General features: G+C 35.0%; 3 protein-coding genes across 3 annotated transcripts; all 3 read left to right on the forward strand.

Annotated features, from left to right (window-relative positions):
- The first annotated feature begins 1,599 nt into the window (after positions 1–1,599).
- On the forward strand, positions 1,600–43,661 carry LOC145594135 (uncharacterized). Its single transcript, XM_081650470.1, has 2 exons — positions 1,600–2,328; positions 43,365–43,661. Exons 1-2 carry the CDS (start codon positions 1,600–1,602, stop codon positions 43,659–43,661), a joined length of 1,026 nt encoding a protein of 341 aa, XP_081506596.1.
- A 5,838-nt stretch (positions 43,662–49,499) lies between these two features.
- On the forward strand, positions 49,500–51,605 carry LOC145595360 (uncharacterized). The gene is made up of 2 exons (XM_081651758.1): positions 49,500–49,875; positions 50,377–51,605. The coding sequence occupies exon 2, from the start codon at positions 50,377–50,379 to the stop codon at positions 51,433–51,435; it is 1,059 nt and encodes a 352-aa protein (XP_081507884.1). The 5' UTR covers positions 49,500–49,875; the 3' UTR covers positions 51,436–51,605.
- Positions 51,606–70,045: 18,440 nt separating this feature from the next.
- On the forward strand, positions 70,046–71,445 carry LOC145594837 (zinc finger BED domain-containing protein RICESLEEPER 1-like). The gene is made up of 3 exons (XM_081651176.1): positions 70,046–70,653; positions 70,753–71,039; positions 71,150–71,445. The coding sequence occupies exons 1-2, from the start codon at positions 70,345–70,347 to the stop codon at positions 70,972–70,974; spliced, it is 531 nt and encodes a 176-aa protein (XP_081507302.1). The 5' UTR covers positions 70,046–70,344; the 3' UTR covers positions 70,975–71,039; positions 71,150–71,445.
- The last annotated feature ends 644 nt before the right edge of the window (positions 71,446–72,089 follow it).

A 72,089-nucleotide genomic window follows, 5' to 3' on the forward strand; every position in this document is an offset into this window, starting at 1 on the left:
GTTTGTGGTTGTTTTTATTGATGATATTTTGGTATACTCGAAAAGTGAAGAAGAACATAAGGAGCATTTGAGGACTGTGCTGAGAACTCTTAGAGACAATAAGTTGTATGCTAAGTTTTTGAAGTGCGAGTTCTGGTTAGAGAAGGTTGCATTTTTGGGACATTATGTGTCTAAAGATGGTGTTTCTGTGGATCCAGCAAAGGTTCAAGCAGTGAGTTAATGGCCTACGCCTAAGAATGTGTCTGACATAAGGAGTTTCTTGGGGCTAGCTGGCTATTATAGAAGGTTTGTGAAGGATTTTTCGAAGATTGCTAGACCCTTAACTACCCTGATGAAGAAGGAAAGTAAGTTTGAATGGGATGAGAAGTGTGAACAAGCCTTTCAAGCTCTTAAAAAGCGTTTAACCACCGCACCTGTTTTAGCCTTACCTGATGGAAGTGATGGATTTGAAGTATATAGTGATGCTTCAAAGAATGGATTAGGGTGTGTGTTGCAACAAAACGGGAAGGTGATAGCTTATGCTTCTCGCCAACTCAAATCTCATGAAGTTAATTACCCTACACATGATCTTGAGCTTGCGGCTGTAGTGTTTGCGTTGAAGATTTGGAGACATTATTTGTTTGGAGTAAAGTGTAAGATCTTTACGGATCACAAGAGTCTCAAGTATATCTTCACTCAGACGAACCTCAATATGAGACAAAGGCGTTGGTTGGAATTGTTCAATGACTATAACGTGAACATACAGTACCATGAAGGGAAAGCAAATGTTGCTGCAAATGCCTTGAGTAGGAAATCAAGTCATGGTGTGAATGCTTTAATCGTGCCTGATGAGTTATGTGAAGATATGAAGCGTTTGAACTTGGAGGTTGTGAACTATGGTGAAGCAGAAGCAAGGTTGAGTGCTCTTTCACTTGGGAGTTCATTGTTGGATGAAATTAAAGAGAGTCAGAAAGGTGATGAAGGAATCCAATTGATTAAGGAGAAAATGAGCCAAGGAAAGAATGTAGATTTCAAGATCCATGATGATGAAAGTTTGAGTTACAAAATAAGATGATGTATACCAGAAAAGGGTGAGGATTTAAAGAGAAAAATCATGGAAGAAAGCCAAAATACTCCATATTCTGTGCACCCAGGAGGGGATAAGTTGTACAAGGACTTGAAAATGTTATATTGGTGGCCAAACATGAAGAGAGAAGTAGCTGAGTTTGTGAGTAAATGCTTGACTTGTCAAAAGGTCAAGATTGATCACAAGAGACCTATGGGAAAGGTTCAACCTCTAGAGATTCCTTGTATTTTGTCACAGGATTGCCTAGAACCAAAAGTGGCAATGACACTATTTGGGTGATTGTAGATCGACTTACAAAGTCTGCGATATTTATTCCAATAAAAGAAACTTGGAAGAAGAAACAATTGCCAAAGGTTTATGTGAAGAATGTAGTTCGACTACACGGAGTGCCTAAGGACATTATATCCGACTGAGATTCAAGGTTCTTGTCTAAATTTTGGCAAAAGGTTCAAACAAACTTGGGAACAACACTGAAAATGAGTACTGCGTTCCACCCAGCAACGGATGGATAGACTGAAAGGACCAATCAAACCATGGAGGATATGTTAAGGGCGTGTGCCTTGGATTTTCAAGGTACTTGGGAAGATCATTTGGATTTGATTGAGTTTTCTTACAACAATAGCTACCATGCTAGCATTGGCATGGCACCTTTCGAAGCATTATATGGTCGAAAGTGTAGAAGTCCTGTATGTTGGAATGACTACAGTGAGAACCTTTTTCTAGGTACAAAGTATATTGAAGAAATGGTGAATAAGGTGAAGTTGATTCGTTCAAGAATCCAGGCTGCACAAGATAGACAGAAAAGTTATGCCGATTTGAAAAGGCGAGATGATGAGTTCAATGTGGGTGATAAAGTCTTTCTGAAGGTCTCACCTACAAAAGGAGTGATGAGATTTGGAAAGAAGGGCAAATTGAGTGCCAAGTATGTAGGTCCTTATGAAATTTTGGAACGTGTAGGCAAGGTTGCTTACAAATTGGCATTACCCATGGAATTTGAGAAAATGCATGATGTGTTTCATATCTCTCAATTGAAAAAGTATGTTCCTGATTCTAAGCATGTGTTACAACCTGAATCGATTCAATTGGATGAGACTTTAACCTATGAGGAAAAGCCTGTGAAAATTTTGGATCATAAGGTGCGTAGTACACGCAATAAGGATGTGAAAATTGTGAAAGTTCTTTGGTCAAACCAAGAGTATGAGGAGGCTACTTGGGAGGCCGAGGATGATATGAGGAAGAAATACCCTGAGTTATTTAATGAGGTGAGTTACGAGGGCGTAACTCTTGTTCTTTAAGGGGGGTAGAATGCGTATAATTTCGCGCTTTTTGCCCTATTTCATGCTATTTTGTGGTGTTTTATGATTTTCATAGCTATTTTGTTGTTTACATATCTAGTGAAGTGCGTAAATTGGGATGGTGATAAGGTATTAGTGTCGATATTATGACACAATTGGAATTCCAGCAACATAAATTTTGAAATTTTTGAAATGGCTTTATGCAAAAGTTTTGCAATTTAAGGGATTTTGTGCCAAGTTTCGGGACGAAACTTCTTTTAAGAGGGGTAGATTGTAATCCCCCGTATTTTTAAATATATTATAAATGAAATTATATTTTATTTATAATAATTATTTTTATTTTTGCGGGATTTAATTTCAAAAGTTTCAAATTATTTTGGGATGATAAACGATTTTATTACAAAGAACTTTTTATGAACCTTAATTCTATAATTCATGCCCAAATAAATAAAGCTTAGCCCACTTTACTTACTTGGCCCATTATTTTTTTTTATGAGGCCCAATACTCCTACTTACCTTAGAGTTCTCTTTCCTATAAATACCCCATACATCCCCAAAATTTTCCCCACACAAAAGGTTAGTCTTACTTTCTCTCCTCTTTATTTTATTTCTTTATTTTTTTCCTTTTTCTTTCTTTTCTTTTTCTTTTTTCCTCCTTGTGGCTGCCGCCCCTAGCTGCTGCCGCCCCTAGCTGCCGCCTCACCACCGCCGGCCACCTGACGCCGGCGACCACCAGCCAGCCGTGGCCCTGCCGTAGCTGCCCCCCTTTCCTCCTCCTTTGTCTTCACTACTAGAAAACAGGCAAATAACGACAAACTGGTTCCGACGGACACAAAATTCCGTCGCAAATGTCTAAATTTCCGACGGATTTTTATTCCGTCGGATATTTCCGACGAATTAAACTATTCCGTCGGAAATCCGTCGGAAATTTCCGACGGAATAAAAATCCGTAGGTAAATATGTACTTTCCGACGGATTTTTCCGTCGGAAAATACCTTTACCGACGGATAAAATTCCGTCGGAAATTTCCGACGGATTTTACGACGGAATATAATTTAAAAATAAAAACCTTTTATTGAAAACCCTAAGTCCCTAACGCCGCTTCTTTTCCCCCCTTCTCACTTTCTCTTTCTTTCCTATTCTCTCTTCTCTGTCCTCTCCTTCTCTCTCCTCTTCATTCTCCTTCCTCTCCATTCTCTCGATCTTCTCTGTCCTCTCCTTCCTCTCTTCTCTTTCTCTCTCCTCTCCTTCTTCCCTCTGAATCTCTGATCCGCCTCTTCTCCTTCCTTCTCCTTCTTTCCTCTTCTCTTTTCTTCTCCTTTTTTCCTCTTCTCTGTTCGCCCTCTTCTTTCCCCTTCTATGTCCGCCTGTTTCTTCTCTCCTAACACCACCGCCATTACCAACTACCAACAACAATCGACACCTAACAACCGTGCAACAACAACGGCGAGTCGACGACCACAATAACACCGGCAACGCGCAACAACACCAACTGCACAACCACCGTCGCGAGAATCGTCAACCGCTCAAGTATTATAGATCTTGTTTTACGTTAGTTTAGATTGTAGATCTAGTTGTATTTTTTAATAAATTTCTGATTATGGTTAACTTTTCAAGTAATTGTAATATTAGTTTATAAATTTTTGAGGATAATTGTATATTTATTTGATTCCTTTTAATTTTTGTGGTTAATTTTATTTTTCTTTTTACTGAAATTCGATATGTTCGATCTACTTGTTTCGACTTTGTTTTGGTTGTTAACTTTAGATCTATATGTTGTGGTGGTTAATTTTCTTTTTTTGGTTAATTTTATTTGCGATTTCTGTTTTTGTGGTGAACGGTGGTAGTGGTGTCGGGTTTGGGCTGGTGGAGAGGTGCGGACTGGTGGACATTAAGGGGGAGGTGAGGCCGTGAGGTGGTGGTGGGGTAGGTGGTGGTTGTGGGGAATATTTGAGGAGTATTTTATAGTTTTATTTGTTGCGGTGGAGGTCGTGGTGTTACGGTGGTGGTATGGGGTGGTGCAGCTTTTTTTTTATTTTTTTTTATAGGATTTTCCGACGGAATTTCCGGCGATAATTTGTGACGGAATTGCAATTCCGTCGGAAATTTCCGACGGATTTTTCTGGGCCTGGAAAACCTCCAACGACGGAAATTTCCGTCGCAATTTCCGTCGGAACAGCGTTTCCGACGGAATTTCCGTTGGAAAAGGTCGAATTTCCTACCAACCCTTTTACGACGCCACTTTCCGACGGAATTCCGTCGGAAACGCTATTACCGACGGAAATCAGGGTGTTTTCGAGGGATTTTTTCCGTCGGAAACAACCTTAATTCTAGTAGTGCTTCTTTGTATTTTTGCTTAAAATTAATAAATTGTTTTGGGTTTGATTTTATTGTTTGAAATTAGTTTATTTAGTATCAAAATCATGTTTTTGATGTTTTAAATTAACAATTTCAGATTATAATTATGATATAAATTTTCAGATTTAATAATTTTAAAACCTAGGGTTTCAATTTATTGAAATTGGGATTTTAGGGTTCTTTTGATCAATTAAATTGGGGCTTTTGTTCCTATTGGATTTCTAATGATTAATTAAGCATAAAAACATGTTTTAAAGGAAGTTTTAAGGAGTTTTTAATCTAATTATATTGCTGGAAATTTGGTTAAGTATTAATTTATTGTTGTTGGTTGTTTTCTAGGAAGTGATTATTCCCTAGGAGACTTTTAATTGATTAAAAGTGGCACAAAGGATTGTTTACACGAGGTACGTACATGTCTACTTCGTTGTAAGTAGTGTCATGTTTAGGTACCAAAGGAAAAGAACTTAGTTTCATGTTTAGATAACACTTGGATGGAAATTGTTTGGTTATATATTTAATTAATTCATGTGCTTATGTTTATGAGACATGTTTTAGTGAATTAATTATGTTCGTATGGAATTATGGATGCAAGCATGTTAAATTATATTGGATTAATTGTTTGTATGGAATGTTTATACAAGCATATTTTTATTGGTTTGGTTTGATAACCACATTTGGATTATTGAAGGATTGGAATTGAATGGTTTAAGTGGAATGAATTTATTAATTATTCCACAAGGTTATTATTATTTTATTATTACTCAAGCATGACTTGTTAGTATGTTGAGTAAAAGTGGATTAAGCCGTAATGGCTAGGTGGGTTGACTATGTTCAACAATTTTCGATAATTTGGAATTTAAAGGAATTAAAGGTCAATTTGTGATGTGATCGCCATTGTCCTAAATAATATTAAAAGTGAATTGATGTATGATTGTTATGTATGGTCTACTTGATTGAGTCGACTATTAATTAAATTTGTAATCACGTAAAGTGAAACATGGATGAGCAATAAAACTCTAGAAAGTGTGCACTTCTAGAGTATTGACAATTATGGGTTTGGGTACACGGTGGTAGCCTGTGGCTTTCCGAGGCTTGTTTGATCAACATGTCCTCTTCTCTTTTGGTATTTACATTTTTATTCTATAATGAAAGTTAGATGGGATCCTAGACTAACTTTGTGAGAATGGAGTCGCGCCCATTCTTGCATCGCGCTAAACTTTTATTTTAAATGGTCATTTGGGACCAAAATGATTTGGTGGGTTGGACAACCTCGTCTATTGCTTACTCCAAATTAAATTAATTAAATTAAATATAAAGAGTCAAGTATTTGGAATTTGTTAGTAAGTATGTTGAGTCAACTGAATTATCTAAGTGTGGAGTCTTGATCAATGAATTCGTGTTGTATGTTTATTTATTTTAATTAGTTGAGCATGCTAGGTTTTGTGTGTTGTAGCTTGTATGTACTCAGCTTTGCTGATTGCGTGCTTTTGTGTGTGTTTCTTTTGGTCATGGCCTTCGCCTTTCAATGACCCTGTGATGATCCAATTATTACACTTGTATTATTGGGGAGCAGTATTGCACAGGTTAGATTGATGATGTGAAGTTCGGGATTTGACATACGCATTGTCAAGGGATTGGTGTGATTGAGAGTATTCGTTCTTTGTTGAACTTATTTATGTTTTACTATTTCAGTTATGTTTTGGATTTTGATTATTGGTTTGGTTTTAAATAAGGGCCTTTATGGTTCCAGTTTGTAAGCTTTGACTTATTTGTTTTCTGAACTATGTTATTTTAAAGACTTAAGTTTGATTTTCCGCTGCGATACTTTGATATAGCCTTAACGTTTTAACACGTGGCGGTAACATGTCAATGGTTCTCCACTATTTTATTTAAATTAAGTGGTTTGGAAAAGGGAGAATTATTGGGGTGTTACAACGGTAGGTACCATCTCGTACTTCTTCTTTAATTCGGTAAGGCACTTCCTAGTTTGGGGTAATTAACTTTCCATCTTCATTGGCGCCAGCTTATCGCTTCCATTTTTCTCAGTACCAAGTCTCCTAACTTCACTGGCCGCTTAGACACTTTGCGGTTATATGTCCTTTTCATCCTTAGACGATAGATTTCGTGTCTAAGCGCTACATTGTCCCTAGCTTCCGGAGGAAGTCTAGGGCGGCCTTCATGGCCTCCCAATTGTCCAATTCATCATATGGCATCACTCGGAGAGTGGGTTTGTATATCTCTATTGGGAGCACGGCCTCAGCACCATAAACCAGAAATAATAAAGTTTCCCTTGTTGAACTTTTTGCTGTAGTACGAATAGACCATAACACAATGGCCAACTCATTTGTCCATAGGCCGCCTGTTCTTTCAAGCTTACGCTTGATACCATTGGAGTTCAACTTGTTGTATGCTTCAACTTAGCCATTAGCCTTTGGACGTCCGACCGAGGCAAAACAGTGTGTTATGCCTTGGTCACTCAGCCAAATTTTTGAGTTGGCGGGTTTAAAATTGCGATCCATTATCAAACACCAATGATTGCGGCACACCGAAATGAATGATATATACACGTCTGTCCATCAGATTCCTCAGACGGCCTCAGTTTCAACACACTTTGTGAAGTAGTCTACAACTACTAACACATAACGCCTCTATCCGGATGCAGGAGTATACAACCCCAAGATGCCCATGCCCCATTTTGCAAAAGGAAGTGGACTACTTATGGCCGACAAGTTGTTTTCCAAGTGATGATTGAGGGTTGCAAATCTCTGGCACTTGTCACATTTATTCATCATTTACATGGCGTCTGTTGTCATGCTCGGCCACTAACACCCCAAGTGTGTAGCTTTCTCAGCTAAGGCTCATCCGCCTATGTGCGATCCGCACTGCCCTTGATGAAGGTCGTCCAGCACATCATGCCCCCTCTCTGGCGTAATGCGCTTCAAGTATGGTTTCACAAAGGATTCTTTGAACAACTCCCCTTCTTTCATTTCAAACCAGGCCGCCCTTCTCTTCATAAGCCAACTCTCTTTTGGGTCGTCCGGAAGAATTCCATCTTTAAGATAGGATATAGTTCCGTCCATCCATGTAGAAGTCATGTCAATGATTTGCACTGGCTCGGCATCAATACTCCTCTTTTCTTTGACTTACCAATTCAAAATACAGATCTTGGAGTATCACATGATGCCGAGGAGGCTAGCTTGAAGAGGGTGTCCGCTTCATAATTCTCGGACCGGGGGACTTGTTGTAACGTGAAGTGTTCTAGGCTCTCGGCCTCATCCTTCACCACATGAAGGCACTTCATCATAGCCGACTCCCTAGCCTCATAGTCACCATTCACTTGGCTAACTATCAGCTAGGAGTACGAACTAGCATCAATCCTTGTTGCCCCGGCCGTGCTACACATTCTAAGGCCGGCTAAGAGGGCTTCATACTCGGCCTCATTGTTAGAGGCTTGAAACTTAAATCTCAATGCATATTCAAACTTGTCTCCCTCTAGAGATTGAAAAATAATACCAGCGCCACATCCGATCGTTGTTGCACTTACATTCACAAAAAAGTTTCCAAATCTAATCCCGTACCGGTTGTAAGTCAGGTCATGTCATTTCAGCCAAGAAATCTGTGAAGGCTTGACCCTTCATTGTTTTTCTGGGTTCGAATATGATATCAAAACATGTCAACTTTAAGGCCCATTTAAGCATTTGGCCACTGGCCTCTAATGTTGTGAACAACCTCTTCAACTGTTGGTCCTTGTAGACCATAATTGAGTGAGCAAGAAAGTATGGCCTTAGCTTCTTTAATGACATGAACAATGCCAAGCCTAACTTTTCAATGGGTGGATACCTAATATCGACATTGTGCAAGACATGGCTTATGAAATACATAGGAATCTGCTGGTCGTCCCTTTCAACAAGTAGGACGACACTTAAGGAATTATCAGAAATTGCAAGATACATGTTCAGCTTCTCATATTTGAGGGGACTGACAAGCCGAGAAAGGGTATGCAAATTATTTTTCAACTGTACGAATGCCTCCTCAACCTTTTATGTCCACTCGAACATAGCTTTCTTTTATAGTTTGGAAAAAATAATGGCATTTATCCCCTGATCTAGAAAGAAATTGTCCGAGTGCGGCTAAACAATCGATTAGCCTTTGAACTTCTTTTATGGTTCTGGGAAATTTCATGTCTAAGACCACCTGGATCTTCTCAGGGTTAGCCTTAATGACGCGCTAATCAATTAAAAATCCGAGAAACTTGCCGGACTCAACACCAAACACACCCTTCTTTAGATTTAACATCATCTTATGCCGCCTGAGTTCGACAAATGTTTCACGGAGGTCCTTCAGGTGGTCGGCCAATTGCTTTGGCTTAACAATCATATCATCAATAAAAGCTTCCATGCTCCAGCTGATAAGATCTCTGAAGACCGTATACACCAATCGCTGAAATGTAACAGGGGTATTCTTTAGGCCGAATGGCATACCTTTGTAGCAATATAGCCCTTATTTGGTCACAAACACTGTTTCTCTTGATTTTTTCCCATAGAGGGATCTAGAGGAATCCGAAGTAGGCGTCCATCAAACTCATCTAGGCATGCATGCCCGACCGTTGAATTAACCAGTCGGTCGATTTTATGCAAGGGAAAGCTTTCCTTAGGACATTACTTTTTGAGGTCAGTATAATCCACACACATTTTTTCAAGTTCCATTCGGCTTCTTCACAAGGACAACGTTAGCTACCCAATTAGGGTAGTAACATTGCTGAATGAAACCGGCGTCCAGCAACTTTTTGACTTCAGTTGCAGTCACCTGATTCCTTTCTTCTCCATGATTTCTCTATTTCTGTCGAACAGGTTTCATAGTTGGATTCACATCCAGCTTATGAACGGCCATGTCTGGATTAATGCCCGACATCTTATGAACTCCAAAGCAAACACAACTCTGAATTCTTTCAACAAGTTTATTAAGTCATCCACAATCAAGCCTATGGCCATAGTGCCCACTTTGACCATCCGTTCAAGTTGGTCAGGGTCAAGCACTATTTCTGTCTGATCGCCGGCCGGTTGTGGCCTCAATTCTTCTGGCCGGCTGACGATCAATAGGTTATATGCTTGCTCTTTTTAAAATGCACTTCTGGCCGACCTAGTATGTTTGGAGTGACCCTTCTTTGGACTTTTTCTAGAAAAACTTTCCCTGTTCGCGTGGAATTAGTTTCACGACCAATTGATTACATTCCTTAGCCATTTTTTGGTTTCCTTGAATAGAGACTATCTTCCTGTCCGACCGCTCAAATATCAGCATCAACTGAGGGACTACGGCCTTTGATGTAAGACTTGGACGGCTGATGATAACATTGTAGCCCGTAAGCTCTTTATCTACTAGGAAGCAAACGATCATGTCCCTTTTCTTTCCTCTCTGCCTAAATCGGACGAGCAAATCAATCCGTTCAACCGGGTGAATGATATCCCTCCAAACCCAACCAACGGGTGGGAGATATCCTTAAGGGCATCCTCTGGAAAATTAAAATTTTTTTAGGCAACCCAAACTAATGATGTCGGATGAGTTGTCCGTGTCTATCATTACACGGTTGCCTTCAAGTTGGCGACTTTCAAAATGAACACCATGTGATCATTGTGAGGGGCTTTGATCTCGCCTCAGTTTGCTTCACAAACCATCACTTTTGGAAAGAGCTCGACTTTCACCCCTTTAGTGTGCCTCACATTCTCAAACTTCCAAGCATATTTCTTGATTCCTTTCATGGTTGGGCCGCCAGCAGCAAAGCCTCTTGATAAAACGACCACGAACCCTGAATTAGTATTGTTTCCATCATCATCTTTTTCTTTGCTTTTCTTCTTCTCGAATTTGTTGTCTGTCCGAGAGTATGTGTATTTGAACTTCAAAACAAACGATTTAAGAATACCCATCCCAACCAGCTTATCAAGCAACCTCTTTAGATTGTTGCAGTCGTTCGTGTCATGCCCCACATCCTTGTGGTACAATACTTGTTCTTGTTTCTACACTAGGCCGACCCTCTCAAGGGCTGAGGCTTCTCAAACTTATCTTTGTTTTCCATCAAAATTGAATAAAAATCTTTGTTGTACTCATATTGAGGCTCGTACGTCTTCGCTATCTTTGATTTTGTTTGCTGGGAGTCGGCCAACTGATAGGGTATAGTCGTATCACCCAATCAAAAGTAATTCCTAAATCCTCTAACTAATGCAGATAGGGAAGTAGGGTCGAATCCACAGGGAAACAAGTCTTTCAATTCCTAATTAATTAAAGCAATCTAAATTATTAAGTAACAAATTATTATTATTAAAAGGAAACTAAACTACGGAGGTTAAGGGTAAAGAGAAAGAAATCAATGAATAAAAGACCTAGGGCATAGGTTCACCAATTAATAATATTTCAGGGTAAAACATAATAATCAATCATCAATGTATCAATTAACCAGATCATAAAGGGCTTCGCTACGTATTACAATCACAAAGTTAATCTACCGGTATTAAATCTCATCTCTCGAATCTCGACTTAACCATTTATAAATTAGTCTGCCTATTGAAACTAAGCCTAAACATCAATTCTCATCTCTCGAATCTAGAATCAATATTGCTAAACTCATACATAAAAGACCTGCGCAAATCTAGTTGCATAGCATTAAATCAATCAATAGGAAATTAACCAAGCATTGACAATTAACAAGTATAAATTACCCCTTCATATTATTTATGGAACTACTCACGCATAATTAAATCTAAATTAAACAAAGCAATTAAACAAGTCATGATAGAATAAAGAAATTAAATTGCTAAAAAGAATAGAGAAGAAATTGTTACCAAAGTTAAGGGAGAATAATGGATTGAATTAAGAACAAGTGTAAAGTTGTAGAGAGAAATTAAGAGAGAGAAAATAAACTAAGTAGAGAGAGAAAGTCTAAGAGAAGAAGTGCTAAAAACAATTAACAAAGACATATTTATATTAAACTCGAAAAATCTTAAACTTAGACGAACTAAATCGAGCTTAATTATCTTCCAAAAACACGCGCCCGGCCGGGCGCCACACCGCTCGGCCGGGCGCGCCTTTTCTTCATTAAATCTTCTCTCGCGCCCGGTTGGGCGCGAGATCGGGCGACTCATATTCTTCCGCCCCGCCCGGCCGGGCGCGCCTTCCGAGACCATCTTGGCCGGGCGAGGCCATCTTAGGCACTCTAGGCCACTTTGGGCAAGCTTTGGACTTTGATTGGGCCCCGATCATTCGGCCCAATCCGGATTTCCTCTTTGGAGCTTGGCTACTCAGTCCAAATGCCTTGGTATATCGGTCGTGCTTCTCCAATGCTTGTAGTTGCTTTATATAATCCCGGGAAAATGCTCCAAACGTGCAATTCCCTACAAAACTCAACCAAAACTACAAAAACACTAGAAAACAACAATTAGTAATAAAAGTGGCTCTAAAGAGCCAAAAACACTACCAATAATGACCAAGGGACGGGGGCAAAACACTATATAAAATAGACATATCAAACTCCCCCAAGCCAAACCTTTGCTTGTCCCTAAGCAAAGAGCTCATCAATGAATACATAAAACATGCCTCACCCCAATAAGTCAAAATCAAGAACAACCAATTCAAGGCAAATCTAACAAACATGTTTCAACATCAACCCATCTCGTCCATCCAATCACTCATCCTCCCTAACAATTGTCAAGTAGAGCAAACCACAAGAGCATATAAAATTCAAGACTAGTGCTCACACACTCAACTCTCATTTATGTGGCTAGTAAAAGATGTACTCAATCGCTCTCCATCCCAACCCCTTTATATGTGAACAATGCCCTCCCAACTCACACTCTCGTATGTTTAAGAAAACATGCACTCAACCTAAATAGTCAACTCGGAATATGTTAAATCATTCTTTGCATTGATAAACAACTAATTTCACATTCACACAACTCTATGCACAAAGGTCGGAAGGTCTTTAAAGCTTGTAATGTAAGGCTAGGGTAAAGGGTAAGAAATATTTGGGAAAATGTGAGAGTAAAGCCATTGCTTAAGGGAGCCAAATCCTAAAAATAAAACCAAAGTCAAAAATAAATAATGACCATATCATCTCCAACATAACTCGACTCCACCAAAAATTCACCAAATATAACTCCAAACATATCAAATAATCCAACACTTACAATTTCACTCACAAAAATATAATATTATAGAACATGAGTGAACAAACAAACCTTAAACAATTTTTTTCAAACTTGAACTTGAATTTTTTTTCCTTGAGCAACCTTTAATTAGAACACTTGAACATTGAAACAATTTTTTTTCTTTTACTTTTCTATTCTTTTTTATCTCACATTGGAATTTTTCAACTTTGAATATCTTTTCTTTTTTTTTCCAATTCACAAAATCAAAGAACAAATTACTCTCCTTATATTCCCATTGTGCAAATAATGTGCACACTACAACTCCCTCACCTCACTAACTAAAAGCTCCCCAAAGACAAGCTTAGGACTAGCTACCAATGGGGCTAAATAGGCTTGTAATGTGGTTAAATAAACAATAAAAGGGCACAAGCAACAACATGGGTAGCAAGAAGGGAACAAATGTAACTAATATCGTCTAAAGGCCACCTAAAAGAATGAACGCCTTCGTCCTCCACAAAGTGCATATTATTGAGTCATACAAACATTACTCAAAGTTAAAAACCAATACTCAACTTCATTGACATACCAGGAACTAACACACAATTCCTTACCAAATCAACTAGTGAAGCACTATATTCACAAGTAGTTGGACAAAATTGACGCATGTTAAGGCATCTAAGCAATCAAATATCAAATCATGGCTAACCTATCCACGGTGCTCATCATCATATACCAAGAATCAAAACAATTTTAAAGTATAGGGCACAGGGAAGCATGATTTACAATTCATTGAAACGTATTTTTGTATTTTTTTCTATTTTATTGAAAGCAATAAAACTACACTAGAAAGCAGAAAATCTATACTAAAACACACCAAAAATAAGAGAAAAAGATACCAAAATCCAAAAATCTCCCCCAAGCCAAGATCAGACAATGTCCTCATTGGCTCGGAAACTAGCCCAGTACGGCTAATCCTCATCATCCTCATCCATGGAGCCAAAACCTCCACCGCTACAACCTGCACTACCTCACACTCATAGAGCTTTTCGAGCCGTTCCTTTTGCTCAAGGGTAGCAATTCGAATGGTTGGCCACTCCAGAAGTTGCAACTCCGGATCATATTGTTGGCTCGAACTAGAACTCCTCCCAAGTAGTGATCTTGCCCTCTTTGATGCCATTAGCAAATATGGGTTTGGGAAAAACTTGTTTGGAATTGAAAATTTTTGGTATAGAAATGTAGAGGATGAAGAGAGGAGTAGGGTTATGTAAAAATTTTTGAATATGGGTAAGAAATGGAGGAGAGATCTTAGAGAAAAGTGAGTTTTTAGAGAGAGAATCAATGGAGGAAAGAAATGAGAAAAGAAAAAAGGGGGCGGCCGAGCTCGCGCCCGTTCGGGCGATGCATTCTCTTAAAATTTCTTCACTCTCGCGCCCAGTCGGGCGATAAAAATCATTGTATACGTCAATTCTCGCGCCCGGTCGAGCGCCACTCCGCCTGGTCGGGCGATAAAAATCACCGTATACGTCAATTCTCGCGCCCGGTCAGGCGGAAGATCGCCCGATCGGACGAAAATTAGGGATTTTTCAACTCAGCTCTCCCGCCCGGTCAGGCGGAACTTCACCCTGTCGGGCGCGCTACAGCATTCGGAGTATGAGTATTTCCTTCTCTTTTCTTCAAAATTGATCAACTCTTTTCCTTCGAACCTGTACAAAAACTCATAAAACTCATTAAATTCTCTCCTCTCACAAGATATAACAAAGAAAGAAGACTAAACTTTAAGAAAAACAAGAAAATATGGGTTGCCTCCCGCAAAGCCCTGGTTTATCTAGGTCCCGCACGACCATATTCCTTTTCTCAATCGGAAGAATTCAATGCCTTGAGTAATTTATCAAACGCTCCTACAAACATTTCATTAAGCACTAGATAGGGCTTAAAAATAAGCACATTAATCCCTACAAAGAAAACGTTAGGAGCACATAAAGAGAACTCAAGGTAAAAGGAAAAATCAAAAGAGAGAGATTAAAATACACCACAACCTTCTACTTCTTCCGCTAAAAATTTAGAATTAATAGAACGAACATGGAGGTAGTCATTGTCTTTATCATCTAATAATGACTTGGAAATTTTACCCTCACAAATAACCTCATCATCAACAAAGGAATTTTCAACCACCGTCTCTACAACTAATGATTTTTCAATCACTGATTCGTCAACCAATGATTTTTCAACCACAAATTCTATAACCGATGGTTCTTCATCCTCAATAATATTCGTATTATTATAGTGTCCATAGACTTTTTCATCAAGAGCCTTCCAATAACTTTCATTAGCAACTTATCGTTTCCGAATGTGATCATATGTATATGGAAAGAATCTAAAATCATCAGGAGCACGTACGAAAAACTCACTGTAAGGGCATTCAGGATTTTCATGACAAAGACGTCAAGAACAGTAGTTAGGTGCCGCATAAAGATTATATAATTCTTGTAGTGGCATGGATATTTTCAACTCATAAAAAAAATAGAAAATAAAAAAAATAATCTAGACTTTAATAACAACTAGAAATAAAAATAAAATCGTTTCCCCGGCAACGGCGCCAAATTTTGACAGGGTTAGTCGTATCACCCAATCAAAAGTAATTCCTAAATCCTCTAATTAATGCAGATAGGGAAGTAGGGTCGAATCCACAAGGAAACAAGTCTTTCCATTCCTAATTAATTAAAGCAATCTAAATTATTAAGTAACAAATTATTATTATTAAAAGGAAACTAAACTACGGAGGTTAAGGGTAAAGAGAAAGAAATCAATAAATAAAAGACCTAGGGCATAGGTTCACCAATAAATAATATTTCAGGGTAAAACATAATAATCAATCATCAATGCATCAATTAACAAGATCATAAAGGGCTTTCGCTACGTATTACAATCACAGAGTTAATCTACCGGTATTAAATCTCATCTCCCGAATCTCGACTTAACCATTTATAAATTAGTCTGCCTATTGAAACTAAGCCTAAACATCAATTCTCATCTCTCGAATCTCGAATCAATAGTGCTAAACTCATACATAAAAGACCTGCGAAAATCTAGTTGCATAGCATTAAATCAACCAATAGGAAATTAACCAAGCATTGACAATTAACAAGTATAAAATACCCCTTCATATTATTTATGGAACTACTCACGGATAATTAAATCTAAACTAAACAAAGCAATTAAACAAGTCATGATATAATAAAGAAATTAAGTTGCTAAAAAGAATAGAGAAGAAATTGTTACCAAAGTTAAGGGAGAATAATGGATTGAATTAAGAATAAGTGTACAGTTGTAGAGAGAAATTAAGAGAGAGAAAATAAACTAAGTAGAGAGAGAAAGTCTAAGATAAGAAGTGCTAAAAACAATTAACAGAGACATATTTATATTAAACTCGAAAAATCCTAAACTTAGACGAACTAAATCGAGCTTAATTATCTTCCAAAACACGCGCCCGGCCGGGCGCCACACCGCCTGATCGGGCGCGCCTTTTCTTCATTAAATCTTCTCTCGCGCCCGGTCGGGCGCGAGATCGGACGACTCATATTCTTCCGCCCCGCCCGGCCGGGCGCGCCTTCGGGCAAGACCATCTTGGCCAGGCGAGGCCATCTTTGGGCACTCTAGGCCACTTTGGGCAAGCTTTGGACTTCGATTGGGCCCCGATCATTCGGCCCAATCCGAATTTCCTCTTTGGGGATTGGCTACTCGGTCCAAATGCCTTGGTATATCGGTCGTGCTTCTCCAATGCTTGTAGTTGCTTATATAATCCCAGGAAAATGCTCCAAACGTGCAATTCCTTGCAAAACTCAACCAGAACTACAAAAATACTAGAAAACAACAATTAGTAATAAAAGTGGCTCTAAAGAGCCAAAAATACTACCAATAACGACCAAGGGACGGGGGCAAAACACTATATAAAATAGACATATCACCAACCAACCTCTTTTCTCTTGTTGCTTCCTTCCGTCTTTTTTTTGGCCGAGTCTTGCTGAGTAGATTGCGTCTTCTCAGCCCCCTTGGTCGGCTCTTCTTACTTGTTTAGCGAACAGAAATCTGCTGCCTCAATATATGATTAAGCCTCCCGCTGAACACTTACGTATGTCCAAATCTTTTTCCTTACCAAGTCGAACATGAAACCTGTAATACCCGAATAATTTTTTGATTTTATATAATATATTTTATGAAAAGTACTTTTTTTTTTATTAATTAACTTTCCTAATCTTATATATTTTTATTTTAGAGTTCGGAAAGTTTAAAACCCTATTTTTGCGTACATTAACTATGTTAAACCCTAATATTCTCTTTAGTTATTCTAATATTATTATTATTTAAAAAAAGTAAAGTAGCCGAAGCCGGCGTTTTCTTGTTCTTGTGTGCGTGGGATTCATCAACCAAACCCAAAATTGTTTCCTGAGTTTTGTTTCATTCACCAATCTCCATTAGCTTATTTATTGAATTGTAAAGAAAGCCCACGATATGTTTGTATAATGAAGGCGAGGAATTGCGACGTCAGTAAATCTATTTCTTGCTTTGGATATAGTAGTTTGATAGTATTTCGTCGAAAGGTAATCACACTATCGATCTTTTGAAGTTGCTTGATTATAATGTGATTGTATTAAATTATTAGAATTGTTTGGTTACAATTTGTTTATTGATTGTACTTTGTATTATTATGCGTAAATTTTATAATTGTAATTCGTGTGATCAAGTTTGTATATGTATATGATTGATTATTGGTATTATATGATTAGATTGGATATGAGTATCGTATTACTTTTATTGTTTATGATTGATTATTTCTAGGGTTTTAATGTTGTTGCTATAGGGAGTATTGTTTTATCGAGGTTTTGGGTTATTAACGCAGAGTATTATTTTGGGTTGAGAATTAATTAATTTTGGGTGCTAGTATTATTACCCTAAGAGTTGAGATATTTATGAATCGAATTGTTATGTTATTTGGGAATTTGTGCCATTATTAAGATATTATCTATTAGTTTGTTAATGATTATTTGATCGATGTATGAGATCAAAAGGTTGAGAATTATTATTTTGTTCTTGGTTTGAGGCTCGGCGTTATATACCTCAATCCTAGGCATGTTGGTAAGAGGATGATAATCATGAGTTTAGAATGAGGTACAATCTTTATTATTTATTTTTCTATGGTCCCCTACAGTGGGAATTGGCCCGTATGTGGTCTGGTTCAAGGTGTTTTCTGGTTATTGAGAGTATTCAACATTGTATACTTATTGGTTTGTTATTCGAATTACTTTTGTCCAAGGTTAGGTATAGAACAAAGAGCATGGCACACTTATGGGATAGAGATTTGAGTAAAGAATTGTATTTTTATTCGAGGTTGGGTTTGACAATGGTTACTTTTCAGAGTACAAAGTTATCTTACCCTTAAGGTATCAATGTGTAATGTAATTTTGAACTACATTATATTAATTGTTAAATTGAGCTAGTATTGTCAATCTGTTATACTCTGATATGTGGTGATTACTCAGCTTTTTGTTAACGTGTGTGTTATTTTGTTGTGCTATTTGTGTTTGCGACCATGTCTTTTTCTTATGGTGGCCCTGCGACGATCTATTTTGGAATTTATCCTTAATGGCGAGCAGTCAAGTTTATCTAAACAGGTTGATCAAGTGATCGTAGCTAAAGGAGCTCAAGTGTTTCGATTAGTCATTTATAACAAGTTGTAAAGGTGTATAACTCACCTAGATTTATTGGGTTGTATTGTTGGGATATTGTAAGCCTTAGCACATGACAGGCTGTCAAGTGTGGCAGTAATACCTCCGATTTAAGTGTATGCTTCCGCAATTTTATTCAAAGGTCGTTCATTATTTCTCCTATAATTCTTGTTTATTTTTAGCTAGTAAATCGGGGGTGTTACAAAACCATCATGCCTTAAACCTCGAAGGAACTCCGGGTAGGCCATTTCATCTAGCAGATTCTGGATTTGAGCTTTTTCTTGGTTGAACCACCGGGAAGCATTTGCACCAGGTGGCATCATCCACACTTTTCAAGTACATTAGGTTTCTGTACGAGGTGACGTGCTCTTCTGGGTTGCCCGTACAATCGTACACAACCACGAGTACACTCTTCACCTTTGCTAGTTGAAAAGAATTAAGAATTTCTTCAGAAAACGGAGGCGGCTTGTCACCAAGATTCAACAAGCACATTTTCCAATCAATAGGCTGAGGTTGTGTGGTCTGTCCCGCCAGGTATGCTGCCTGGTCGTACGGTTGGCCTTATGCCAATATTGCCCGTACTATCCATAGATAGGGGGAGTAGGCGGTAAAATTGCATTATAATGCTGGGGTATCTGATACTAAAGCGACTGAACTATTGGAATTAGAGTTGGAGTACGATGAGCTTGACTCTTGCTGGTCCTGACTGAGCTGGTATGCTTGGAAAGGCTATGGTTGGAGAAATCATCCGGCATGGTGGGAGTGGAGGCGGTGTCCGAGTAGGCTGCCTGCTCCCGCTGCTTGTGCCGGAGATAGTCTCTCGCATCTTTCCAACGCCAAGAGGGCTCGTTTGCCTCTCACCGAGGCTGCTTAGTCTGCCCCCCACCACCTGTGTTTTCTCAAGGAGCTTGGACCAATTCGTCCATGACACCCTTGGCGACCTTCCAAGTCGTCGGAATGTAGAATTCCTAACGTCTTCAGCATTGGCCGCCTTGCTTTGAGTTTTCTTTTGAGCGCCTTCTCCTTCTCTCCTGAATTGATGTCTAGAAGAAGAAGGCATCTTACTTTCAAGTTCCTTTCGGAGCTTGCTCAAAGCGGCCTGCAAGGAACCAATAGTCACCGGAGGATCCTCGGCCCCATGGAATGAAGCGGTCAGAACTGGTGTTGATTGTAGCAAAAGATTCTCTACGTGTCCGTCTTGACTAGGATCAGGACCAGTATTGGGTGTCTGACCATCTTTAGCCATTACAGACGAGTATCCCCATAAACAGCGCCAAATGTTTCGGGGTATTTTGTGATTCCTTCGGAATGCTGGTCACGCACTCGGCCGGATGGACGCGGACACCTGCAACTAGGGGTGTTAACAAGCCGAGCCGAGACCGAGCCTCTCTAGGCTAAGCTCGAGCTCGACTTCGGTGATCTTAGGCTCGGCTCGAGCTCAAAGCTCGTCGATCCTAAGAAATAAAGCTCGGCTCGAGGCTCATTCTTTAGATATTGAGTCAAGTACCAAACTTGCTCATTTTCATTAAGTCTTCCCTTTTTTCTGCTTGCGTACACCCAAAAATTATCAAACTTTGCATGTTACAGGTTGTAGATTTATCAATTATATCAATTCTTTATCTTTTGCAACAAAAAAAAAGAAAAAAGAATTACAGGTAATTAAAATTGAACACTTGTAATTTCCTAGAATTCATGTGGTGATTGGTTCTAGTACAGGATTCAAAGTGGTACAAGTCGGTAAACCGCCGCCTCCGATCGATGTCTTTTTCATAGTGGAGACTGGAGAGTAAAGGCGATTGAGAAGGGATACGAAAGAGGAAAGGAGTTAGGGTTTTGGAGTTTTGTGTTTTGTGTTTTGTTCTAAACATGTGATGTTACAAGTATTATAAGGCCCTATACAGAAAATGTCCAATAAGACAATAACCCCCCAAAGCTTAATTTTTTTTATTAATAATTTATTTTAGGTATTAATTAGCTTAGAATAAAATATTAATATATATAAAACAAATTCGATCTTGTTCACGAGCTTTCGAGCCGAGCCAAGGAAAGCTTGGGCTTGGCTTGTTAAGATCTCGAGCCGAACTCGAACTCGAGTCGAGCCAACTCGAGCCGAGCTTTGACCGAGCCGAGCACTGAATAGTTCACGAGCAGGCTCGGCTCATTAACACCCCTACCTGCAACACAACGAATATTTTGGTTGATGGAATATTCGCCTTCGACGATCAAGTTAGTGATCGGAAAACGAAATAATATTGAGTGAGAAAGTAAAGAGAAGTTGGAGTTATTCAATGCTCTTAGAATCAATAACTATATACTAAAAGACACACCAGCAATGACACATGTCATTTCCTGGTGTATTTTTAGTTTGTTTTTAAAAAAAAATTGGAGAAACAAATACTTCTATAGAATTTGATACATCTTTCACAATATTTTTTGTCAAGTTTTCTAAGAAAATATTTAGCTTCCTGCATACAATACTATATTACTTTTTTTTGGCAAACATATACGAAGTATATATATATTTCATCCATATATTTTCAACTAAATCTTTTATAAGTAGTATGATATATATATTTGCAGATAAAATAAAGTAAAAATTATGAATTATGACATATATTTTACAATTTTTTGTCAAGACTTCTTAGAAACACTTCGTATGTAATAAGTTGCGCTACTTCACTTTGCAATCATATTTCTTCCATACAAATCCAACTACTACCTCCGTTAACTATTATTTGCAACATATATAAAAATGGGTGTTAAGTATTATTTGCAATATTTCCAAATCTTTCCATTTTTAGGAACTTTTTTAATGAAATTACAAAAACACCCTTACTTAAAACTATATAACATCATTTACATACTTAAAACATAATTGATTAAAAACTAGGAAAATTTGTAATTATTAATCCTAACTTTCACCCATTTACTTTCATTAATCCCAACTTTCCATTATTATTGAATAATCCCAACTTTGGGGGGCATTTACTTCTATCGGGTCATGACCGGTCAATAAAAGTCAATGACTTGTTGTTAGAGGTAACTTGACACGTGTCAAGCCCTGAATGGTCCAAAAAAATTTAAAAAAAATAAAAAATTACAAACATTGAAAAAATTGAAAAAATTAAAAAAAAACAAAAAAAAAAACTCCATCCTCTCCTCTCCGTTCACTAGGCCACCCTAACCCACCACCCTCACCGCCCAGTCTCTCCCTCGTTGGCCCAACGTCCCACCCCCACCTCTAGCGTCGCCCCTCCACCTAGCCCTAGTAGCCAACCCTTGCGTCGCAAAAAACCACCCCGACTCCCTCCCCCACTCACGAAAACCACCCAACGCCCCTTCCCCACCATGTTGTTAGGGTTTTCGTGAGTGGGGGAGGGAGATTGGTGGTTTTCGTGAGTGGGGGAGGGAGATCAGCGGTTTTTGTGAGTGAGGGAGGGAAATCAGTGATTTTGTGAGTGGATGAGGGAGATCGGGGTGAAGGGTGGAGATGCGTCTGGGAGGAGTTGCGGTGCTTGGGGGTTGTTTTCGGCGACGAGGGAAGAAAATGGTGGCTTGGGGGTTGATGGCAACGGGGGGTGAAGCTGCTAGTGGTTTTGGGGGGAAGGGAGTGAGGTTGCGGTGGTTTTCAGTGGGGTTGGGGAAGGAGATGGTGGTTTCCGATGGTGTTAGGGAAGGAGGTGTGTGGGATGAAAGTGGGTGGGTTTGGTTTTTTAATTTTTTTTGGTTTTTGTTTTTAAAAAAAAATTTAACTAATGAAATTTGCGACATGTGGCATGTAAGAAAAAAAATAAAAAAGTTACCTTTTAAACAAGTCACCGGTCATTTGACTTGATAAAAGAAAATACACCCCCCCCCCATAGTTGGGATTATTAAAAAATAATTTATAGTTGGGATTAATGAAAGTAAATGGGTGAAAGTTGGGATTAATAATTACAAATTTTCCTAGAAACTAATCTAATCTAATTTAATTTATTTTATCTTTCAATAATCATCATTCCAATGATCCATATTCATCTTCCCCTCCATCATCTTCTTCCTCTTCTCCATTATCTTTCTCTCTCCTCCATAATCTAATATCTCCATCTTTATCCTCTTCAACATTAACTTTCTCTCTCCTCCTTCAACCACTTTTCATGAATTGAAGAAGAAAGACACTTAATTTCAGATCTGGAAAAATGGTCTCGGTTTCGTGGGTTTGGGATCTGGGTTTATGGGTGGTGGGTTAGTGCATCTGGATGGGTCTTGGTGCGAGGGTCTCGATCTCTTGGGTCTTTGGTGGTTCGTGGTTGAATTTGGTGGTTCGTGGGGGTGATTTTGGTGGTTCGTGGTTGGATTTGGTGGTTAGTGGGGGTGATTTTGGTGGTTTGTGGTTGGATCTGGTGGATCGTGGGGGTGAATCTGGTGGTAGTCGAAGGGATTCAGTGGGTCGTTGGTGATTTTGGTCGTTCGTGGGGGTGGTTTTGGTGGTTCGTCGAAGGGTTTCAGTGGTTTTGGTGGTGGTTTTTTGTTCTGGGTTTCGGTGGGTTTGGTGGTTTCTGTGGTTGTCGGTGGTTTAGTATTCTAGGTTTCGGTGGGTTGGTGGTTCTGGTGGTTGTCGGTGGTTTTGGTGGTGGTTTAAGGTTTAGTGGTTCTAAATTTCTGTGGTTATGGGGTTTTTGTTTAATTGGTTTTTTTTAGGATTAATACTTAATCACATGCCCTTACTTTTCAATAATCATGCTTAAAAACTTTTGCCTAGGAGTCCGCGCAGACCCCCTTTGTTGCAAATAATAGTTAACGAAGGTTGTATAAAATTCCCTTCGTATTACTTGGTTATTGTAGCAATGCTTAGTTTTTGAATGAAATTTATAGATATTTCTCATTTTATGTATTTGATTTGGTGGCTTTGGTAAAATTCTTTGTTACTAAAGCTTCGGTCACTTTTTTTAAGAAGAAAGTTTTATTTCCCTAAATAATTTATGATAAGAATTTCAATACTCTATAAGATTTGCCAAGAACAACACATGTTGATTATTCTTAGTAGGATTTTTTTCCTGTCATTTTTGTTGTTCTTTAGCATTCAATATAATTGATATGAATATAATATACAAAAGTTAAAAATTTAATAGTGTTGATTTTAAAAACAGTTATTAAAAATTACTCCCATTATAAATGATTGGGGTATTTATAGGGGTGGGAAATTGTACCTCTTTAGGGTTAATGCCCTAAAATTTCGTGCTCTGATTGGCGGCGCAATCAGGTGCTAGCACGTGTTCTAATGGGGGCGTTTTCTCGAGATTTGGGCCTCTTGAGGTGAAGAGGCCTTTTTACTCTCTTTTCAGGTGCTCTTTAGGGTTTTACACGTGTCATCTTTCTATAGAGACACGTGTTGCCCTTTGATTGAGCCACGTGTCACTGTTGGATTTGTCCACGTGTTGGGGTCTTTTTTACCCTAAACACCTTTGAACCTGCAGAAAAGGTGTGATCAAGCAATAACAATAAATCAAGCAACATATAATTAATTGACACAACAATCATCATCATAATATAATTAGCAAGATCCTAGGCATGATATTAAACGGATTAATAACAAATAATCCTAGCATGTCACTAATAATAAAGATCAAAGTTTTAGACTAAACATGATACTAGAAAGCATGAAGACATCCTAGACATGATACTAGAAATCATAAAAACATCCTAACATGATACTAGGAGTTAAGATAATATTCTAAACATGAAATCTAAAGAAATAGAGTAATTAAATTACTCATTTTATTGCCTCGTACCTCTTTTTATCAAAATAATACACACTTTAGTAAACTTTAAGAAATATTAAATCAAATAAATAAATAAAATAAGAATTGAAATATGGATTTGGGACTAGACCCTCAAAACTATCAACCTTTCACGTCAAGGTCGAAGACAACTTCAAGAAGAGCTTGAAGTATTCAAGTCTCGTAAAGGAAGTATGGTGTTTGTTTGGAAAAGTATCAAAGGATAGATGATGATTAGATGATGATTGTTGGTGATGATTTTAGAAATCAAGAAGAGAGAGAGAGAGAGAGAGAGAGAGAGAGAGAGAGAGAGAGAGAGAGAGTAAGATTTAGCTTAGAGGGAGGATTAGATGATGATTGTTGGTGATTAAGCTTGTTGATGATTGGAAACAGGGTTATTTGACCTCTATTTGTAGGACGAGGGAAAAGATAAAAAAAAAAAAAAAGAGTCATAATCCGACTCGGAGTAAAACTGCTTTCATAGCTGCGCTCTATCGCAGTGCAATATATCCATTGCCCAGTGTTTCCGTACGTATTCTAATTTTATCAGAATTAAATCCATTTAAAAAATAAGTATTTTATCCGATATAAAATTCTAAGTCTATCTTTTTAAAAACATGATAAATTAGAACCTTTAAAAGATTCTAAAAGCCAATAATAAATCCTAATAGAATTAAGAATTAAAACAATCTTCTAGAGAATTCTAGAAACTTGCGATATATACTAATGGATTTAGGAATGAGGTTAAGGTTAATGGGCCCTCCTCATGATCATTGGATCGCAAGGTATGACTCGGTTTGGGCCCACTTTAGTATTTTAGCTATAATTTCTTCGTTATAACTCGGATTTAGACTTATAATATAATCGTTGGAAAGCTTTTTTCAAACCCCATCTAACTACACAATCATTGGACCTAGATTATGGACCAAAATAAACTGATTTGGACGTTTGTATAAAGAGGACACGAAATGAATGATTTTAACTAAGGACACAAAATGAATTATTTTGGGCTAAAAGGCACGAAATGAATAATTTTAGATTAAAACATTTTAGGAAAGGTTACGGCTAGAGGGAAATTCACGAGAATCTTCAACTCTTCACCTAACTCGTTAATTAAAGACGTGAAAGGTACTCATCACTGGGTTTTGGTTTTGGAGAGACACAATTAGGTGTCTACAGATATGTAAAAAATAAATATTAACTTTCAAATTTTTCAATAAATATCTTATGAGTCTGTTATGGAGTATTTTTATAAGATGAAATTTGTTTTAAAAGGTAATTTAAAATGAGTTCCATTTAAGATTATATAAATCAACTAATAGTATAAAGTTCACAACCGATTGTTATATTGTACTTCATAATTTTTTTAAAGACGTTGGAGATATTATTAAATTAAATCAAGATCCAGCTAAGTTTGAAATTTTTTGAGGTTATTAGTCGTACATAAGTATTCCCAATTCATATCAACCTCCCACTTAGCTATTATTTAGGCAGTCATACTACCTGCCTGTTAAACACGAGTAGAATTAAAAACATTAAACACAACTTATCGTGAATATATCATCCAATAACATGAAAATAGGTGCAACTCTAAACTGATTTCTTTTAATGACTCTTACCACCGGTCAAACATGAGTACAATTAAAAGATATTAAAATCACAACTTATCCTAAACATATCATCTAAGAGCAAATCCAATGGTTGTAGCTAGGGACTTGCTTGAAATATTAAATAATCCATATCTACTAGTTTGACCTTAGAGCTACAAATTGCAATTAGGTTGGTCAAGCAAATTAGCTTTGGAAAAAACTTGCTAAAATAAAACATTAGAATAAATAAAATGAAATTAAAAAACGTAAATTAAGGAGGTGTGATTAATTTAAAGAGCAAGCTAATAGCTAGCCATTGGAGCTCAAATTAGCTAAAATATAATTAGCTTAAAAGCTTATGTGGCATGGACAATTAGCTTGCCATTAACATGAAAATATAAGCTGCTCCAAACCGATTTCTTCTAATCGCTCTCACTATGCTACTTCTATTGAATCAATAATATGTTTTAAAATTTGACATATAGATAATTAAAATTTATCTTAAAATTTAATAAACAGCTTGAGCATAGCCGGGGTACAAAACTAGTTAGCTATGTAAAGCTAACTAGGTGTGAAGCCCGTGCGTTGCACGACTTTATTTTTAATATTATTTAAGATTTGTGTCTTATTATAATAATAATAATAATAATAATAATAATAATAATAATGATGATGATGATAAATTCATAAACTAAAAGACACTTATTATTATTATTATTATTATGATATTAACAAAAATAAAAACAAAAATAAAAACAAAAATAAAAACAAAAATAAAAAAATTTGTTCTACACCTCTATGCAGAGTACTCTATTTTTTTTGTAGTCATGGTTTATGTATCTTGGGTCACCTGTGAATGACACTGACAGGATTATCCTATTCCCTTTTTCAGCCCTAAATATGTAGTGTGTAGAGTATATCGTTTTTTTGTAATTCTGGTACATATTTCTTGTGCCTCCGATCAATGGCTGCAATAACACTAGGGCCCACCCCAAGCTTGTTGAGGGTGACAAGATTAATTTTTTTCCACCCCCAATCTCAGTTGTATCTTTGTTTACAATTGCATCCTCGAAGGTATTGTAAATTTCACTTTATGTAGCCATGAATGTTGGGATCTCCGACTATGAAAAGAAACAATTAATATTTTTTTTATGTACTGTGATTAAATTAAGGCCTCTTTATACGGAAATACAATACATCATATCTTCTCTATATAAATTTTATCATTCTTTGTAATCTAATCCTTTTTAATTGTTATCCATATCATTTTTTTAGTTTCGTTTTTTTATACCATAATACGTTTTAGAATTTTAGATTTTAATAATATTAATTATCATAAATGATTTTTATATACAGATATGTTTTTACGACTACATTAACTATATTATTAAGAACACTATTTGGAAAAGGTGAACCCCATTATATTGTAACAACTACCCAATTAAGTTGAGAAGTTGATATGGAACAATTATGCTGACTATATTACTACTTCATACGAAGTATTAACTAAAAGCAAGTCAAAGTCATTTTACATTGACTATTTTATTAACGACACTAATCACATGAATGTGCTATGGTAATTTATCTCTTGTTCATATAAAATTTTATCATTTTTTAGTTGTTATCTATATGAATAATTTTTTGATTTTGTTTTTTTTTATATATTCATACTATATTTACATGATTGTGAAAATCAGGGATAACAATAATCATATTATGATTTTTTGTAATTTATATTTCTTTTAATATCATATTTTTAAGCCCATGAAACTTGTTAATGGTTTATTTTATTTTTTTTGAAATAAACTTGTTGATAACTTGTATTTTGGTATGGTTTTAGGGTGTCTTTGAACCTTGTTTACTTGATAAAATCGGTGTTTTGGTTCACTTTCACTCCATTATTATGCAATTTTTGTGTATTCTATGCTTCACGGGTTGTTCGTGGTTTTTGTTGAGTTTTTAGGCCTAAAGACGACCAAGTGAAGCCTATGGATGATGAACCAAGTTTGAAAGCAAGAAGATGATGGAAAGAAGCCAAGGCAAGGGAGCCAAGTCAAGAAAAAGAAGAGAGCTGCAGTGGAGCGGCCTCTCCAAAGAGTGGAGCGGCCTCTCCAGGTTAGTGGAGAGGTCTCTCCACCCCGTTGATGTAGCTACTGCCTTCCTTGGTAGTTTCGAGGAATTTTGTGAGGAGAGGCCTCTCCAACATCGTGCCGCGGCCTCTCAACCTGGAGCGGCCTCTCCACCTATTTGGAGAGGCCTCTCCGCCTTGTTGCTGAACATTCTGCCGTCTTGGCAGATTTGAAAGAAGAAGTGAGGAGAGGCCTCTCCAACATTGTGCCGCGGCCTCTCCACCTGGAGCGGCCTCTCCATCTTTTTGGAGAGCCCTCTCCACCCTGCTACAGAGCATTCTGCCCCTTTTGTTCCCCAGTTTGGAGCGGCCTCTCCAAGACATGGAGCGACCTCTCCAATCCTATGGAGCGGCCTCTCCAGGCCTTGGAGAGGCCGTGCCCGATAGGTTATGCGGGTTTTTATTACGGAGTTTACTATGTAATTGGGGGATATAAATAGCTTTTGGGGGCTCATTTGTATGGAGCTTCTTCTCTCCCAACTCCTTGAGGCTTATCTTCTTAATTAGTTCATAGTTTTCTTCTCCCTTAGCTTAGATTTCCAAAAACTCGATCATTTGTAAGAATTATTTGAAGTTTGTTCTATCAATTTCAACAACAATTATTCTCAACTTTGGAGCATCAATTAGTAATATCTTTCTCTCTCCTTTGCTATTTAATTTTCTGATTTTATCTTTGATTAATCTTAGTTGTTTCTTAACCTTTGTTAATTGTTCTTGCATGTTCAACCATCCTTGTTTAATCTATTTCCTAGTTTAATTGAATTCATGTTAACCCTAGATTTAATTGCTAGTTTGTTTTTCACCATGATTTGTGAGTAGTTAATTAGCTAGGGTTGGGTGAAGACCCAACCAAGCCATGGTTTGATTGATGTTTGTGCTTGCATGTTCATTTTGGGTTGATGATTGATTGTTAAAGATTTGGTTAATTGCATGTGTAATTGGATGGCCACTTATTGCTCATGTATTCAATTATATGCTTGCATTGAGAGATGGAGTCTAGTTGTGAGCCTTTTCTTATATGATTATGCTAAATTCCTCTTGATTAAGGTTCCTTGTTTGAATGATGTAGTAGTCTTAGTTGCAATAATTAGGTGAGAAATCCCAATTGCTTATGCCTTAATGCTTTCTTGGACCGATCGAAAGACAACCCCGAGTTAGTAGTCTACTTCCCATCATTAAGACTTGGTTGACCTATCTTGTTAGTTGAGTTTGGTTTAGGAATGCTTAGTGTTGTGGCTTCGAAAGAAGGCAATGTTGATTGTCCTTTCTATCACCCAATTTGTGTTCATGCTTGCCTATTATTTTGATCCATTGGTTTGGTTGGCGTCGATTCCCATTTCCCCTAGTGTTTGTCTCCATAGTAGTTATCTAATCAAAACCCCCAATTTGTGACCGAACTAGATTGCAATCGTTTCATACTCTTGGTGTACTTACCCATTCCCTGTGGATACGATCCTCTACTTACCCTAGACTTGTCTTAGGTTGGTTTAGGTAGAAATATTGTTTGGCTTTAGGGTGATTGTCCAACGACCGATCTTTCCCTACCACTTGTTAATGGTTTATGATATACGTTGGTTTGTATTTTTTTATTGTTTATTTAAATTACTTAATTTTTTTAAAAAAAACTACTAAAACATGCTTTAATTTTATGATAAATTCCAATATTTTTAGTCCCTTTGATTGAACCATGGACATAATAACCCTACATATGCAAAAAATATTATAAGTTAAAATAATATTATTCAATGAATTTAGAACGATAAGTATGATCAAATTGAAAAAATAAAATTTAAGGCATACCTCTTCGTCAATTAAAATCATGTCGAAACTAATCAAACTATATATTATGTTTTCGAAAGTTCAAAACATCAAAAAGCCTTGATACGCGTACTTTAATTTTCCAATCATTTTTGGAAGAATTAAGTTCTCGAATTGACGAAGTAGACCTAAGAAAACAATGCAATGATAAAAAGTAGTTAAAATAATATTACCAATAACTACAATTTGAAAAAAAAAATTGAGTTTAAGGAAACGTACATTTTCTTAAACCACAATATAAAATCCTAAATTGCTTTGTATGAAGTATTGTAAGATTCTTTGGTGGTGCGTGGATTAAATTAATGCTTATTTAAGAAATTACTGCCCAGTATTTCCCGTGAGTTATTTTTTTTTTTGGTTTGTCAACCTCACTCGGTCATTATAAATTTATAATTACATTAATTTCAAAGTATTCCCTTCATTATTTTTTATCTTTTTACTAGTTTTGTGACCCGTGCGATGCCCGGGTTGTTTATTGAATTTGAAGAAAAAATTTTAATCTATATGTCAAATTTTAAAATATATCATTGATACAAAATTAGTAAGGAATTGATGTGCTTTTGTGATGATTTTCTATCTAGTAGGCATGTAATGACTAAAAATAATGTTGGTGGTGTTCGATTTAATTTAATGCATTAAAAAAATAAAAAATTAACAAAGAATAAACTAAATAAACTATGTCCACATGGTCAACAAAAAACTGTATAACTTTTATTCACCCATTTGATCATTTAATACATGAACATTATTGTATAATATTGTAGATTTCAAAGTATCAACTCGAGGCATCGCTCGTACCAAATACTACTTTTAAATTTTATTAAAAATCATCATAGTGGATTTAAATAAACTAGGGAGTATAGAGCCCGGCCGAACAAATTATCACAAAGAAATTTTCTTTCATTATTTTTATTTGCAACAATTTGACTTTAACGCTTGTTGACAATTAACTTACGAAGTTTAATGTAACACCCTAGAAATTCCTTTCCTTTAAAATACCTGTTTTGCTCTTTTAAAAACTCGAAATAGGAAAATCTAAGACATTACCGCCACCGTGAAAACGGCTAAGGCAACTATCAAAGACACACGGCAAGTCTATTTTAAAAACAGTCAAAACGAGTTAACTCAAAAGGTCAACCAAACGAAAGTAAAGTCAAACCAAAGTCAAACGAAGTCAAACGAAGTCAAACAAAGTCAACCTACAACTTGGAACCATTGTAGGCCCTTAACAAAACCAAACCAACTTCAAAACTTTGTGTTAGTCTCATAAACAATAATATCATAAAAAATAATTAAAGCAGTAAACACATCATAGGGACTTAACAAAATGACTTGGAACCATTGTATGCTAGTTTTAAAGTTGCTTTGGTTTTGTTAAGGGCCTATGATGAATAATAGCATGATTCGCTCTTCACTCATTGCCCATCATGAATATGCTTCATTACCTGAAAAACTTCTCTCTACTTGTTTCCACTACTCTCCATTAAAAATGGGTCATCATAGGGCCAAGGTAAAGACTAGGCCAACAAATACACAAACACACAATCAGCAAAGCTGAGTACATAAGCGTATTTAAACACACTAACATGCTATCACCTATCAACACACAACTTACCTCGTTGCACCTGTTTACAAGCACGCAACATACAACAAAACTTCTCAAATAAGAAACTAAATAATTTATTTCGTATTGATTACGCATCGAACGAGTTTCCCCCCCCCCCCCACCCTAACTTGCCACAATAAAGGGGTACTAACACGGGAGCTAACCGTGCTAGTATAAAATAACCACTCGTAAGTGGCGGAATTCCTGTGCATAGTAATAAAAGGAATGTACAGTGTTCTATACTCCAGTAGAAGTTATGGTTAAATATAAAAACCCCCATAACTCCCCCCATATGTTCATACTCAAGGTGTATACGTTCAAAGAGTTTTAGTGCGTTATCTCTTTCACTTTATGTTATTTACATATTATATATTAAACTTGGTGATGACTCTCAAACCATTATCATTCAATCATAATAATTATTCAAACAATCAAACATACCAATTTAATTCTTGAATAATTAGTGACCACATAATATTTAATGTTGAACCCTTTTTAAATCTACCTCGGTGTCAAAGACACCTTAAACGCATAAAGCGCCACAAAATCCTATCCCTCAGTGTTGAAAACACATTAAGTGCACTAAGGCACCAACATATAATTTAATCCTCGTGTACAAAGACACTTCAATAGCCCTTTCCTCATGCTTAAAGCATTAATAAAAATTATATGAACCATAATAAATTCCCTTTTAATATTCCAAACCAAATTAAACATTTAGTTTAATTAAACATGCTTTCTATCATGCCATAAATAAAAGTGTGGTTCATATTCAACATGCCAAACTATTATTTTCCAATCTATAATCCATCACAAATAAATCATGCTTCATAATTCAATCATCAACATCAACCAAATCACAATTTCCAATCATAATCTAGCATGATACTACTTGTAATTAATTAACTAAATCTAGCATGCTACTACATCATCAAAAATATGCTAAGTATGCGACGTACCTTGAATACGATCTTAGAATCGCCATGACTATGCGAAATCACTTAATTGGAAATCTCCTACAAATCAAAATTATAAGGAGGCATTAATATCTACTCCACAAAAATTTTCAGCAATATATACTCTTATTAAACCACTCATAATTTAATTAAAACAAGCTGAAAATTAATTTAAAACCTCATATTTAAATCCCAATTAATGGATAATCAAAATTCCTTCAAGAAACTTAACTTTTAGCATACTACCAAAAATTCTAGCAATATTAATTCATGAAAACTTGCTGTAAATATGTTTTAAAACACCCAAAATAAGGATTTACAACATCCATAATCAAATTCCATCATAAAACATTAATTTAGAAACCTAGGGTTTTCAATTTGAGGCTTTTTAATTAAAATCAAAATCTGAAAATTAATTTACATACTACTTATAATCAAACATCATAATATCAATCACAAAACTCATATTTAATAATTAAATTTAGGGTTGAAGCCAAAAGAAATAAAAAGAACAAATTTTATTTTTTTTTCGAAAAAGAGGTGGCCGGACAGCAGGTGTAATACCCTGTATTTTAATACGTATTTTCTAATTAATTAATTAGGAATTATTTTATACAAAGGGTATTTTAGTAAATTTATTATTTAGAGCCAAAATAATATTTGAATTTTGGCGCCAAAAGTATTTTGAAAAATAATCATTATTTTGGATAAGATTTATTATCCATTTATCTTATTTTAAAAACCGGATTATTTACATATTACGGATATTTTAATTAAAGCAAAATAATATTTTATTAATTATTTTAGATGGCCAAAAATTCCCAATATTTAGCTAGGGATTTCGGATTTTCCATGTATGGAAAATCTGATTTTTCTTGGTTATTTATTGGTGAATAATTGGTATTTAATTAATTAATTATTTAATAATTTATTCTATATTATTTATACAATTATTTATTCCTTAAAACCGAGCAAAATCTTCCTAAATAATCCTAGAGAAATCCAAATATCTGAGCTACGGGAAGCTCAAGATTTTCGGCCCTCTCAAATTATTTTAGGGGGATTTATTTTGGTAAAATTGTATTTTTAATTATCTCCCAAAATCTCTTATTTTCCTTAATTCTATTTCTCCATCTTTTTAATATTTGATCATCAAATTCTCTTGCCTTTTATTCTTCTTAATTATTCCCCAAGTAATTCCAATTTCCTTATTATTTTTCTTGACAAACATACCTTCCATATTTAATTATACACAATCACCTTAATATCAAAACCGTCCTTAATTCTTTTACTCACTTCTCCAAGTAATCCCTTAACCCCTACTTATCATAATTCTTCCTACATTTTCCTACCATAATTCATGCTTACACTAGCCTATAAATACCCCTTCAATTCATGATCAAACCCTCACTCAAATTCTCATAATTCTCTCTTATTTCTCTCTCAAATTCTTTTCTTATTTTCATTGCTCCTCCTTGCGCACCACCACCTCCATCGTGCACCACCTTCTCTCCGACCGCCATTGCCGCCGCCCTCACCCTTCCGGCACCACCTGCTGCCGCCGACAACCCTTGCCACCACCTTTTCCCTTCTATTCCCCTTGGTTTCTTATCTTTTCTTCTTCTTTTCTCTTATTCAATTAATTATAATTATTATGGGGGATTTATAAAAAAATTATTATGAGTAGTTTTAATTATATAAAATCAGATTTTTAATGATGGTTATGATAAATTAATTTAAAAGGTTCATGTACACTAGTTGGGAGGTTTTTAGCTTAATTATTTGTGATTTATTTGTTAACCTTATATTAATTAAGGTTATATTTATTTGTAGGGTGTGTTCGATCAAGATTCTTGAGGTTCCTTTTGTGTGATTTTGCTAAGCGAGGATCAAGGTACGTTAGGTGGTTAGATACCTTGAAAGAGATTGATTTGAATGAGCATGTTTGAATGATTTCTTATGATGATTGAATTAAATTGAATTAAATTATGATTGATGAAATAAAAGCATGTTTAAATAAATTGGTTTTAATAAATAAATTGGAGTGTTAATTTTATATCATGTTTTAAATAAATTAATTATTATTCATGTTTAAAAATGTTTGATTCTGGAAGCATGTTGAATTTAATAAAAAGAGTTTGAATTATTATTTTAAAGATTGGAATTATTGGATTTAAAAAGGATTTATTGAATCATTGAATTATTATTGAATTAATAATGCTTACAAGCATGTTAGTAATCCCACTATGCGCATTTGGTTTGTTGATAAGGCCTTGGATTTTGTATGACCGGGTCTTTCCTCAAGAATAGCCTTGTAACATAAGGAGACTAGCTTGGGGGGTGTGCAAACTTGGGAGAGGAATTGGTTTTTAAGTAATTGGAATTGGTTTTATTGAATATAAATATTGGTTATTGAAATTGGTTTTGGAATTATGAGTTGGAATTATTGGTTTAATTATTGGAATGGATGGAATTGATTTCAAAAGCATGTTTACGAATAAGTTGAGTTTAATTATCTTGCACTTATCGTACTTAGCATATTTTGCTAACCCGTACTTCTTATTTTGTTTTGGTTCGCCCTGTTTACCGTAATGGTAACCAGTGTTGACTAATTTCAGGTGGAGTCAATAATTGAGCATTTGGAGTCCCGGGAATGGTTTCACCTAGATTAGGGAATGTTGGTCATTGTATTTATTTTGAGTACTCATGACAATGGTTACTATTTTAGTATATTATTAAAAATATAGAAGAGTATTGAAGTTTCCTCTACAAAGTATTGGTTTATTTAGTAAGTTTGAGTAGCCTTGCGTAATCACGCGGCAGTAATACGCCTAAATCTATCTCTACTATATAATTATACGTATTATACTAGTATTTCCGTAGAGGGAGATTTGGGGGTGTTACAAAGTGATATCAGTTTTCAAGGTCCTAAAAGATTAAAATTGGAATAATAATTAAAATGGTGGGTAAACTAAAGAAGGGCATATAGGATAGATAGAGTTTCGCATTGTGTGAAGAGTCAAAAGCTTTATTTATTTTTTATTTAAAAACTATTTTCCTATTTGTGGAAAGATGAAGGAGAAAAGGATTCTCGAGTTCTCTACGGAGGCCTATAATGGGTACGACTCTCTGTCTAGGAAAGGCTCGACTCAACGTCGTAGGTAACTTTCATGGGAGACGCGGTCTTGACCGTCCTTTAATCTTGATTCAAGTACATATTTAATATTTTTGAAAATAAAAAGAATTGAAATTATTTGAAACTTGAGTATGCGATTATGTGTGCATCAAAGTTGGTGTTAAAATACCTTAGGGTATGGTCAAGAGGTCCAAAATTTTGGAGTTATTACCCATGGTTGGGTGATCTTGAGTTATGCTTGGTTGATTGAGATGTGAATGCTTATTGCAAATGGATTTTGAATTGAATTGTTTGTGTGATTTTGCATTTAATTAATTATTTTTCAATTTGAGGCTTTTTAATTAAAATCAAAATCTGAAAATTAATTTACATACTACTTATAATCAAACATCATAATATCAATCACAAAACTCATATTTAATAATTAAATTTAGGGTTGAAGCCAAAAGAAATAAAAAGAACAAATTTTATTTTTTTTTCGAAAAAGAGGTGGCCGGACAGCAGGTGTAATACCCTGTATTTTAATACGTATTTTCTAATTAATTAATTAGGAATTATTTTATACAAAGGGTATTTTAGTAAATTTATTATTTAGAGCCAAAATAATATTTGAATTTTGGCGCCAAAAGTATTTTGAAAAATAATCATTATTTTGGATAAGATTTATTATCCATTTATCTTATTTTAAAAACCGGATTATTTACATATTACGGATATTTTAATTAAAGCAAAATAATATTTTATTAATTATTTTAGATGGCCAAAAATTCCCAATATTTAGCTAGGGATTTCGGATTTTCCATGTATGGAAAATCTGATTTTTCTTGGTTATTTATTGGTGAATAATTGGTATTTAATTAATTAATTATTTAATAATTTATTCTATATTATTTATACAATTATTTATTCCTTAAAACCGAGCAAAATCTTCCTAAATAATCCTAGAGAAATCCAAATATCTGAGCTACGGGAAGCTCAAGATTTTCGGCCCTCTCAAATTATTTTAGGGGGATTTATTTTAGTAAAATTGTATTTTTAATTATCTCCCAAAATCTCTTATTTTCCTTAATTCTATTTCTCCATCTTTTTAATATTTGATCATCAAATTCTCTTGCCTTTTATTCTTCTTAATTATTCCCCAAGTAATTCCAATTTCCTTATTATTTTTCTTGACAAACATACCTTCCATATTTAATTATACACAATCACCTTAATATCAAAACCGTCCTTAATTCTTTTACTCACTTCTCCAAGTAATCCCTTAACCCCTACTTATCATAATTCTTCCTACATTTTCCTACCATAATTCATGCTTACACTAGCCTATAAATACCCCTTCAATTCATGATCAAACCCTCACTCAAATTCTCATAATTCTCTCTTATTTCTCTCTCAAATTCTTTTCTTATTTTCATTGCTCCTCCTTGCGCACCACCACCTCCATCGTGCACCACCTTCTCTCCGACCGCCATTGCCGCCGCCCTCACCCTTCCGGCACCACCTGCTGCCGCCGACAACCCTTGCCACCACCTTTTCCCTTCTATTCCCCTTGGTTTCTTATCTTTTCTTCTTCTTTTCTCTTATTCAATTAATTATAATTATTATGGGGGATTTATAAAAAAATTATTATGAGTAGTTTTAATTATATAAAATCAGATTTTTAATGATGGTTATGATAAATTAATTTAAAAGGTTCATGTACACTAGTTGGGAGGTTTTTAGCTTAATTATTTGTGATTTATTTGTTAACCTTATATTAATTAAGGTTATATTTATTTGTAGGGTGTGTTCGATCAAGATTCTTGAGGTTCCTTTTGTGTGATTTTGCTAAGCGAGGATCAAGGTACGTTAGGTGGTTAGATACCTTGAAAGAGATTGATTTGAATGAGCATGTTTGAATGATTTCTTATGATGATTGAATTAAATTGAATTAAATTATGATTGATGAAATAAAAGCATGTTTAAATAAATTGGTTTTAATAAATAAATTGGAGTGTTAATTTTATATCATGTTTTAAATAAATTAATTATTATTCATGTTTAAAAATGTTTGATTCTGGAAGCATGTTGAATTTAATAAAAAGAGTTTGAATTATTATTTTAAAGATTGGAATTATTGGATTTAAAAAGGATTTATTGAATCATTGAATTATTATTGAATTAATAATGCTTACAAGCATGTTAGTAATCCCACTATGCGCATTTGGTTTGTTGATAAGGCCTTGGATTTTGTATGACCGGGTCTTTCCTCAAGAATAGCCTTGTAACATAAGGAGACTAGCTTGGGGGGTGTGCAAACTTGGGAGAGGAATTGGTTTTTAAGTAATTGGAATTGGTTTTATTGAATATAAATATTGGTTATTGAAATTGGTTTTGGAATTATGAGTTGGAATTATTGGTTTAATTATTGGAATGGATGGAATTGATTTCAAAAGCATGTTTACGAATAAGTTGAGTTTAATTATCTTGCACTTATCGTACTTAGCATATTTTGCTAACCCGTACTTCTTATTTTGTTTTGGTTCGCCCTGTTTACCGTAATGGTAACCAGTGTTGACTAATTTCAGGTGGAGTCAATAATTGAGCATTTGGAGTCCCGGGAATGGTTTCACCTAGATTAGGGAATGTTGGTCATTGTATTTATTTTGAGTACTCATGACAATGGTTACTATTTTAGTATATTATTAAAAATATAGAAGAGTATTGAAGTTTCCTCTACAAAGTATTGGTTTATTTAGTAAGTTTGAGTAGCCTTGCGTAATCACGCGGCAGTAATACGCCTAAATCTATCTCTACTATATAATTATACGTATTATACTAGTATTTCCGTAGAGGGAGATTTGGGGGTGTTACAAAGTGATATCAGTTTTCAAGGTCCTAAAAGATTAAAATTGGAATAATAATTAAAATGGTGGGTAAACTAAAGAAGGGCATATAGGATAGATAGAGTTTCGCATTGTGTGAAGAGTCAAAAGCTTTATTTATTTTTTATTTAAAAACTATTTTCCTATTTGTGGAAAGATGAAGGAGAAAAGGATTCTCGAGTTCTCTACGGAGGCCTATAATGGGTACGACTCTCTGTCTAGGAAAGGCTCGACTCAACGTCGTAGGTAACTTTCATGGGAGACGCGGTCTTGACCGTCCTTTAATCTTGATTCAAGTACATATTTAATATTTTTGAAAATAAAAAGAATTGAAATTATTTGAAACTTGAGTATGCGATTATGTGTGCATCAAAGTTGGTGTTAAAATACCTTAGGGTATGGTCAAGAGGTCCAAAATTTTGGAGTTATTACCCATGGTTGGGTGATCTTGAGTTATGCTTGGTTGATTGAGATGTGAATGCTTATTGCAAATGGATTTTGAATTGAATTGTTTGTGTGATTTTGCATTTAATTAATTATTTTTCAATTTGAGGCTTTTTAATTAAAATCAAAATCTGAAAATTAATTTACATACTACTTATAATCAAACATCATAATATCAATCACAAAACTCATATTTAATAATTAAATTTAGGGTTGAAGCCAAAAGAAATAAAAAGAACAAATTTTATTTTTTTTTCGAAAAAGAGGTGGCCGGACAGCAGGTGTAATACCCTGTATTTTAATACGTATTTTCTAATTAATTAATTAGGAATTATTTTATACAAAGGGTATTTTAGTAAATTTATTATTTAGAGCCAAAATAATATTTGAATTTTGGCGCCAAAAGTATTTTGAAAAATAATCATTATTTTGGATAAGATTTATTATCCATTTATCTTATTTTAAAAACCGGATTATTTACATATTACGGATATTTTAATTAAAGCAAAATAATATTTTATTAATTATTTTAGATGGCCAAAAATTCCCAATATTTAGCTAGGGATTTCGGATTTTCCATGTATGGAAAATCTGATTTTTCTTGGTTATTTATTGGTGAATAATTGGTATTTAATTAATTAATTATTTAATAATTTATTCTATATTATTTATACAATTATTTATTCCTTAAAACCGAGCAAAATCTTCCTAAATAATCCTAGAGAAATCCAAATATCTGAGCTACGGGAAGCTCAAGATTTTCGGCCCTCTCAAATTATTTTAGGGGGATTTATTTTAGTAAAATTGTATTTTTAATTATCTCCCAAAATCTCTTATTTTCCTTAATTCTATTTCTCCATCTTTTTAATATTTGATCATCAAATTCTCTTGCCTTTTATTCTTCTTAATTATTCCCCAAGTAATTCCAATTTCCTTATTATTTTTCTTGACAAACATACCTTCCATATTTAATTATACACAATCACCTTAATATCAAAACCGTCCTTAATTCTTTTACTCACTTCTCCAAGTAATCCCTTAACCCCTACTTATCATAATTCTTCCTACATTTTCCTACCATAATTCATGCTTACACTAGCCTATAAATACCCCTTCAATTCATGATCAAACCCTCACTCAAATTCTCATAATTCTCTCTTATTTCTCTCTCAAATTCTTTTCTTATTTTCATTGCTCCTCCTTGCGCACCACCACCTCCATCGTGCACCACCTTCTCTCCGACCGCCATTGCCGCCGCCCTCACCCTTCCGGCACCACCTGCTGCCGCCGACAACCCTTGCCACCACCTTTTCCCTTCTATTCCCCTTGGTTTCTTATCTTTTCTTCTTCTTTTCTCTTATTCAATTAATTATAATTATTATGGGGGATTTATAAAAAAATTATTATGAGTAGTTTTAATTATATAAAATCAGATTTTTAATGATGGTTATGATAAATTAATTTAAAAGGTTCATGTACACTAGTTGGGAGGTTTTTAGCTTAATTATTTGTGATTTATTTGTTAACCTTATATTAATTAAGGTTATATTTATTTGTAGGGTGTGTTCGATCAAGATTCTTGAGGTTCCTTTTGTGTGATTTTGCTAAGCGAGGATCAAGGTACGTTAGGTGGTTAGATACCTTGAAAGAGATTGATTTGAATGAGCATGTTTGAATGATTTCTTATGATGATTGAATTAAATTGAATTAAATTATGATTGATGAAATAAAAGCATGTTTAAATAAATTGGTTTTAATAAATAAATTGGAGTGTTAATTTTATATCATGTTTTAAATAAATTAATTATTATTCATGTTTAAAAATGTTTGATTCTGGAAGCATGTTGAATTTAATAAAAAGAGTTTGAATTATTATTTTAAAGATTGGAATTATTGGATTTAAAAAGGATTTATTGAATCATTGAATTATTATTGAATTAATAATGCTTACAAGCATGTTAGTAATCCCACTATGCGCATTTGGTTTGTTGATAAGGCCTTGGATTTTGTATGACCGGGTCTTTCCTCAAGAATAGCCTTGTAACATAAGGAGACTAGCTTGGGGGGTGTGCAAACTTGGGAGAGGAATTGGTTTTTAAGTAATTGGAATTGGTTTTATTGAATATAAATATTGGTTATTGAAATTGGTTTTGGAATTATGAGTTGGAATTATTGGTTTAATTATTGGAATGGATGGAATTGATTTCAAAAGCATGTTTACGAATAAGTTGAGTTTAATTATCTTGCACTTATCGTACTTAGCATATTTTGCTAACCCGTACTTCTTATTTTGTTTTGGTTCGCCCTGTTTACCGTAATGGTAACCAGTGTTGACTAATTTCAGGTGGAGTCAATAATTGAGCATTTGGAGTCCCGGGAATGGTTTCACCTAGATTAGGGAATGTTGGTCATTGTATTTATTTTGAGTACTCATGACAATGGTTACTATTTTAGTATATTATTAAAAATATAGAAGAGTATTGAAGTTTCCTCTACAAAGTATTGGTTTATTTAGTAAGTTTGAGTAGCCTTGCGTAATCACGCGGCAGTAATACGCCTAAATCTATCTCTACTATATAATTATACGTATTATACTAGTATTTCCGTAGAGGGAGATTTGGGGGTGTTACAAAGTGATATCAGTTTTCAAGGTCCTAAAAGATTAAAATTGGAATAATAATTAAAATGGTGGGTAAACTAAAGAAGGGCATATAGGATAGATAGAGTTTCGCATTGTGTGAAGAGTCAAAAGCTTTATTTATTTTTTATTTAAAAACTATTTTCCTATTTGTGGAAAGATGAAGGAGAAAAGGATTCTCGAGTTCTCTACGGAGGCCTATAATGGGTACGACTCTCTGTCTAGGAAAGGCTCGACTCAACGTCGTAGGTAACTTTCATGGGAGACGCGGTCTTGACCGTCCTTTAATCTTGATTCAAGTACATATTTAATATTTTTGAAAATAAAAAGAATTGAAATTATTTGAAACTTGAGTATGCGATTATGTGTGCATCAAAGTTGGTGTTAAAATACCTTAGGGTATGGTCAAGAGGTCCAAAATTTTGGAGTTATTACCCATGGTTGGGTGATCTTGAGTTATGCTTGGTTGATTGAGATGTGAATGCTTATTGCAAATGGATTTTGAATTGAATTGTTTGTGTGATTTTGCATTTAATTAATTATTTTGCATGTGTGTGTGAAACATGTGGAAAAGATTGATGAAATGAGACACAATTATTTTGACATTCATTACTTGAAAGATAGTGGAGTCACAGTTAGTGATTTCATGACTGGAATTTGTACTTTGGCCTTGACCCTAAATAAACTTAATTAAATAAGTTTTATATACAATTGGGCATGGGTCGTGCCACGTGCCGTGCCGGCGTGCCGACGACCGTGCCGCCCGCCGTGCCCGTGTCGGATTTTAATTTGTTATTCACGGCACGGCCCACAAGTGGGCCGTCGTGCCGTGCCGTGCCGGAGTCGTGACGGGCCCGTGCCCATCTTTATTTGTAAGTAACAAGGTTTAATGAGACATGATGATCTGATTAAACAAGGTGCGCTACAATTTAAATAGATATAATAAATCTAGTCGTACAATATCAAATCTTCTTTGACCATGATTTATAACTAAGATTGTTACAATCAAACATTTAGCCCACCGATTCAATTTCCCTGCCATATTCCATGATTCTTGTTCATCTATTAATAATATCATAAACAAAGCCTTATAATGATGATAATTTATATGATAATCTATACAAAGATATCAATAATATCATAAACAAAGACATATAATAATTTTTTTTGAGGTGAAAGAGAGGGCCAAGCCCAAAATAGCAGAAAATGAAAATAAAAACACTCAAAAGAAGAAGGCACATAAACTAAGCAAAAATAAAAGGGAAAAATTGAAAATAATAATCTCACCTTTCACCCATCTGCTCAAAATAATCCCACCTATTCGAATTCTAGAAATAATCTCACCTTGTAACCCCATCTTCCCAAAATGAACCTTTTTCATTTAATCACCGAATCTTTTGAATTAATACCTTACACTTTCGGTTTCTTTCTCTCTCCTTCCGAAATTGAAAAAATACCATTGGAGGCATTAATCACCATAACTCCTCTGCTCTCCCTCTCTGCATTTTCTTTAAATTTGCCCCCCTCCCTTCATTTTTTTTTTCAGAATTTCTCAAATCTTCACTTGCAAGCTTTCTCCTTTCTCTTTGAATTATCAATGGCAAGTCATCTTTCAATTGGCTCTTCCTCAAGGTCCAGATCAAGGGGTAAGTCAGGTAGTCCCTTGGGTCCAGTGTACTGCTACCACAATGGATTGAAGTTGCTCCTATGAGGACGGTGAAGTATGATGGGCCAACAGTGGGGAAGCGCTTCTATGGTTTCTCGTACTGGCCGATAAGAAAGTTAGGTTTTTTTAATCTCTGTTTTTGATTTTTTTTTTTTGCAAATTAATTTTTTTGCACTGTAGCAGAGCCCTTGTGGCTTCTCCAAATGGGTTGATGAAGTTGATGATGTGCGTGAGCTGCAAACCCTAATTCTTGAGAGGGACACCACTATTGCTGAATTAGAGATGCAAAAAAAAGAACTAAAAGAGAAGATCGAGAAGTTGAAGGCTAAGAAGGAGGAGCTGCTGGAAGAAGTGGAGGAAATGGGCATAGCAACAACAGAGACTATGTTTGAGTTGAAGGAGAACAACAATGACAAGCGATTGATGCTGACTTTGGTCTTTTCTTGGGCCTTTTTTACTCTTGTGTTGTTGATGAAGTGAATCAACTAGTGTGGGTGGGGTCTGGATGTTTTTTTGGATATAAGTAGGTTGGTGGGTGAATGTTTTTGGGAAGATATGATGGTAGTTTATGCATGTTTGTCATCATGCTTTAAGAATGATGTATAGAAGTAGGTTTTTGGCCACTGACTCAATGTTATTGTAATCCCCCGTGATTTTGTAATTATTATAATTATATTTTATTATTAATTATATGATTGTTTTATGATAATTATATAATTTTATAAATTTTTGAAAATAATAAATTAATTCTAAGTTATTTAGTCATTATTCCCCATTATTAATAAAGAATACTAATTATTGTCAATAATCATTCTACCCATACAAATTAAGAGTCTAGTCCAAATTATCTCAAAGCCCAACTTTACATCTTATTTCTAACCTTTTGTATGTATTTGGGTCTAAACAAGTCTTCCTAATTTAATTTGAATTAGGAAACCCAAAATCCCACTTCTTATATATCATTTAAACCCACCTAAAATTTCCACCTTTTCACTCCAAAATCTCACGTAAAACCTTCTACTCACTGCTTTCCTCACTTTTTTCCCCTTGATTCACGATCTCTCAATAAAAAAAAGTCGCTGCTGCACACCACCGCTACTGCCGACCACCACCATCATATCGGTGCCGCTGCTGCCGCGCCTCCCTGCGCCACCACCAACAGGATAATCCGCCCCTTTCTCTCCCTTTAATTTGTTTTATTAAATTGATTCAAGTTTCAATCTTTATTTAATTTTTGTTCTTAAATTATTATTATGATTTTATTATGCATATGAGTTGCAAAAGATTATAAATTTTTGAATTTTGCCATGTTTAATTTAATGAATTTTTTTTTTTCCAGATTTCATTTGATTGAGAAATAAGAGTTTAAATCTTGGTTTTCATGATTTTTGTGTTAGTCAAATTACTTAAATATATAGTGATTATATTATGTTAAGATTATAGTTTTGATGCTTAAAACTACTTTTCAGATTATTAAAGTTTTAATCTTGGGTTTAAATTGTGTTGATTTAATGTGTTTCAAGTCTCCAATTTCATTAAGCAAAGGTTTTGGATATTTTGTGATTATAAAGTTGGGAGCTTTAAAGTTTGATTTCAAGAATAAACTTTTAGATTTTAGTTTATTGTTTTTAAAGCCTCTAATTGCATTGAATTGGTGAATATTTGAGTTTAAAGCTTACTAACCTAATATATGATGTAGGTAGTTTCAAATATTACTAAAATTTTGAGATTTCATGTATATAATAAATTTTCAGATTTTTATTCAACTTTAAACTTGCTGAAATTTCATGTATAAGGATGTATTTTAAGGTTTTTATGAAGGAAACTTAAAGAACTATGTATAAACATTTAATATTAATTAAAGGGAAGGTTTTAAAGTGTTGTTCAATTGGATTTGAAGGTTTTAAAGTAAGTTAGTATTGCTGTAAATTTGGTTGTTTGGGTATTGATTGAAATCTTATTGTTTGGTTTAGGAGAGGACTTTATAGAAGGTGATTTCTAGTTGGTTAAGTGGTCAACCAATTTGTTTCCTCAAAGTATGAACGAGTTACGAAACCTTGTCTTTATGTTTAGGGATGTACCGAGAACTTAGTATCATGTATAGAGAAGACTGGGCTAAATTGTTTGGTTATACATTGTGATTTTTGTATGTTGTGCACTATTCTACATTGCAAGTATTATTTATGCATTAATTATGCAAGATGCGCTTATAGGCAAAGGTATGTGATTTGGTGAAATGATTTATTTATTACTCGTTCATGATTATTGAGATAGAATGAGTAAAGGAAGAATTTAAGTCTTATAAGTCGAGGTTAAGATTGTGGGGTGCTTTATGCACTCAAGGTGTTTATACACCGAGGTAGTTAAAGGGATAAATAATAAATATTGCTTGCCACTAATAAATCAAGAATTGAAATTGGAAACTTGCTTTACTTGATTGAATTGATATTGGATTGATTGTATTGTTTTGTATACGAGTCATCACCAAGTCTAAACTTGTAAATCACGTAAAGTGCAAGATGGATGAGCAATAAAACTCTGGATTTGTGCACATCTGGAGTAATGACAATCAGGGGTTGGGGTACACGGGGTATTAGCCGTGCACTTTTCTAGAGGCCGTTTGATCTACGAGTCTCTTATTTCAAATACTTTAAAAAAAAACTAGGAGTTAGATGAGATCTCAAACTAGCTACGGTCACGGAGTCGCGTCCGTGGTCGTTGGATGTTTTATTGATGTTTCCGAAAGGAGGCATGAGGTTTTCTTTTATTGATGTTCCAAATGGAGCATGGGATGGACAACCTTGTCTATTGCTTAATCCAATGAATAAAATGAAATGATTTAACTACTATTAACTAGTGAAGTCTTAGAAAACCTAATAGTTGAGTCGTGTGTTGAGTCTATAATTTAATGATGCATGATGATTGATTATTAGTAGCATGTTGGGAATTTCTTATTATATTTCGCAGCTTGTATGTACTCAGCTTTGCTGATTGCGTGCTTTGTGTGTCTTTCTTTGGTCATGGCCTTCGCCTTTCAATGACCTTATGACGATCCAATTTTTACACTTGTAATATTGGGGAGCAGATTAACCACATGTTCTTACACATGCCGCATTCACATCTAGGTGGTGCGATTTTGAGTGGAGTGTTGGTTGCTTTTCACAATTTATTTTGCTACTTACTTTTGAAGTTATTTAAACTCGATTTCATTTTTATACTACTTCTATTGGTTTGAGTTTTGAATAAGGGCCTTAATGGTTCCAAGTTGTAAGACTTAATTTGGTTTTGTTTATTGGTTTTGAAACTTATTTATAACTGATTTAGTTTTTTTCGCTGCTACTTTCTGATATAGCCTTAACGTTTGAACACGTGGCGGTAGCACGCCGGTAATTCTCTTGAATTTTGTTCAGGGTACTTTAAGGTTTAAAGAGAGAATTATTGGGGTGTTACAGTTATGGAAGTAGGTTTTTAAGCTAGGTTGTGGTTTAAGTTAAGTTAATTAGTTTATGATCATGATTTGTAACAAATTGGTACCCTATGATGAATGAAATGATGACATATTTTGGAAAATTTTATGAGCTATACACCATTGATGTTCTGTTTGAACAAGAGGCTAAGACAAAATGCACAAGATTTGGACAACAATCAAATAGCATAAAATTGCATCAATTCATTTAGTTGACTATGTCTTTGAGAAGTAGAATACGATTACAAATGATTACTAATAAATCAAGGTCTAAACTGAAATTGTTCATTAACTAGAGTACTATTACAACTGAACTACTTTGCTGTCAAATAGCTAAACATCTAGGTGTTGGATGTGGACCCTTGGCTGAAGTTGTAGTTGAAGGTGGTGGTGAAGGCACTAACATCCTAAGGCTCATTCCCTCCTGGTGGCTACATAGACCAAAAACAAAACAAAAAAAAAAAAAATCAAACACAAAGTTAGCAATTGGAAACAGAACAGGTTAAAAAAAAAGAAGGTTAGAGTCAACACTTGTGTCTTACATTTGTGATACTACTTCCATCAGGTGTGACAAAAACACCAAAGCCTTGAGGCACTTGTGTCCTCCCTCCACCTCTTCTGCTACCCCTGTTGCTTCTCCCCTTGCCCCTTCCTGTTCTAGGGGTTGTATCACTTCCCATGCCACCTCCCCCTGCCTACCCTAGTGTTTCCCCTGCCTCCCCTAGTGTTTCCCCTACCCCTGTTGCTTGTTGTACCTCTATTGCTGCCACCCCCTCTAGTTACCACTCTACCACCTCTGCCAAGTCTTGATGGCTCTACAGTGGTTGTGTGATGTTCAGTGTTGTGAGGCACAATTGGTATCTCTGTTAGGATAGGTGTTTTCCTAGGTCTACCTCTAGGTCTTTTAGCAGGGGTTTGACGAGGCTCTCTTGTCAAAGCTTGAGGTGTTGGGCAACCCCTTTTATTGTGCCCTTTTCCCTTGCAGCTGGTGCATGTCATCTCCATCCCATGCTTGGTCAATTTTCCTGGCCTCTTGGGATATTCAAAGGGGTCTTTTCTTCTGTTTTTTCTAGGTCTATTGGGTTGAGTTTGTTTATCATCTGGCTTTTAATGGGCTGGGCTGCATTTCTGGCTCCAGTTTGTGAGGGTTTGACAGGGGTAAGCCAATCAAGGTCCTGCCCATCATGCACAACATACAACTTAATGCTTCTACTGCCACCCAAGATCTCCCCCATTGACCTCACCTCACTGTCATCATAAACACTCCTTAATCCACTCTCAAAATCTAACCTAGGGACATCATAGTACACCTTTAATATTGGACTATAATTACCACATTTTTCAACTAGCTCCTTTAAATAAAACCAACACAATTCATCACAATCCACTTCAAATGTCTTAGACTATCCCCCCCCCCCCCCAAATACACCCAAACATTCTTCTTTTTCTTAACGGCACCCCCATGAAAAATCCGCAAACAAACAAGTACCATTTCAATCTAAAATATGCAAATAAGGGAAATTGACGCAATTAGGGTTCAAAGACTACTAATAACACCAATTAAACTACAAAACTAACACCAATTCATCAACATGCAGCAGCTACAATCATAAATTTTCAACATTTAACCTAATTTGAACAGTTGCAAAAAAATTAGGGTTTGTAGAATTACCTCAATTGCACAATAACTTCCTCTCTTCGAGTAATCACAGTTCGTGACAAAAAGCATCGACCTCTGATTTTCTGTGGGTGGTGTTTAATACTCAGACAACAATGGAGGTTGGGTGGTGTTTCGCGTTTTGGTTAGTTGAAGATCGAAGGAGTTTAGGAGGGAAAATGAGGGAGAAAGAGGGAAAGAAGAAATAAAAAAAAGGGTTAACCTTTTCTCTAGGTTACCTGTAAAAAAGGTTCATTTTGGGAAGATGGGGTTACAAGGTGGGATTATTTCTGGAATTCGAATAGGTGGGATTATTTTGAGCAGATGGGTGAAAGGTGAGATTATTCTTTTCAATTTTTCCAAATAAAAGAAAAAAAAACCAAACAAACAGCTCCACGCCAACCTAGAAATATAATGATGAAATAATTTATCAAAAAAGACATATAATGATGATAATAATATCAAATACAAATCTATAATATACTTGCAAAGAGTAATGTACACCTTCAAGTACTAGTTGATTATCATTATATATGGTGAATGCATCAATTAACATCCACATTTTTGATATATAATTTTACTCAGATTTATGTACAAAGTAATTTAACCAGAGATCATTGTCATTTGATGTGACGAAAACCAAACTTGAATCAAATAATATTAACTTTGATACCCAAAAAAAATATAATAACAAAAAAAATAAATAAGGAAGAACATATACCTTAACAAATCAAAGAAACTCGTATACTTTTTTTCCTCCTTTTGATTCTCATTTAACATACGAAAGTATAAATTTAATTATGATTTTGAAAGAAGAAGATGGAGTAGAGAGTTTACATAGGGAGGAAAATATAAAGTTTTTTTTTTTTTTTTTGAAAACAAGGAAAATATAACGTTATATTAAAAAAAAATCAGGTAGAAAAATAAAGTCAAAAAAGATAAAACTTTTTTTTTGTTTTTATTTTAAAAAAGAAAGATAATACTAAAATATAAAACCCTCAGAAGTGTGAGATACTTTTTTTTAAGGGAAAAGGGAAACTTAATTAATTAATAAGAGTAACATTACAACAAAAGCCCAGGCAGTAGGAAAACAAAGGTACTGGCATACTGCTGGGAACCAAATCAAAGCAAACGAAACAAAAACAATTAAATTGAGAGTTTTAAGCCTCATTCCATAAGCATAGATGTTAATCAAACCAACTAGAACAGCAGGAATCCAAGACTTTGCTGCCTGCTGTGCTTCAAATGCTGCGAAGAAGGTCTTTTCCTTCTTCCCTCTCTCTCTGGCTCTCTTCCTTCTTCCCTCTCTCTCTGGCTCTCTCTTCTTTTCCTCCCCTCTCTATTACAATGTGTCCACAAATCGTCTGCCGGGACGGTTCCCGCTCATTTGCTGATCATATGTGCTCTCATAAGTATAAATTGTTTCATCACCATTTGATCTCATATTCTAAATCATTTCATCACAGAAATAGAAAATCATTTTACGTCTTCTTCTTTTTTTTCCCTTTTCCCCTCCATTCAAGCTCATTGGGGTTATTTCGAGCTCCAACCAAATCGCATCAAACACAAAGGTATTTTTTAAATTTTGAACAATTATTTGAATTCGAAAATTATTAATGGAAATTCTGATTTTTTTTTATGAATTCAGAAAAGGAGTTTTGATTTTTGTTGAATTTGGGAAATGGGGTTTTGAATGTTGTTGAAATTGGGTGTTATTTTTCGTTGTTTTCTTTGATAATACGAGCTTTGTCAGTGCTAAATTATTGTTTTCATTGTGTTTTCTAGGTTGGATATCTGTGTTGAGTTTGTGATATGTGGTTTTCATTTTGTTGAATTTGGGAATTAGGGTTTTGAATTTTGTTCACAATGAGAATTGGGGATTTCTGGGTGTCAGTTTTGGGTGATTGTTTGAGCGTTGAATGCTAGATTATCATTCTTGATGTGATTTCTGGGATGGGATTTTGGTTTGTGCAGATTTTTGGATCTGGATATTTCAACAAAATTTGGTTTTATAAGATGGTCTTCAACAAATTTTCCTAATTTTTTTTTTGAAAAAAAAAAATTATAAGCAGATGGAGGAAGGGGAGGGAGTGCGGGTGAAGACCACAAAAGCTCAGCAAGCTCAATATAAGCAGATGATGGAAGACTTTAATGAAATTTATGGACGGCAGAGTCTTACCAGCGTACAGAAGACAGAGATACCTAAAATATGTAACACAATCATGAGAGCTACTGGAAATTCTTGGAGAGTTGAGGGCAAGAGGCGTTTCAATCTGTATCGCGTTCGCAAACTGAACAGGAGAGCAGCACAACCTCAGACCACGCGTAAGGCTACAGCTGCACAACCTCAGACCACGCGTAAGGCTACAGCTGCACAACCTCAGACCACGCGTAAGGCTACAGCTGCACAACCTCAGACCACGCGTAAGGCTACAGCTGCACAACCTCAGACCACTGAAGCTGTAGAGAATGATGCTGGTGGTAGTGATTTTGAATCAGATGCAGAGAATGTGACGCTAGATAATGCTGTCAACAATGAGGTGGATAATGCTAGTGGTGATGCTGATACTGAAACAGATCCATTTGAGAGAGATGGTATGCCCTATCTCCGTAGGAACCCCTTGAGAAATGTTCGTAGGGCAGCACAACCTCGGACCAGGCCCTTGAGGAATGTTCGTAGGGCAGATAGGTTAGCACAGCCTCGGACCAGGCTTAATGATAATGCGACGCAAACAGATAGGGCAGCACAGACGCTGTCTCCCAGGCATGCTCAGCTTTCTAGGAGCCCTACAGGGGATATTCAGATGGGTGGTGAAGCTGAAGATGCAGAAGATGATGCTGGTGGTGGTAATTTTGAATCAGCTGGTGGTGAATCTGAAGTTGCAGAGGATGTGACGCTAGATAATGCTCTCAATAATGAGATAGATAATGTTCCGTTGAATGATGAGGGGGTTGTTTTCACAAGTTGTAGATTTGAAATCCTAGGTTGTGAGGTAAAGTTGGCTGAGGAGGCAATGCAAGCGCATGAAGTGATCTGCCCAAAACGTTGCTTTGGATGCCCGATGAATTCTTATGCATGTCCGTTGGCAAATATATCAACCGATGATATTGTTAAACTGTTTAGTTTATGAATTTCTGTTTCAAATCTGTTAGTTTTACCCACAAACAGAATAATTTTTACTATACTGTCAGATTTAGATTTAGATTCCAAGTATTGTAGTATATTACTGGAAGACATTGATAAGGGGTAATTTGTAAGTAATCGTTTTGGCGAGAAAATCTGTTAGAGTTTGTTTTTGTCCTTTTTCAGTTTGTTACAAAAGATGCTTTCCTTGGTTTGTGTGAGAAGTTTGTTAGAGCTATGGGCTGGTATAAAGCGTGACTAATTGTAACAATTAGAGCATAATGATAATCACAATCTTATCTCCTCTATCTTCTTCTTCACCTTCTCTCTATCTCTCTCCTTCCTTCTTCTATCTGCATTCTTCTGATTCTTATTCTGTTTCCGAATTTCCCCTGCTCTACTGGTGAGCTACTGTGAATTGCGAGCTCCTCCCTTATCAGACATTAAGGTAAATTTTTACAATTCTGGCTTTTGGGGATGGCCATCATTCACTGAAATTCAAGAAAATTTACCCACAAACAGAATAATTTTTACTATACTCTTTTTACTGATGTACATCAAAGAACAATTTTTATATTTACTGCAACTTTTTAATGCTTTAATAATTTAATTTTTTCCTTTACGGTTAATTATGAATTAATTCCTTTTTTAATTCTAATTTCTTTTTACAGATGCAGAGAGAAGATTCTCAACCTTTTCATTATGTCACTCAGATTAGAGATGATGATGATAATTATTAGTCTCAGCTCCCTTTGTTGTCTTTTGGGTATTAATGTAAGCATATCTCTTTTATAAATTTAATTTATTTCAAATTATATTTTGTCTGTATTTAAAGTAATTAATTATTGATAATGAAATTGAAAATCCCAATTTCATAAGATGAGAACATCCTCTTCATGGATGATCGGTCGAAATCTGATTTGCTTGTTATTTTTAAGAAGAAAGAGTAGATAAGTTTAAGAAGCGAGGCTAAGTTGAAGGGTTGATTCTCTATAGAACTTGAGGCGAAGCTTCTTTTTTTATCATTCGTATCAGAGGGTGGGTGATAAAACATGCTTTTTTACCATATGCATAAGAGTTGGAACATTGAGTTTTTTTTTTTTTTTTTTTTTTTTTTTTTTTTTTTTTGAGGAAGTGATTGAGGAAGTAATTGAGCAGCTATTGGGAATCTTTAAAGTTCAGTTGATGGTATGATAAAAGGATAAGGACATAGGCGGTGATTCTAATATATAGTCCTTGGGCAAAAAGAGGATAAGGACGTAGCCGGTGATTCTAATATATAGTCGATGGAGATCGAAAAGAGGAAGCTGGCAGAAAAAGCCTTTCAAAGTATGCATCCATTGTGGCAATTGTTGCGAGAGAAGTTAGACGCTGATGGGTTAAGGTTATAGTGGGCTAGAGAGAAGTTAGACGTTGCTGGTTTTAAAATTGCTTAGAACTTTTACTGTTAAGTTTGATTTTTCAGTTGGGATTGGGGGTTTGATTTGGGGATTCTTGAATTTTGTTAATTGGGTTTAATTGGAGGTTTATAATTTGATGGTTTATTTTAAAGGTTTCTGCTATGCTTCATCATTATCTTCATTTCCTTTTGAGATGGAGTTTCTCGATTTTTACCTTGCTTCAATGGCATAATTAATTTATTCATGGCTGATTTTGATGCTATATATGTTAGATTTTTAGTTATTGCTTTGTTTATTATAACTAATAATTGATATAAATATAGTTATTGAAGAGGTTATCTGCATTAGATATGGCAGTAGAAAGTACATTCTTTGCTCGATGATATTTTTTATGTTAAAAATTGATGATTCCGTAATGTGATCACTAAATGAATGATAAAAAATTTGAAACAAAGTGACCTGTGTTAGGTAGATTAGTTTTGGCTAAGCATTTTGATATTGTACTCATCTAAAGATTAGTCACATGAATTATTATTGGATTATTATTAAAATTCTTTCTGTCTGTTAGAGAGTTGCATTATAATTACAAAATTGAAAGTAATGTTGGTTATGTTTGTGTTTTGGCTTTTATGTTTGGTAGGTGAGAGTGAGTGGGAATCCTTACTTGCACCATTGTGTGGAAACAACGGTGCTTTTGGCTATCATCGGAGGCATTCGGAGCCAATGCGACTGTTGTGGCCTTGTGGGTTCTGGTATGTTGCATGACCCAATTGATGATGCTTTATGACTATATCTATAGCATCAGGGGTGGCTGATTTGGTCATTGTGGTAAGAGACCTAATTCTGATACATTTGATTAATTTGCATAAGTTGTAATGATTCTGTATGTTTGTAAATTGCTTATTTTGAATTTTGGTTTGTTGTTTTTGTGGTCTTGCCTCACTCTCTTTAAATCCCAGTAGATTTATGCTGGAATCAGTGATGCAAACAAGCATTTATATTGGCATGACTAGCATAATGTCCTTGTTTGCATTTTTTATATCGTTGGTTATCTGATATATATAATAATAGATCAATGGCGACATGGCTTCAGCCAACAATCACATATTTTTACTTATCATCTCTGCTTGATGTTCATCTCTGCTTGATGTTAACAATCCTTATTCATTGTGCATCACTGGTCTTTGATGACTGTGTTTGTGGAGTTTGAAATTATAAGTACAATGATGGCTTTGTCAAAGTGCTTTCAGGTGATTGACTAAATTATTCATGATGGTCTGTAAAATGACCAAACCACTGATTATGCGTCTAAATTAAGTAGTTACTGCTGTTTTTTTTTTGGATTTGTATCTGAAACCTTATACAGAAGTGTACTCTTTAAGATGTGTAGTACCTATGTTCCCATCTTCTGACCTATTACAGGAAACTGTGGAGATGAGTAGAAGTTAATCCTTTCGCTTGAAATAAGCAGGAGTTACCTGGAATACGGATTCAAGCACATTTCTACCTTCTTTGATCTGTTTTGCTGGATTTATAAGTATTCTTATATTCTGTTGTTTGGAGAAGGATACTTTTGTCTTCTTGATTTTTTGAAACATATCTTTTATTATAGAAGAGGAAAACAATACAAACTCTAACTCATGCTCCGTATAACATAACTATTTTGTATGGTTGTTAGAGTAACAGAAGTGAAAGCGGCTTTTTAAAAGCGGTTAAGCAGATATAGGAATAATATAAATTGGAAATCACTAGCTAATTAGGTGGTTATCAAGATGGATTAGGTCATCGGCAAATGGAAATCATTTGTTAACTAGTGGTATAATTGAAATTTTTAACCGACTCTTTCCAGCTCTTGAAAGTGATACAATAGTAGAAGCATACCATCCTATTAAAGTGGAAGCATATTGTACAGGTGTAACCTGGCTTATGTGTGATGTTTCAGTTGTGTGATTGTATCCACATTTCATATCGAATGAACTTTCACGTGAGCAAGCGAAATAGAGTATGAATATTAATCTGACGTCTTAGTCATTAACTTAAGTTTTATATTGTTGAGATAGTGTGTGTGCTAGCCAGTAGCCACTACTTCCCTTGATTTTTCGGAGGTATGTTGTTCGTGAGAAGCTGGCCAATGTATGGGCAATTTTTGTCATGTATATGTGCTTGATTAATGGGCATCAATATAACTATTAATCTTCATGCTAACAATAATGTAGGTTCTATAATTGCTATGCTGATTATGTGACTGATTGCAAATTTAAATTTTGTATCCTTAGACTTAAAGTGGCTTATTGGTGGTAATTGACAATATATATATTGCCATCATATAATTTGAAGCGTTAACCATCTCCCTCGATACTCTATAATTTATTGTTACTTATTTATCTACTCATTTAACATTTTCTTATCTTATCCTATCTATATTTGTTTTAGCTATGAGAGGAGATGGAGATTAGAAACACTCACATACGAATCAGCTGCAAGGTGCACTATGTTTCAACTAGTGATAAAGGTTAGTAGTCATAGTTTATAATATGATAAGGTCTGCGGTGCTTGTTGCTAAGTTGGGGACTTTATTAATGTAATGGAAATTGAGTTAGCCCTTGTTTGATTCACATGGGAAATTAATTCTCATGGGAAGCTTTATTGCATGGGAAGTTAGTTCCTTTGTTAATTACCTAGGTATTAGATTGAGTTGTTCGTTTAACACAATGGAAGTTACACTCCCTAGGACATGGGAAATTAAAATAACCAAGGGCGGGGTTTGTAATTAACTTCCCATGTATTATAGGAATTGAAAGTTCCTAGGAAGTTTCATTTTCCCCCTTTAACCCACTTCCTACTAGCCAAACAAGATACATGTCCGTCAGTATGCTTTTTTTTTTTTTATTCAAATGTCCGTTAGTATGTCTTGGTGTCAAAATTGGCCATATAAGGAATATTTTGCATGTTATCCGACAAACTATTCGAGTGTCTATGGCCATCTTAATCTTAGAATGTATTATATTTCGTATTGAACATGAGTTATTGAGGTGAAATGAAGGGCCAGAGCAACACTATATCAGTTGTCAAAGAGCATAGAGTAACTACAGAGTCTATAAATTATACGAAGTTTGGTTGTTTCAAGTCATACTGTAATTGTGATCAAAACCGAGCCCAAGGTAACCCCTGAACAAGCAGTGAAGCTATGTGATTGGAATTTCGGAGTGGGTGCTGATGGTGTGATCTTTGCAATGCCTGGAACTTATGGCACTGATTATACTATGAGGATTTTCAATTATGATGGAAGTGAGCCTGAGGTGTGTATATCTTTGTGAACAGTATACTTCTTGTATCAGTTTGATGAGGATGAAATGAAGGTTTTCATTTTGAAGTTTGGTTCTTATTTATGTGATTGTATTCGACCGTTTTTTATGGGCTTTAAGTCTACTTTCTTTTTTGTTGAAACTACTGTTACAAATTACAACGACAGTGCGTTAGTATAAACTTTGCAATAGAGGTCATCTATAAAAATTATCGTTTCACTTGTTGATGTAAACATGAGCGGCATTTCTTAATTGGCTGGATATATTGTTATGATTCACTGTCGTAGTTGCTCCAATCAAGTGTAATTATTTTAAGGTAATCTACACTCTTTAAAAAGAGAGAAGACCAGCGGAACTGTTCCTTATGAACAGTAGGGCTGTGTGCGGACGGTTTTGTCCTTGTCTTGGGTGAAAATTTTAAAGTAGTCTTTTGAAATATGACTATCATAATGTTTTAATGATTATATGGTTCATAATTGACATATTTTTTCCAAGTAATTAATTATATTACTTTATTAATGGTATTAAAGAGTATTATCAACTTTTTTTTGATTTATCAATTTTTTAGTTTCATTTATGTAATTTCTATTCTTATTTTATAGTTTCTCAAAAAATATTTATTTTATGTTGAATTAAAATTTTCAAAATTTATATTTACATTGTAGATATTATAAGAGTAATTGTGGTCATTTTATAGTGTGAAAAAATGAACCGACCATATTATATATCATTAAAATAATATGGTAGTCATTTTTCAAACGACCGCTGTAAAATCATCTTGTCTTGGGATGTTATTTGCGGTCCTGCCATTGGATCTTGACTTTCTTTGCTTTCCACCTCAGCTTTGTCTGTCCTTCCTGAATTCACTTGCTATCACTCATTCATTTCGGTTTTCTCTCTCTTCCTAATCTCTTTCTCTTTCCTCCTCTGCTATTGTCCAATTAACCTGCCATTTTTCCACTTTTGCTTTTAAGCTTTTTCGCTCTTCCATTGAAGGTCACTCTGAGTTTTCCATTGAAGCGTGTTCTGAGCTTCCTTTCTTCTAGGTAATTACTCGTACTGAATACATGTGAATTTTTTACTATTGGAAATTCCGATTTCACAATTTATAAACTATATTAAATTTTGGTTTTCGTTTTTACTTTGGGTTAAGCTAATCTGATTTCCGATTATTAAGTTGATTTTATCTTACTTTTGGTTGAGCTATTCCGATCGTTTATTAATTACAAGTTTGTTGAGTTCTCCTTCGATCATTTACTTTTAGTGTTTATTTAGTAAGGAATTTTATAATAATTAAGAAATTGTGTTGATTGTTCTATAGTCGTATCTTGTGCTGCAGTTCAGAAATTATGTTTGGATTCGGTTCTGATGATTGTAGTTTATGTTGCTTGCAGTTCAGCGTAGTGTTTCTGGTGAAAGTGTTGGTGAGTTCGCTATATCTGCATTCAAGGTTTTTAGTTCGTTCAATATTTTTTTTGGTGAATAGTTCATTCAATATTGATAGTGGTTGTCATTGATTGATGGATTTAAAATTTAGTTTTTTATTAATTGAACTTTTGGTGGTTGGTAGTGGTTATGTACGATTTTAGTGGTGATGGTGGCAAATAGCAGGTGATTGGTATTTAGATGCAATAGTCTATATAGATTTTGGTTATTTGAGATAGTTTTTCTGTTTATTTACTAATTAGGCTTTTTCATTTTGGTCGAATTCCCATGTATGGTTCCATTGTAGACTGTAGCTGCACACTTCAATTAACAAAGCAAGACCCTTATTGCTGTGTTGAACGTAATTTGCAATATCTGGTTGCATAGTTTGTGTTATTGCTGGAGTAACTTACGTTTTAAAGAACAACTTCAGTAGGATAAGTTAAATGTTTTTATGTTTGGTTTATAGTTGTATATGGTGATAATTTACTAGGTCTATAGTTCGTGTTTAGAATGCAAATTTAATATTTCTTTGAGAATCTTTTTTGTTTTGGGTTTAAGTCATATACTTAACTTTCTATCCCAATGTGATTTTGTAGGAATCTTATTAAAAATATCAAGCAGAAAGTAGAATGAAACTGCAATTAAGGCGCCAGACAATTACAAATGGCATGATAGATAAGGAATCTCAGACTCTTCCAGGTTAGCATTAAATCTTTACAGTCCATTCTTAAACTCTTCAATTGGTTTTTGAACCCTTTTACATTTAAATATACCTTTTGTGTTCTTATCACATGTTCTTTTGTTGTTGAACCCTTTTACATTTGAATATGCCTTTGCTTAACCGTCCCCTTTGAGTCTGCAATTGGTCTTCTCCACACTAAGGGGTATCCTCCTCCTCAGTTCTTTTCATTTAACTACTGGTCTTTATTGCTTGTATTATAACAGGATATATATTCATTTAGATTAACTTTAATGATTAAATAAAACTAAATAAATCCATGTACTAAGGAAATGTTCGATAATCCCAGATGTCATGTGTGTTAGGGTGGTTAATAAGATGTAACCTTGTAATGATGTTGCATTTCTTATCAATAATTGCTAAAGTGTGGACATATGTTTCTCAAATAACCTTTAAAAGAGAGAATAATGAGACAAAACTCAAGAGCGCTATTTTGAAGGCCTAGGGGCTCTTGAACGGCCTTAGTTGGAGGACCAAGGTAACGCAGAGCTTTGCATGCAGGAGGATGATATCACTAGTTGTGGTCCACCTTAAGTATCAGAGATAGTATTGGTTGTGTCATGTTGTGAGTGCAAGTTAGTTTAAAGGTGAACCAAAGAAGTGGATCATTTTGTCTACGGTGTGGACTATCTTTTTTTTATTGTCTATTATTTGGTTATATACTTTTTAAAGCAGCAGCAACTATCAATATTGATCCCAATATTGAAAGGGTAATTTTTATTAATAATTCTGCGAGAAGTTAAGATATGGAGAGAGAGGATTGTTGCGGTGCATTCAGAAGAATACTTCTCTCCCAGACATGTTGTTTAGGATTATTTGCAGAAAATTGAGATAGGTGAAGCGATAAATGTATTTACTTCCTCCGTGTTTTTTTTAAGTGTTACACTTTGACCGGCATATAGTTTTAGGCAATTTAATTGACTTAAATAAAATAAGAGGTAAGTGGGGTAGTTGGAGTATTAAAAAATTGTAAAAAAAAGATAGTGGAGTTAATATTTTATTAAAAAGTAATGAATGTGAGAGGGAAGATATAATAAAAAAAAGTAGTAGTGGGTTTGGGTGAGGACCATGAGAGGAGAGAGAAATAATATTTTAATGTAGCTTTTTGCCAAAAAAAGAAGTGTAACACTTATTAAAACACGGAGGGAGTATATAAACATTACTTGATAGATGATTGTAAGTTGGAAAGATGATAGAAAGATGATGAAAAGTTTATGATATCTACAGCAAGAAAGAAACAGTTACTCGGCTCTGATAAACATATTAGTGTAATAATAACACTAAAAGGGATATAGGAGCCAAGCCATTAGCAATAATCCAGGGATGGCCTGAAATAATATCAGAAGCTAAAGTATCACAATAGCTACCAATCATCAGAAGGTTAAGTATTACAGTTTAAAAAAATAACCTTAAATATGATTCAGGAGTTCAGAATTCTAGAATAAAATTCATGTAGCTGCATCAAATTATGAGGTTTTGCAAATTTAGAGCGGCTAAATTGCAATTTAATTCTGACCTCTGCTTGATTTTATTCTCAATTCAACTATTAGACTTCTTGAAAAATGTGTAACCTCAAATTTGTGAGTATCTATATAAAGTAATAAATTGTCAATGTGTAACAGAGCAATTTTTTTTAATGTTATTCTCTAATTTTCACTCATTTCTGGAAAACTAGGCTTTGTATCTGGTTTTTATTGCTCAAAAATGATGAATTTGGTTGACAACGAGGTATGCTGAAATCAATCATCAGTTGCCTTAATTCCTGGATTGATTTATTATCATTGCTTAATAGCACTTTAACATCATAGGAAAGTCCATTTTCAGAAATTAATTTTCTCATAACCAACTCTAGGTCAAATAGCCTCAGTAAAATTAATGGCAGTTATTTAGAATAAGGTGTTCTGATTTATGCGTGGATTGCAAGTAGTGTTAGGTCCTTTTCTCGAGGCTCATGTAAGACGATTCATACTTATTAAACTTACTGCTTACATGTCTCTTAGGAGGACTGTATTGTACGTATTTGCAGTTTCAGTAAGATTACATTACCAAGTACATTTCTATTTAGTTTCCGAAAAAGTTTTGGTTTAAGAACACTGCAGGAAGAAGTTAATCAAACTGATATTTGTTGCAGATTGCTTAAGAATATGCAAAAGAAAATGGGTTGCATTTCTTTGTAACTTTTGCTAAAACAGCACAGAAAGTCAATGAGCTCTTTTATGAAATAGGTCACTTCTTCCTTTCCTATCCTTTCGAATCATTATTAATGGAAATTCTGATTTTTTATTTATTTATTTATTTATTTATTTTATTTTTTTTTTATGAAAAAGGGGTTTTGATTTTTGTTGAATTTGGGAAATGGGGTTTTGAATGTTGTTGAAATTGGGTGTTATTTTTTGTTGTTTTCTTTGATAATACGAGCTTTGTCAGTGCTAAATTATTGTTTTCATTGTGTTTTCTAGGTTGGATATCTGTGTTGAGTTTGTGATATGTGGTTTTCATTTTGTTGAATTTGGGAATTAGGGTTTTGAATTTTGTTCACAATGAGAATTGGGAATTTCTGGGTGTCAGTTTTGGGTGATTGTTTGAGCGTTGAATGCTAGATTATCATTCTTGATGTGATTTCTGGGATGGGATTTTGGTTTATGTGCAGATTTTTGGATCTGGATATTCAATCTGACCACCTTGAACATGGCCCGTTGTGTCTTCGTGAGCTTTGTTGTTCTCTCTGTATCAAACCCAGTGAAGAGCAGTTGTTTTTTTTTCCTTTTTTTAATGATAGTTATTTTCTGGGATTTATGCGAACAGGTAGTAAGCTTAGAGCTTTTTACTTTTTTTTCTTTGATTGGGCTGCTTTAATTATTGTTAAGTAATGTGTATTCGTCAATCTCACTACTTACATGCTTTTCCAGGCTCAGGCAAGTAAAATTAACCATACCTGCCAAGAAAATTCATTTAATTTTCCATAGGAATATATGTTAGGTTGTGGATCTTTCATATCTAACTTCTAAATATTTCACTTGTGAATCCGTGAGAGAAATCACTCCCATTTGTGCTCTACTTATCTTATTTTTTTTCTTTTATCAAAGGTGATTCTTGGGATCAGTTTGATTTTGATATGAAAGTTGGGAAGTAAAAAAAGTAAATTAACAAATTTTTTGATTTCTGCTACCCTTGATTTTGTAATTTCAGTGTTTCATCACAGCGCTCTAATCATGTTGGTTATTTTTCTTAGTTATCTTCTTCTGTTTGTAGGTGCAAACAAATCAATTTATGCACAGGAATCCTTAGATATCGGCAAAATTTTGCCAGCTGACGTTGTTTCCAATACTTAGACAAATTCAGTGACAACAATTGTCCCCATTAACCCTGGTTCGTATTCTCTTCCTGTATTCCTTCCTCTCCACATCTCTTTCTTTCTCTGTCTTTCTCTCACATGGAGGCACACACATGAGTGCTCAGTCTCTCACCCATAAAATATTTATCACTTTTGTAGCAGCTCCTGGATTGACAAGGCATGTTCAATCACGTCAGTGGCAGCCAATGTTGAATTCCATGTATGCCTTTTTTATCTCCTACTTCGATCATACTAAAATCTGAAAGGAAAGTTTTATTTGCTACAATCTATGAATGAGCTATTTTCTATAGGGCCTTATTTATAGGTGATAATTAATGACAATTATGGTACTGAGTTTATAAGTAAATTTGTCAGTAAAGTCTTGTGACAATGATCATGATAACAGTTCTCGACTTCTATGTTTTTCTCTACATAAACTTCCATTCATTAGCAGTCAAGACCACCTCTAATAAGGTAACAAGTGCTGATTCTACCCTTAGTCTAGGGTGTATATTAGGCAGCATAGGATTATCTTCCTCTGCTTAATTTGTACTCCGTATTTTAGATGTGGTCATTTTTTTTTAAAACACAATTTTTTTTTAGCTTCTTCAAGAAGTATATTGCTAGGTTAATGGTGCATTATTCTAAAAGCTAATGTATTGCCTTGGAATAACAGCAGATGAATTGTATTCATTCATTTATACATAAAATGATGAAGATTGCCTAGAATGTTCTGTCGATGTCAATAAATTTTAAAAATTAATGTACTGGTGTATATAAACTAGGGATAACTTGAGGGTGCCTATCTGAATAGATTGTTATTTATTGATTAAGTTTGGGGTAGATGTTATTATCACAAAATATTAAGTCTAAACCTATGCAGTCATAGATTTCTAGGAGTTGGAATGTTTTGGATTGGTTATCAAAGTTGTTGATATCGCTTTATAAATTGGATTGGCTATCAAAGTTGTTGATATCTCTTTCTTATTGATTGGTTTATTATGGGAAACAAAGTTTTTAGATGTTCTTAAACCCTTTGATTTTCCTTAGATTTTGTTATTTGGGTGTAGCTTTAATGCCTCACTTACTAATTTGATGATCGAGTTGCTTGATCTTATCCGATTTGGTTTAGGTTTGTTTGATTTTTGAGGTACCCATATTTTATTTTATTTGGATTGAATTTTAATTTAAAATTGATCAGATTCTTCTGGGTTTGGTAATTTTTTATCCGGCTGTGGTGATTTGTTGATAATTTTTCATGCTTTATAGGGTTTTGGAAGTGTGAGAAGCTAATCTGTTGACTGAATTGAGGAGTAAGAAGCTGATTGTGTGTTTAAAGGTGAGCAATTTCGCAACTTTATAGAAAATTATTCTGTTTGTTTGTAATTTGGATTTTACTAGAAAAATGGTTGTTAGGTTGCTAGATTCATTGCCTACTTTGTTTGATCCATGTAATTTTTACTTAGGTTATATTATATGATAGTGTTGCTTTAATCGATTAAGCGATTGTTGAAAAGCTATTTGATGGGACAAAACTGAAAGAGAGAAAAATAGAAAGAGTGATTTTACCATGCATCAATAAACTTTTTAGATTTTATGAGTTATCTTTATTAGGAGCCTTTAGGCTTTCAGGTGGAAATTTGATTAGGATACTGTTTTGATAATAATGCTGGATTTCATCTTCTTGTTAGAATAATTATCTTGTTAATGCATGATTCTTGTGGGGTGTAAGCGCTTAAGGGAGCTAATTTCTAGGGTAATTTTTGAGGATCTAATTGATTAATGATTGAAGAAGACCATGTATGAGCTTGATTTTTGGTTTGACACTATCAAGTATGAGGAAGATCTAATCGAGCATGATAACCATGTATGAAGAAGATTTTAGTGTCAGGTTGTGTTGTGATTCTGAAATCACTTTTTATACGAGGAAGATTTTAGTGTCAGATTGTTTGTTACGATTCTGTAATCACTTTTTAATTTTATAACATGTAGGTTGGTGAGATCATTAGCAGATTTGAGAAGAAGATTGTCTCTTAAAAGGTTGATCTTTATTTCACAAGTTTGGAGCTTTAAACAATTAGTTTCTCTGTTGTCAGCATTGTGTAATTAGTTGCGAGGTTAATTTAAAGCTATTTATATATATGATGCTAAGATTAATCATAATAGTGCACAAATGTGTTTATTGAAGTCTAGAATTGTCTCCAATTATTAAATTATGCATTACCCATGCTGCCCCAATGTCTGATTTCAATATATTAGTGAATAATAACTCGAACCAAAACCAGTCGGATTGAGTCTCATGATTTACTGTGACTTATTGTGGTTTAAGATGCTCTAACTGTTTATCTGAATTTGAGCTAGCAAAGGTGGAAGAAGGTTTCGAGGCATTCATGAATCCTTATTGAGTGCTCTCTGGTTCCTTCCCACGTGGACTATCATTAATGCTTCGGTTTATTTGTTAGTTATTTGGCTCTATTATGAGAGCTTTAAAACAATGACCTCCCCTACCCCTCAGAAGATAAATTGCGCTTAAAACTTATCACTCACAACAGTAACTTTCATTCTTATTTTGTTCGTGTAGGGAAGATGGATTTATGATATGGAACCCTTTGAGCTTATGAGGTAGGAGAAACCACTGATGAAGCTGAAGAAAATGAAAATAATAGCAACAGAAGGCTCTAAAGCTGTATTCACCCCCTTGATAGATTGAAAAGTATATCCTGAAAAACCATCATCGTGTAAACAGTTGAATGCAGGTGAGTATCACAATATACTTCTCTTATATTCTGCATTATGGCAAAAATATAATCATAAACAGATTTTTAGGTGATTGTTTTTTTTTAAAAAAAAATTGGGTATATTTCTTCTGCCTGTATAATTTCAGACTCCATCTGCTTTTTAACTGGTCTGTTTAGTTCCGACTGGTCTGTTTGGTTCAAATTTGTTTATCGTAATTGTTTGGGTGCAATTTTAATAGAGTTGTGTTGCGATTTTAATAGAGTTGTGTTGCGATTTTCGCTGGGTATTTCCTGTGAGATTTAGGGTGTATTAAGGATTTGAGGGTGTTTTAAAAATATTACTGCACTCTTTATTTCTCCCATGTTTCTTGCTGCTACTGTTTTCTTGTGCATTTATTCTAACACTTGTATGTGATCACTATGTGGAGGAATTGGTAACAAAATTATCAATGATTTTCATCAGAAATTTGAGATATTTTATTAGAGAACAGAACAACTAGCTGATCTGATTAGATCGAGACTAGAATTGAGGCTTTCTTTAAACTGATAATTGACAGCACAAAGAAGGAAAAGAAAAAGGATAGTGACAATGAGTCTAGGGTTACTAAAATTTCCAAGACTATTGAAAAAGTGAGGAGAGAAGAATAACGAGCAAAAGGAATAAGGGACAGAAAGGTAATGAGGAAATGCGAAGGGGGAGAGGGATATATAATTTGATAGTGAAGACGAAAGAGAGAGAGGTGGTGGAGTAAGTAGGACTAGGCTTACTAAAAACTTTAATCCATAGAAGAAAAGAGATAGGGAAAGAAGAATAGGGAGCAAGAGAGAGGAGAAGGAGAGTGAATGAGAGGGAGATAATTAAAAGCGATAAAAAAATTTAAGGGTGACTAGGCAAAGGTTTAGATGATAGTGATAGTGCATTGATTCAGAGAATTGTATAATATGAAGCAGTAGCTAATAGTAGCTCGTGTAATCATGGAAAAAATTGACCCTTAAAAGATCCTTAAATGTGGAACAAAAAACAAGCGTACGTAAGGATATATATTTTATACTTGTTGATCTCATATATTGTTATGTGCATTGATATCTTCTGCAAGTGTAAAAAGAAGTGAAATAGAAAATTCTTTGACCTTTGCTTTTGGAGGTTGCATATGCAAATGACAGGAAGAATGGTGTGATGAAGAACAATAACATTTATTTAATTGGGTTGCATTAATAAAAGCTTGACGTTTAGCTGACTTACATATATGAAGTACATAGTCTCTTTTTTTTATTATTTTATTTTTAATTTTTTTTTTCTCATGGGCTTGTTTGGCCCAAGTAGTTGTTACGACTACATATTTTCTGAATGAGTGAACCCAGGCAGGCCAGTGACAGCCAGTATAAAACTTCGTCACATCCCAATCTTCATATGGTCTTTATTGATTTAGAGAAGGCATATGACAAGGTGCCAAGAGAGATACTTTGGTGGGCAATGTTGAAGAAAGGTATCCCACGAAGGTATGTAGACCTAGTTAAGGATATGTATCGGGATGTGTCAACAAATGTGAGGACATGCGGAGGGTTGACAAAAGATTTCCCTATTACAATCGGATTGCATCAAGGGTCTGCATTAAGCCCTTTTCTTTTTGCAACGGTTCTAGATGAAGTAACTAGACCAATTCAAGATGAGGTTCCATGGTGTATGTTGTTCGCAGATGATATCGTTTTGGTGGATGAGACTAAGGATGGGGTTAATGTCAAGTTGGAGCAATGGAGGCAAAGGTTGGAATCTAGAGGGTTTAAGCTAAGTCGGAGTAAGACTGAATATTTGGTATGTCGTTTTGGCACTCAGAGGGGGACAAGCAATGAAGTGGTGAGTTTGGATGGAAAGGATTTGACCATGAGTGAATGTTTTAAGTACCTAGGGTCGATCATCCAGAAGAATGGTGACATTGATCAAGACGTGACCCACAGGATTAAGTCAGGGTGGCTTAAATGGAGAGCGGCCACGGGAGTGTTATGCGACCGCAGCATTCCCTTAAAGTTGAAGGGAAAATTCTACAGGACTGCCATAAGACCAGTGTTGCTCTATGGTACAGAATGTTGGGCTTCTAAGAAAGAGCATATTAAAAAGATGGAGGTTACGGAAATGCGCATGTTAAGGTGGATGTGTGGAAACACTTTAAGAGATAGAATCAGAAATGAGGTTATTCGCAAGAAAGTAGGTGTGGCGGGCATTGTAGATAAATTAAGGGAAAATCGTCTGCGTTGGTTTGGACATGTAAGACGGAGACCCGAGGGTGCACCGGTGCGAAGAGTGGAAGAGTGGGACCATGGAGGGATTAAACGAGGAAGAGGGAGACCAAAGATGACTTGGTTGGAAGGAGTGAGGAAGGATATGAAGTGCATGGATTTACGTGAGGATGAAGTTTTGGATCGTAAGGGATGGAGGAGAAAGATTTATGTTGATGAATACACGGAATAATCAAATTTGGTTCATGTTAGCCGACCCCACTTTTGGGATTAAGGCTTTGATTGATTGATTGATTGAGTGAACCCAGGCAGGATTTCAGTGTAGGAAGTTCTTTCCTGATGATTTGAGTCTTTGGCAAATAACTGAGCTGATGATTACTTTTATTGCAGTCAACTAATTGGTTCTTTAGAACATGTTGTGCAAGCTGAAAATTCTGACGTGTGGATATTGTTGGACACTATTTTTAATAATAGTTTACAATTTATATTGTTTTTTCAAAATGATTTATCTTGTAATAAATAATTGAGCTATATAGCTTCTGATACTTGTGAATGTGAAAGATCAGATGCTTGAGATGCGTAGAGTTGAAGCACTTTGTTGGGTGACCATTGACTATACTACTAAACTCTTAAGTGAAGCAATACTTATGCATGATAATTTATGATAGCCACATTCAATTCTCATTTGGCTGGCTTAGTGGCTTTTGTTTTTGTTTCTTAAGGTCGTCACCTTCCTAACACCTATATATTTGCTGTCTGAGCATAATTGTATCATTCGTATGGTCATATTTTGAAAGTTAAAGTCTTTCCTCTCCACTCTTCTGTCTTTCTTCAATCTATACTTTTTAGCGTGTATAATTAAACTTACTGTATGATTATGCTCAATCACAAAGCCCTACCTCAGCCCAATGTGGATTTGCGCTGTCTAATATACCCATGTTGCCGTTGTTCAAATTCCTTTTCTGTAGAGGAAATCCAAGTTTATATCCTAGATAAACATTTCATGTATATCTAAGGGTATAAAAGTACTGTTAGGTGGGCAGGTAAGGGTATGTTGGTAAATGATATTGCTAAGTGTTGATTGATGAATTGACATAGTTTAGAAGAAAGCAGTACAGTTGGTTCTCTGTCCTCCATTGATGAAGATCTTTCTTCATGATTTTTCTCTCCTTCATTGTTGAAAACCTTCCATAACAAACACACATCCCTATAGGGTTAACAATTCCCTTATTATCCATATATTTCATAGGGTTTTTCCTTAAATTTGGCGGCGAGCCAGAATTTCATCACGAACTTTCAGGGTTACTCAAATTTCACATAGCTCACAGCTAGGGCTGGCAAAAGCTGACCCGACCCGACAACCCAACCAGATTCTTACCCGAAATAAACGGGTTTTGAAAGAGATTTTCAACCCGTTTATGTAATTGGGTCAACCCGAACCCAACCTGAAGTTAAATGGGTCGGGTTCAGGTTGGAAATCCCAACCCGAAACCAACCCGCCTAAACCCGTTTAATTAATTGGGTCGGTTTCAGGTCGGGTCAACCCGAACCCAACCCGCTTAACTTAAACCCTAATTTTAAAATATGGGCCAAGCCCAAACTATCTAAGCCTAAAACCCTAAACGGCTAAAATAGTAAAACACTCTCACTCTTTCTCTCGCCGCTTTCACTCATTCTCATTTCTCAAACTCAAACATTCAGTCTTTATCTCTCCTCTCTCTCCTCTCTCTTATTTTCAATCTTTTGCCATTAAAATTGCTTGAAGCTTTATCACGAACATTCTCAAGGTAATTTCATTCTCTTTAGTTGAGTTTGAACTTTGAATATGTTATTTTTGTATTTTTTCAGTTCATTCGTTGTGTTTTTTTGCCGTTTGTTGCTCTATTATTCGATTTTTTATGAGTTCGTTTGTTCATGAGTTCATTTGTTTATGCGATTTTTTATGAGTTCGTTTGTTCATGAGTTCATTTGTTTGTGAGATTTCTTTGATTTGATTATGCGATTTTATGGTTCTTTGATTTGTTTTTGCGATTTTTTGCTGTTATGTATGATTTGTTTATGCGATGTAATGCTGTTTGTTTGTTATTTTCTTAGTCTGCAATTCTGCATGCCCTTTAATTAGTTTTTTTTAATATGATAGCCCTGTTCCTGGTGAACTCATTGAACATACAATTCTTAAGTCTATTTTTGCGATTCCAAGTCTGTTTATAGTTTATACCACTGTTTACTTGTTTATGAGGGAGATTTAATCTGATTACTTGTTCATACCTCTGTTTTTCACGAGTTTATGAGTGAGGTTATGCGAATTTACTTGATTTCTTCATCTGATTATGTGATTCTAAGTCTGCATTTGTCATGAGTTTGATTCTTTATTTGATTTATTCCTAATCACAGATGGCTGATAGCCCTAATCCTGCTAAACCCATTGATCTTCCGGATTCTGAATCAGATGATGAAGTTACTGATTCTCATCTAACGGAATCAAAGAAGAAAAACTCTAATGGCACCTCGCTGAATAAGCCCGACATTCATTTCAAGCGCCAACGAAAGCTCACTTCAGATGTGTGGGCAAATTTTGAATTTCTTGATGAACAAGGTAATATCCTTTGCAAGTGTAAAAAATGTGGCCAGAAATATAATGCTGATAGTAGGCAAGGAACTGGTAATTTGAAACGCCACATTAAGAAATGTAAAAAAAGGACCTTTAAAGATGTAGGTCAGATGATTATTGATTCAAGCACTTCTGGTTCTATGATGAATAGGCTTCCTACTATTGATTATGATATTTTTCGTGATATGTTGTCTATTGCTGTGGTGAAACATGATTTGCCTTTTCAGTTTGCTGAATATAGTGCTGTTAGGAAGTTGATTAATTACATAAATCCTGAAGTTAAACTTGTGTCTCGTAATACTTTGAAGGGTGATGTTCTGAAAATGTTTAAGAGGGAAAAAGAGAAACTTAAGGAGGAGTTGAGTGTAATTCGGGGTAGGATTTCTCTTACATTTGACTGTTGGACTTCAATTACTACCGATGGTTACATGTCTTTAACTGCCCATTTTGTGGATAATCAATGGACTTTGCAAAAAAGAATTCTGAATTTTCGTTTTTTGCCTTCACCTCACACCGGTGTTCATATGTCTGACCATGTTTATGATTTGCTTAAAGATTGGGGTATCCAAAAGAAAATCATGTGTATTACTCTTGATAATGCTTCCTCTAATTGCTGATGTAATTAAAAATGAACTTGATTTGGTATGTGGGGGGGATTATTTCCATGTGAGGTGTTGTGCACATATCCTAAACTTAATTGTTCAAGATGGGTTAAAAGAAATTAATGAGGCTGTTATTAAGGTGAGAGAAACTGTGAAGTATTGTAAAGGATCTCAGGCTAGGAAGCAGCATTTTTTGACTTGTGTGGCACATGTTGAACTAGATTCAAGTAGAGGATTGAGACAAGATGTCCCTACTAGATGGAACTCAACCTATTTGATGTTAGAGTTTTTGTACTACAAAAAGGCTTTTCTTCATTTTCAAAAGGTTGATGCAAATTATATTCATTGTCCAACTAATGAGGAGTGGGGGAGAGTAGAGAAGTTATTCAAATTTTTGAAGGTCTTTTTTGATGTGACAAATGTTTTTTCGGGTACTAATTATCCTACCGCTAATTTATACTTCCCAAATGTGTTAGAAAATCCGTTTGCTCTTGAAAGAGGAACTTGAAAATTCTGATAACTTCATGCATAAGATGGTTGCAAGAATGAATGAGAAATTTGCTAAATATTGGACCAACTTTAGCATAATTATGGATGTGGCTGTTGTTTTAGACCCTCGATTTAAGTATGAGTTTGTGGAGTGGGCTTTTAAGAAGGTGTATGGGGAAATAGAGGGTACTAATGAGTTAGTTAAGTTCAAGGAAAGGTTGGATTATCTGTATGCTGCTTATGTGACTGAGTCTATTACAACAACACCATCATCAAGGCGTCGTTCTTCTTCTAGACAGCCTAATGAAGGGCAAGTTGATGTGGCATCTGATTCTTTTATGATGGTAACTCTTAACACTTCACTTTTTGTTTGATAATTAGCTTTTTAAATTCTGTTTTTTTGTATGCTTTATTGGTAATTTTTTTTTTTGAATATCTTTTAGGACTTTGATAACTTCTCTTCTAGCAAATCACATGTTGCTGCTAAATCTGACTTGCAAATGTATTTGGAAGAGCCATTGATTCCTCGTGCAACCAACATAAATATCCTATATCATTGGAAAACAAATGCTGTGAGGTATCCATTTCTTTCAAAGATGGCATGGGCCATCCTTGCAATCCCTATTTCAACAGTAGCTTCAGAATCGAGTTTTGGACTGTTATAGAAGCTCGTTGAAACCTGACACAGCAGAAGCTATCATTTGCCTCAAAGATTGGACTTTTGGTGAAGGTATGAAAATAGTTTATGTATTAATAATTACATTTATCTGTTTCTTTTGTGTACTATTTTATTTATGCTTAAGGCTGAAATTAATTTTGTATATATTCTTTTGGTTGTAGCTAATATGGATCCGCAATTGCAAGATCTTTGTGGAAAAATTATGTCATTGAAAGTCAACGATGATGCGGGTAATACACCAAGTCCTCCAGAAAGTGCACCTCAAAGTCCAGCAGCCATGGGGAGTCAAACCTGATTTGTAGTTAATTTCTTCTAGAATTAGTTGTTTGAACTGTAATTTTGGACATGTGTTTGGTTTTCTAGCTTGAACTTTTATTTGCCTACTTGGAAGTATTTTGGATATGTAACTCTTGGAAGTATTTTGGACTTGTTGGTTTCTAATTGCTGTTATGAGTGTATGAACAATGCAGCAGCAGGACTTGCTTTGATTTTGAAGTGGCAATGGAAATTATGGCAATATGTTTGCTTGAATTATGTTGTTGAATACTTGAATGTGACAGGTTAAAGAAATTACAGGTTTTTATTTAAAAAAAAAAAAATTCAGGTTAAGCAGGTCGGGTTCAGGTCAACCTTTTTTATAATCAGGTTGGGTTCAGGTCTGATTTTTTGACCTGTTTAAATAAACAGGTCGGGTTCAGGTTGGGGGGTCCTGACCTGTTTATGTAAACAGGTCGACCTGAACCCGACCCGACTCGACCTGTTTGCCAGCCCTACTCACATCTATTGAGAAAACATAGAAGATTAAGTCTTGCTTTTGCTGTCTTCTTTCATGGCAGTAGTTCTTTTCATGTTTTCTTTTCTTTCCTCTTTGTTTCACACTCCTGTCTTTACTCCGTTTTTCCCCAATTCTATTTTTGTTCCTGATGATCATCTAATTCTTATTTCTGCATTATATTAAGCTTTCTCCATAAGATATAATGGTCGCCATGGAGGGAAGGTGATTAGGTGAGAGAAAGAATCATCAACTCCACAGTATGTTAACGGCGTGAGTTCACAAGGAATATGTAATTTCTATTCTTTTTAATTAATTATTCTTTTTAT

The sequence above is a fragment of the Chenopodium album genome, chromosome 19, assembly GCF_948465745.1.
Source record: "Chenopodium album chromosome 19, dcCheAlbu1.1, whole genome shotgun sequence".
Lineage (NCBI taxonomy): Eukaryota > Viridiplantae > Streptophyta > Magnoliopsida > Caryophyllales > Amaranthaceae > Chenopodium > Chenopodium album.

Bases quoted from the DNA above. Each gene is read 5' to 3' on its own strand.
- LOC145594837 (XM_081651176.1), top strand. From the start codon at position 70,345: ATGCATAAGATGGTTGCAAGAATGAATGAGAAATTTGCTAAATATTGG. The intron at 70,654-70,752 runs GTAACTCTTAAC...AATATCTTTTAG, and splicing joins CATCTGATTCTTTTATGATG to GACTTTGATAACTTCTCTTC.
- LOC145595360 (XM_081651758.1), top strand. From the start codon at position 50,377: ATGGAGGAAGGGGAGGGAGTGCGGGTGAAGACCACAAAAGCTCAGCAA.
- LOC145594135 (XM_081650470.1), top strand. From the start codon at position 1,600: ATGGAGGATATGTTAAGGGCGTGTGCCTTGGATTTTCAAGGTACTTGG. The intron at 2,329-43,364 runs GTGAGTTACGAG...GCACTGTAGCAG, and splicing joins ACCCTGAGTTATTTAATGAG to AGCCCTTGTGGCTTCTCCAA.